Here is a 67,500-nt window from a genome sequence, read left to right as displayed (position 1 = left end):
TAAATACAATTAATAAAGCCAAAGTCCAGTGTTTTGGAGGTGAAGGTGAAGTGAAGCTCAAACGGATTCACCATCAGGTGAAACGCCTCAGCGGCCTGCCAGCTCGCGCGCGCGCGCGCACCCACGCACGCGCACGGTAACGGTCTCAATTTCAAAATATAACCCCCTCGTTATGACGTAGTAACATCGCGCCGATTTCAATCCGCAGCGCAGGTGTGAACCCGGATCAGATCCGCTTTCAATCCGTCAGCACGAACCTCTGAAACCCGAACCAGAGTGAGAGAAAACCTAGTGCTTCAAACTGCTAGCATCGGGTGTAAATACTGCAGCACATGACGACATCTGGCTCAACGCTGGACACCAAAAAGCCATGAAAGCTAGCAAAAGCCCACCACCACCACCAAGCAACAAAGAGCTGCTGAAGAAAAACCCGCCTGTGAGGTAAAAGCCGACATTTTAGCAGCCCTCACCCTCATCCGTGTATTTCTGCAACCGAACATCTACAGCTAGGATTCAGAAAACAGCGTTTCCACACCAAGCATGAGTGCTAATGTAGAGCAATTACATTCTCACATCACACACACACACACACACACATCATTAATCACAAGATTCTGTACAAGAACTTTAAACCCTAGAATATTTGGTGGTTGAGGGTCACCATAAGCAAAACACCCTGCACTGAGAAGCCTCCTGTCTGCTAGCAGTGGTTTTAACACCTGAGAGATGATCAGAAGAGCTCTGGTGGACTCACCTGGTGAACAAAGACGTCTAATGGAGGCTCCACTGAACGCCCCTCGCTGTGGGTCATCGATATAAATCCAAATCCCATGCGCACATTGAACCATTTGCAGTAGCCCGATCCAGCCAGGACCTGCCCCGGGCTCCGCTCCTCCTGCCCCGGGCACTTGGCGGTGTCTCCGCCGGGCCTCCCTACAGGGTCAAACAGAGCAAACACACTGCTTAGTGATGTAGACCTGCAGCAACATGGAGTTTTGCTTGGTTGAAAAGACATCACACACACACACACACACAACGTGTGTGGGCGAAACATGGAAATTCCCATTTTCCTCCGAACAAGGTGTGTGTTGAGATACATCACATCTAATCATGTGTGTGCACCACCGGGGAACCACCATCACCCAGGAGCTCAGCTGCATGTGAGGAACACGGCTGTATGAACCCCCTGCTGATGCGATCGCTCAATTCCACAACAACTAACTTTACACGACTTCCACGTGCGTACCGTAAATCACGAGCACGTTTTCTCCCCCTCTTTTTTTATTTTGTATAGTGTGTGTGTGTGTGTGTGTGTGTGTGACGGTCAGGTGCGCGTGCGACACGATACCACCCCCCCTTAATGACCCCTCACCTTTAAGCATCTTAATTCTAGGGCGAAGAAAAAGAAAGAAAATAAAAAAAGGAACCGCTCCCCCCCCAATCGCGCGTGCGATCGCGCGGCGTAAACAAACCCGCGCGTGCACAAAACAACTGAGTGAAACTACCGAGACCCGGTGCTCCGTCCCGAGAGAGCGAAATGAAAGTGAAATGGTGAACAATTGCATTTTTTTGTTCATTATTTTTCTAAGAGGAAGAAGAAGAAAGAGAAGAAGAGGAGGAAACAAAATCGGGGTAAAAACCTTCGGCCATGTTTCCCCGCGCGCGGAACCTCCGTGTTCCTGCGAAGTTCCTCCGGTGGAAAAAAAACACGTTTCCTTCGCAAAACGGGGCGATCGATGGTGATAATGTTGGTGATGATGTTGGTGATGATGATGATGGCGGTGGTGGTGGTGGTGATGAAGATGATGCGCGTCACCGTGGATCCGACATTGGGATTTTCGAGCGCGAGCTCGCATGGTACAGCGTGCTTCGCCTCTTTTGATGTTTTGCTCTCGTCTCTCTCTCTCTCTCTCTCCCCTACTCTCTCTCTTTTGTGACCTCCTCCTTCTCTCTCTCTCTTTCTCTCTCTTTCTCTCACTGTTTCTTTCTCGTTGGCTGGCTCCTGATTGGCTCCTGTCCTGGAGCACGTGACTTGAGTTCAGTCCAAATCACCAAAAAGACACACACTACCGTACTAAATGGTTTAGTACCTGCGGTGTGTGTGTGTGTGTGTGTGTGTGCCGTACTGTGCATTACGGTAGAACGCGCTTTAATTTCTCCCGAATTTTGTGCAATTGTTATTTTTTTCCACACATTTTCTATTGTAGTCAATACAGGATATTAAATATCATTTTTATCTCGAGTTTGCGAATCTGATCATTCAATGCATTCAACAACTGACCACGACCCAAAGCTAAACACACATCATTTTCATAATTAATACACTCTTTATAGATAAAACTCTAAAACAGCATCAGTGCAGTCTATAATCACTATTAATCACATTTTAGAGCGAGTTACTAAACACACCTTCTTCACATAATCTTCCTCATAGAAATGGGTGGCTTGTAACATTTACCAGCCTATAAGATGAATAAAGTGAGACAGACAGCATGCAGCTTTATCATCTGTTTAAACACTGCTTTATTACAAATATATATATAAAAAGCTTTAAAAAAAAAGGGGTCATGCATCAGCATGGAAATAAATACTAAAGAATATAAAGGAAATAATTTAAACCAAAGAATGTATATTTATTATCATAATCTAAAAAAAAGCATTTAAGAAAGAAAAAATATTTAAGGATATTAAAGACTATTTTACATATCTATCTTTCAACTACAAATACTTACAGGCCACATACTAAAGGTTTTCACATTTTTCTGAAAAGGCTCTGAACATTTAAATAATTTCCTGTTTTTGTTCCACGCTGTCAGTGGATTTGTATTTTTTTTGCTTGCTCATGAAAAACATGTTTTTCATCATATTATGAAATATCAGCACATATTTCACAAGCTGTTTGCCTTCTTCTTCGTCTTCTTCTTGTTTGACTCAGAAGGGGTTTGAAACCACTTTGGAAAAGTGAATCAACAACTACCCCCACCTTCCATCAGGATCTACCCCCTCACTCTAACTCAGGAATGTCACTACCCCGCCCCCCAGACGCAGTAGGCGTGTCCCAGTCCGACCACCGTGTGAAAGTTGTGTAGATGTTGGGTGCATGCTCGTGTCCAGTGGTCGGGGGTGTCGCAGCTCGGGTCACTTGAGGTTTCGGTTGCCATCGTCTGCGTCAAATGATATCCTCGTCCCAGTCACATCCATCCTTCACTGAAAAGGCTTCTGGTGTAAGTGGAATATTTCTCTGAGTGAACCCAACATATAAATACAGAAACTGTCTTTGTCACTGGTGCATCTTAATTTAACTGTAGTTCAATTTTATGGTCCAATCTGTAACTTATAATAGTTTTAAATGCACACGTATATTCAAAATCTACAACAAACTGCTCCTTAATATCCACTGATGTCCATTGTTTTATTTTTCAAAGTGTAACAATAAATGCTGAAGATACATCAGTGAGAAGGAAAAGTATATTGTGGGAATTTCTTTGAGATTATGAGATCTCTAACAATGAATAAATCTACTCTGGTACGCTACATTACAGACTTAAGATAAACAGACTACAACTCAAAAAATGTTACATTTTTTTGTTTAACAAAGCAAAATTGGAAAGTGTTAGTTTAAGTGTTTCAGTAGTGAATACAATGTATTTTGTATTTACATTGTTGTTCTTTTCCTCCAAAATCTTGTGTATTATTGTTTCTGAAGCTCTTGCTGATAGATATAAGCTGGAAGGATTAATGTGTATTTATGGAACTTAAACATTTGCCTGATACACTGTCAGAAGTATCATTTAATGCTTTTCTTGTCAGTGAGGTGGAATATTAAATGTGCCTTTAATGACTCGGAAAACCATTTGAAGCTAAATAAAGTCACTCCTTAGACACTAGAAATGCAAAATTCAGATAAACCCTAAACACAAAAAAATTCAAGTCAACTTTAGACACTAAAATGCAAAACAAATATACTAGATAGTACCACAGCTTTAAGAAGAAAAATGTACCACAGTCTTGTACCTGTACATACAAGAGTGTATAGTGTTTTGTCTGATACTTAAAAGTACTCTGTGGCACATAGACCCTAAATCTAATTCCAAATCTATTTTATGTTTATAATCTGAAAATCTGTAAGAAACTGTTCTTCTAACCATGTGCACAATGCAATATGTTAAAAAATGGCAACAAAAAAAGGATTGGGTTTTATTAAAAAATTGAGCATTTCTCTTTTAATTGTTAAATTAATACATTTGCCCAAAGTTTACTTTGTTCCATAAATCACATACTAACTTTGTATCTAAAGTCACAAAAGGCAAAACTTTTCTCCTGGTTTCTCAAACTATGTTTCGGTTGACTTTTTAAAGACACATTTTATTTGTAACTTTTAAAAAAATTGATTCAATTTATATAAAATCTTGTTATCGATTTAGTGCATTTTTTTTTTTGTGAAAAACGAAGGACCCTTCAATATTTCTTTTTGTGGGAAAATTGTCTTAAAAATTGTGAAAATTGGAATAGGTTGGAATTTTTACAGGATACAGGCACTGCAATGTTTGGAAATGTTAAATGTTTTTTTACTGACTTGGTAATGCAGAATTAATTAAATAAATATACATAATAAAAATTGTACTAAAAAAGTTTGTTGTATAAAAATCTGTATGATGATAATAAATGTAAACTGAATTAAAACATTCAGCCAAGTTAAATATCAAACTTCATGAAGGATAGTACTGAACATTTTAGAATGAGTGGAGAAGAAATAACTTAATAGGACCGTAATAAAAGTTTTATATAGTGGGTAGGAATCAGTAAGATGAAAATCCACCTGTAATATCAATATTATGATTTCAGTGTTATGATAATTATGGTGTGTTACACCTGTAATGCAGGTATTCATAATTTTTATAACATTTACGAACCCTGATTTGATTGTTACAATTGTTTACAAATGTTCAAAAATGTTTACATTTTATTAATTCTATATTTTCGTGTTGAACAATTGTTTTTATCTTTCAAAAACAAAATTTGATTAAAAATCATAATAAATATAATTTATCAAATTGATCATGTACTGTAACAATTATTTGTTTCCAAAGATTTTTGAAAATGTAAAATTTCTCTTTTTGAAGATTTATTCCAATATTCACTAATATAGTTTAGATTTAATAGTATATATTTATATTAACATCATATGGTTAAATGTTAAATGCTATGCTTTATCATCTCAATTTCTACAGTAGCTTTTATATTCTGTCATGTGTATTCGAATGTAGTGGATCTCTAGAAAATAATACAAGGTCCAAAGAGAAAATACATCCAACCTATACAGTACAGAATATGTATTTATGTATGTATCTATCTATCTAGTTATGTAACAAAACATTTGGGTATTTGTTTATTTAAAAATCTGATTCTATGTATTTCTGATAAAATTATATATATATATATATATATATATATATATATATATATATATATATATATATATATATATAGAGAGAGAGAGAGAGAGAGAGAGAGAGAGAGAGAGAATGGTTTATCATTATTTTTTTTAGACATCTTTTCTCTAAAACATTTTTTTCTATGTCTTTTTGCATAGTATTGTATTTCTTAATGATTTGTACAAAAACTGTATTTTTTTAAGTACTAACATTTTTTTAAACTATTATAATATAATTTTAATTAATTTAATTTATTATATAATTTTTTCTACATGTATTTCTTTTACAAATATTAAACTGTGCTTCTGTAGTCTTATGTTTTTATAATTAATTATAAATTAATTATATGGATGTCCACACAAGTCTATAATTGGATTTAAAGCTCAGATGCTATTTCTTTTATTGGTTTATTCATGCATTTCACTCTCAGGCCTTCAGTGGGCGTCCTACCTGAACCAATTCACCTCTTAATACCACCATTATGCTGCCACAGCTATAGACATCAGTATTATCGAGAAACGCAGTACAGCAGAGCGCTGCATCACAAACAGGAATCTCATACAGTGAGAATAAAAGTCATTATTGAAGCAAGAAACCCAATGAGCAAAATTCAACAAGTCTCCTTTCACTGCAGCCACAACTTCACCGCTCGCATACATCCTGGGTTTTCCCTGCATTTTCAATGATAAAAATGCATTTTTACATATATTGCGGTTTTTCTAGGAATTAGAAATGAAGGAAAATTTAATATTTTTTTGTGCAAATTCTACAGGATAGAAAAAAAAAAAAAAGTATAAATGGTTAATAAAAAAAGCTTAAGAGCTGTTTTTAACTGCTTTGGCCGATCTTCCTCACAATGTCTAGCTTTTCTTGAGAAGTCAGTCTTGTAAATGTCCTTGTAATCTTAAATAAAATTGTATCTGCGACCAAATTGATTTCTCCTCCTCTGTCAGCAATTGTAGGAAAAAAAACAGTTATAAAGAATATATTTGAGCTTGTTTGCTACAGACGAAGTCTCTTACCATCCAGTCAGGACATGAAAATGCTGACATGACTGGTCACCGGCTAGATGGCCTCGGACTACACAAGTCACAGTCTGATTGGCTAAAACAACAACCTTAATGCAATATTGTTTTGAGGCTATAAAGTTTCTGCACTCTTCATTTCTGCTGGCCTCACGTGATGTGACGGCTGATTGGAGAGAAACTCAAACGAACAAATTAAACTGGTGGCATTGAACACAAGAGAAATGCAATGAAATGATGAGAATACACTATTGCAATAATTTAATACATGTTCATGGGCAAAAAAATATTAAAACGTAAGTCAGTGATTTTGATCAGCAGAAAAGTCTTTACTGGTGATGAGAACCACTACGGGTTAATTCCTTATATGTGACAGATGTTACAGTAGTCCTTAGTCACTGATGTGTAATGGAGTGTGTGATAGATGGTGGAGTGTGTGTTGTGTAATGGAATGTGTGTTGTGTGCTGTGTAAAGGAGTGTGTTCTGTATAATGGATTGTGTGCTGTGTGGTGGAGTGTGTGTTGTGTGGTGGAGTGTATGTTGTGTGGTGAAGTGTGTGTTGTATGGTGGAGTGTGTGCTGTGGTGGAGTGTGTGGTGGAGTGTGTGTTGTGTAATAGAGTGTGTGCTGTGTGGTGGAGTGTGTGTTGTGTAATGGAGTGTGTGCTGTGTGGTGGAGTGTGCTGTGTAAAGGAGTGTGCTGTATAATGGATTGTGTGGTGTGTGGTGGAGTGTGCTGTGTGGTGGAGTGTGTGTTGTGTAATAGAGTGTGTGCTGTGTGGTGGAGTGTGTGTTGTGTAATGGAGTGTATGCTGTGTGGTGGAGTGTGTGCTGTGTGGTGGAGTGTGCTGTGTGATGGAGTGTGCTGTGTGGTGGAGTGTGTGTTGTGTAATGGAGTGTATGGTGTGTGGTGGAGTGTGTGCTGTGTGGTGGAGTGTGTGCTGTGTGGTGGAGTGTGCTGTGTGATGGAGTGTGCTGTGTGGTGGAGTATGTGTTGTGTAATGGAGTGTGTGCTGTGGTGGAGTGTGTGCTGTGTAATGGAGTGTGTGCTGTGTGGTGAAGTGTGTTGTGTAATGGAGTGTGTGCTGTGTGGTGGAGTGTGTGCTGTGTGGTGGAGTGTGTGTTGTGTGGTGGAGTGTGTGTTGTGTAATGGAGTGTGTGTGTGTGGTGGAGTGTGTGCTGTGTGGTGGAGTGTGTGCTGTGTAATGGAGTGTGTGCTGTGTGGTGGAGTGTGTGCTGTGTGGTGGAGTGTGTGTTGTGTAATGGAGTGTGTGTGTGGTGGAGTGTGTGCTGTGTGGTGGAGTGTGTGTTGTGTAATGGAGTGTGTGCTGTGTGGTGGAGTGTGTGTTGTGTGGTGGAGTGTGTGCTGTGTGGTGGAGTGTGCTGTGTAATGGAGTGTGTGTGTGGTGGAGTGTGTGCTGTGTGATGGAGTGTGCTGTGTGGAGTGTGTGCTGTGTGGTGGAGTGTGTTGTGTAATGGAGTGTGTGCTGTGGTGGAGTGTGTGCTGTGTGGTGGAGTGTGTTGTGTAATGGAGTGTGTGCTGTGTGGTGGAGTGTGTGTTGTGTGGTGGAGTGTGTGCTGTGTGGTGGAGTGTGTGCTGTGTAATGGAGTGTGTGCTGTGTGGTGGAGTGTGTGCTGTGTGATGGAGTGTGTGTTGTGTAATGGAGTGTGTGCTGTGGTGGAGTGTGTTGTGTAATGAAGTGTGTGCTGTGTGGTGGAGTGTGTGCTGTGTGGTGGAGTGTGTGTTGTGTAATGGAGTGTGTGCTGTGTGGTGGACTGTGTGTTGTGTGGTGGACTGTGTGTTGTGTGGTTAATGTGTTGTTTAATTGTGTGGTGTGTGTTGGAGAGTGTGTGTTCTAACGGTGTGTGATGGAGAGTGTGTGTTTTAATGGTGTGTGATGGAGAGTGTGTGTTCCAGTGGTGTGTGATGGAGAGTGTGTGTTCCAAAGGTGTGTGATGGAGAGTGTGTGTTCTGACGGTGTGTGATAAGAGAGTGTGTGTTCTGACGGTGTGTGATGGAGAGTGTGTTCTAACGGTGTGTGATGGAGAGTGTGTGTTCAAAGAGTGTGTGATGTAGAGTGTGTTCTAACGGTGTGATGGAAAGTGTGTGTTCTGACGGTGTGATGGAAAGTGTGTTCTAACGGAGTGTGAAGGAGAGTGTGTTCAAAGAGTGTGATGGAGAGTGTGTTCTGACGGTGTGTGATGGAGAGTGTGTGTTCTAACGGTGTGTGATGGAGAGTGTGTGTTCAAAGAGTGTGTGATGTAGAGTGTGTGTTCTAACGGTGTGATGGAAAGTGTGTGTTCTAACGGAGTGTGAAGGAGAGTGTGTTCTGACGGTGTGATGGAGAGTGTGTGTTCTGACGGTGTGTGATGGAGAGTGTGTTCTAACGGTGTGATGGAAAGTGTGTGTTCTAATGGTGTGATGGAAAGTGTGTGTTCTAACGGTGTGAAGGAGAGTGTGTGTGTTCTGACGGTGTGTGATGGAGAGTGTGTGTTCTGACGGTGTGTGATGGAGTGTGTGTTCTGACGGTGTGTGATGGAGAGTGTGTGTTCTAACGGTGTGATGGAGAGTGTGTGTTCAAAGAGTGTGTGATGTAGAGTGTGTGTTCTAACGGTGTGATGGAGAGTGTGTGTTCTAACGGTGTGATGGAGAGTGTGTTCTAACGGAGTGTAATGGAGAGTGTGTTCTAACATTTTGATGGAGAGTGTGTGTTCTAACGGAGTGTGATGGAGAGTGTGTGTTTTAACGGAGTGTGATGGAGAGTGTGTGTTCTAACGGTGTGTGATGGAGAGTGTGTGTTCTAACGGTGTGTGATGATGAGTGTGTGTTCTAACATTGTGATGGAGAGTGTGTGTTCTAACGGAGTGTGATGGAGAGTGTGTTCTAACGGTGTGTGATGGAGAGTGTGTGTTCTAAAGGTGCGTGATGGAGAGTGTGTTCCAACAGTGTGATGGAGAGTGTGTGTTTTAACGGTGTGTGATGCGAGTGTGTGTTCTAACGGTGTGTGATGGAGAGTGTGTGTTCTAACATTGTGATGGAGAGTGTGTGTTCTAACATTGTGATGGAGAGTGTGTGTTCTAACATTGTGATGGAGAGTGTGTGTTCTAGCAGTGTGATGGAGAGTGTGTGTTCTAACGGTGTGTGATGGAGAGTGTGTGTTCTAACGGTGTGTGATGGAGAGTGTGTGTTCTAACGGTGTGTGATGGAGAGTGTGTTCTAACGGTGTGTGATGGAGAGTGTGTGTTCTAACGGTGTGTGATGGAGAGTGTGTGTTCTAACGGTGTGTGATGGAGAGTGTGTGTTCTAACAGTGTGATGGAGAGTGTGTGTTTTAACGGAGTGTGATGGAGAGTGTGTGTTTTAACGGAGTGTAATGGAGAGTGTGTGTTCTAACGGTGTGTGATGGAGAGTGTGTGTTCTAACGGTGTGTGATGGAGAGTGTGTTTAAAGAGTGTGTGTTCTAACAGTGTGATGGAGAGTGTGTGTTCTAAAGGTGCGTGATGGAGAGTGTGTGTTCTAACAGTGTGATGGAGAGTGTGTGTTCTAACAGTGTGATGGAGAGTGTGTGTTTTAACGGAGTGTGATGGAGAGTGTGTGTTCTAACGGTGTGTGATGGAGAGTGTGTGTTTTAACGGAGGTGATGGAGAGTGTGTGTTCTAACGGTGTGTGATGGAGAGTGTGTGTTCTAACGGTGTGTGATGATGAGTGTGTGTTCTAACGGTGTGATGGAAGTGTGTGTTCTAACGGAGTGTGATGGAGAGTGTGTTCTAACGGTGTGATGGAGAGTGTGTGTTCTAAAGGTGCGTGATGGAGAGTGTGTTCCAACAGTGTGATGGAGAGTGTGTGTTTTAACGGTGTGTGATGCGAGTGTGTGTTCTAACGGTGTGTGATGGAGAGTGTGTGTTCTAACATTGTGATGGAGAGTGTGTGTTCTAACATTGTGATGGAGAGTGTGTGTTCTAACATTGTGATGGAGAGTGTGTGTTCTAACGGAGTGTGATGGAGTGTGTGTTCTAACGGTGTGTGATGGAGAGTGTGTGTTCTAACGGTGTGTGATGGAGAGTGTGTGTTCTAACGGTGTGTGATGGAGTGTGTGTTCTAACGGTGTGTGATGGAGAGTGTGTGTTTTAACAGAGTGTGATGGAGTGTGTGTTCTAAAGGTGCGTGATGGAGAGTGTGTGTTCTAACAGTGTGATTGAGAGTGTGTGTTTTAACGGTGTGTGATGGAGTGTGTGTTTTAACAGAGTGTGATGGAGAGTGTGTGTTCTAAAGGTGCGTGATGGAGAGTGTGTGTTCTAACAGTGTGATGGAGAGTGTGTGTTTTAACGGAGTGTGATGGAGAGTGTGTGTTCTAACGGTGTGATGGAGAGTGTGTGTTTTAACGGTGTGTGATGGAGAGTGTGTGTTCTAAAGGTGCGTGATGGAGAGTGTGTGTTCTAACAGTGTGATGGAGAGTGTGTTTTAACGGTGTGTGATGGAGAGTGTGTGTTTTAACGGAGTGTGATGGAGAGTGTTTGTTCTAACAGTGTGATGGAGAGTGTGTGTTCTAACAGTGTGATGGAGAGTGTGTGTTCTGACGGTGTGTGATGGAGAGTGTGTGTTCTAACTGTGTGATGGAGAGTGTGTGTTCTGAAGGTGTGTGATGGAGAGTGTGTTCTAACGGTGTGATGGAGAGTGTGTGTTCTAACGGTGTGATGGAGAGTGTGTGTTTTAACGGAGTGTGATGGAAGTGTGTTCTAACGGAGTGTGATGGAGAGTGTGTGTTCTAACGGAGTGTGATGGAGAGTGTGTGTTCTAACAGTGTGATGGAAGTGTGTGTTCTAACAGTGTGATGGAGAGTGTGTTCTAACAGTGTGATGGAGAGTGTGTGTGTTTTAACGGAGTGTGATGGAGAGTGTGTGTTCTAACGGTGTGATGGAGAGTGTGTGTTCTAACGGTGTGATGGAGAGTGTGTGTTCTAGCAGTGTGATGGAGAGTGTGTGTTCTAACGGAGTGTGATGGAGATTGTGTGTTCTAACAGTGTGATGGAGAGTGTGTGTTCTAACAGTGTGATGGAGAGTGTGTGTTCTAACAGTGTGATGGAGAGTGTGTGTTTTAACGGAGTGTGATGGAGAGTGTGTGTTCTAACAGTGTGATGGAGAGTGTGTGTTCTAACAGTGTGATGGAGAGTGTGTGTTCTAACAGTGTGATGGAGAGTGTGTGTTTTAACGGAGTGTGATGGAGAGTGTGTGTTCTAACGGAGTGTGATGGAGAGTGTGTGTTTTAACGAAGTGTGATGGAGAGTGTGTGTTTTAACGAGTGTGATGGAGAGTGTGTGTTCTAACAGTGTGTGATGGAGAGTGTGTGTTCTAACAGTGTGTGATGGAGAGTGTGTGTTCTAACAGTGTGTGATGGAGAGTGTGTGTTCTAATGGTGTGTGATGGAGAGTGTGTGTTCTAACAGTGTGATGGAGAGTGTGTGTTCTAACAGTGTGATGGAGAGTGTGTGTTTTAACGGAGTGTGATGGAAGTGTGTGTTCTAGAGTGTGATGGAAGTGTGTGTTTTAACGGTGTGATGGAGAGTGTGTTCTAACAGTGTGATGGAGAGTGTGTGTTTTAACGGAGTGTGATGGAGAGTGTGTGTTTTAATGGAGTGTGGTGGAGAGTCTGTGTTCTAACGGTGTGATGGAGAGTGTGTTCTAACAGTGTGATGGAGAGTGTGTGTTCTAACGGAGTGTGATGGAGAGTGTGTGTTCTAACAGTGTGATGGAGAGTGTGTGTTTTAACGGAGTGTGATGGAGAGTGTGTGTTCTAACGAGTGTGATGGAAGTGTGTGTTCTAACGGAGTGTGATGGAGAGTGTGTGTTCTAGAGTGTGATGGAGAGTGTGTGTTCTAACGGTGTGATGGAGAGTGTGTGTTCTAACAGTGTGATGGAGAGTGTGTTCTAACAGTGTGATGGAGAGTGTGTGTTCTAACAGTGTGATGGAGAGTGTGTGTTTTAACGGAGTGTGATGGAGAGTGTGTGTTCTAACGGAGTGTGATGGAGAGTGTGTTCTAACAGTGTGATGGAGAGTGTGTGTTCTAACAGTGTGATGGAGATTGTGTGTTCTAACAGTGTGATGGAGAGTGTGTGTTCTAACGAGTGTGATGGAGAGTGTGTGTTTTAACAGTGTGATGGAGAGTGTGTGTTTTAACGGAGTGTGGTGGAGAGTGTGTGTTCTAACAGTGTGTGATGGAGAGTGTGTGTTCTAACAGTGTGTGATGGAGAGTGTGTGTTCTAACAGTGTGTGATGGAGAGTGTGTGTTCTAATGGTGTGTGATGGAGAGTGTGTGTTCTAACAGTGTGATGGAGAGTGTGTTCTAACAGTGTGATGGAGAGTGTGTGTTTTAACGGAGTGTGATGGAAGTGTGTGTTCTAACGGAGTGTGATGGAGAGTGTGTGTTTTAACGGAGTGTGATGGAGAGTGTGTTCTAACGGAGTGTGATGGAGAGTGTGTTTTAACGGAGTGTGATGGAGAGTGTGTGTTTTAATGGAGTGTGGTGGAGAGTCTGTGTTCTAACGGTGTGTGGTGGAGTGTGTGTGTGTTCTAATGGTGTGTACTGTTTAAAGAGTGTGTTGTGTGATGGTAAAGTGTGTGTGTTTTGTGATAGTAGTGTGTTTCATAAACTGGTGCGAAAACCGCATCCACAGAAACACAGAAAAAAAACCCGATCAGCGCCTTTACACTTCCACCACTTCCGGGTTTACGTCACGACGCCTATGCGGACGTACGTCGCCATAGTTACCATACGTGGCGTTCTATTTTTAGACTTCCACTGTAAAGGCTCGTGAATTCACCTAGCAGAGTGTGTGTGTGTGTGTGTGTGTGTGTGTGTGTGTGTGTGTGTGTGTGTGTTGGAGAAAATATATTTCCTATACTTTGAAATCGCATTTTGTTGCCTCATGTCGGAATTAAAGCCGAATAGAATTGTTTTATTAAAGAAATGAAAATAAATATAGCAAATAGATAAATTATTGTACATTAAGAACAGTTTAAGTCCGAATTAGTTTTGATATAAAACAGAAAAATATACAGCAGTATGTGTTCATGTAGTTTATAGTTGTAAATATCTATAAAAGATGATTTGATAAGATTACACAATCATATAACAACATATACAAAGTTAAATCAGACGTGTGTGTGTGTGTTTATCAAATAAATCATTCTGTAACAAAGAACCAGATTTTTATCCACATTCAACTTTAATAACAATTAAATTGAATAAAATGAAGATCTCTTGTTCTTGTGATATTATTAAGTAAAGTGAATAATAATAATAATAATAATATGTCAGATTTTCCTTCTCTCTCTCTCTCTCTCTCTCTCTCTCTCTCTCTCTCTCTCTCTCTCTCTCTTCCTTTAAACACACAGGAAAATAAAACAAATAAACTCGAATGTGTTTCTCAGTTAAACAAAAGAAAATCTTTTTTAATTCATGATGATTAAAATATAAATCCTAACATGTCTTTACTCAAAGAATTGGATTTAGTTTTACATTTTAAATGAATTTATTTTATTCTGATTAAATTATTGTTATAAATCGTATGTTTTTCGATGAACATTTGTAAGATTTATAGTTAGGATTAAATTGTAGTTAAATTGAGCAACACTGAGATGTTGTTCTTTAGTTGTGTTTCTCTGTGAGATGATTTCTCCTGAAACACTTCATTTCTCTACATTTTTGTGAAGATTTTTTTCCAGCAGTTTCTCAACATTCTACATATGCTGTTGTGATTTTTATTAACTCCAGATTTCTAATCAACCCCTGAGATTTGGTCCTTAAAAAAAAAACGCATGTACTGGTTTGATGTGGGTGTAAATGAAGGTGGTCAGTTTGTGGTTTCTGGACTGAAGAAGTTTCACTTGAGCGCTTCAGCTTCATGTTCAACGCGTCCGGTATTAAGGATCTTCTCAGTTCACAATCCCCCCCCCCTCCCCACCGTGTGGTTATAAATCAATAATTCAGATTCTAACCCTAACCCTAGATTCAGAGTCGGATTTCACTCAGACTGGTGTGTATTTGGTTTGTGAACACGTGGTGTGTGGGGAGAAGAAACAAAAAGGTTTGAAGAGGTTTCTGACTTGCTCAAGAACCCTGAGGCAAATTTCACCCCCCACCCAGGAGCTGAAGAATCCCACAAACACCCACCCAACACTGCTTCCGTTCCTCCTTCTCTTCCTTTCTTTATCTTCTCACAGGTTTGGTTTCTGGTTTGATTCCCCCCCGGTTTTAATTCCAGATGCAGATGTAAGTGTTCATCTCTCAGGGTTTCTCTTCAACCTCCAGATGATTCACTGTTTCTATGATCAGGTGAGGATTAAATATGGTTTTAGATTTTTGTGAAGTTTCTTGTGAACATTTTACGTTTTGTCTTTTTTTTTCTGAATCAGCTCCTGATTTCTTTTTATGAAAAAGTTTATTATAGTCGGATTTTAACTTTATATCCCACAGCAGTATTTTATTTGAAATATTAAAATCCATAATTTTATTTTCGAATGATGAAATTATATATATTTATTTATATTCTAACGATTTTCCCTCCAAACTACATGGTGTTATTCTGAAAGATTTAATCAACGTTTAATATTTATTCATTTCTAAAATTATTATCGACATATTTATTTTTCTATGCGTATTAAAAGTGAACTGAATTAATCTACAGATGAAAACAGTCTGATTGTATGAAATGATTTTTAACAGATTCTTACACATAAATGTTTTGTTTTGTTTTTGTTAATAATTAAAGATTTGTAATTATGTGGGGAATTTAATCCATTTTGCGCTGGAAGGTTTTATCGCACAAAATGTCGCATGAAAATACGATGATTTAAAAAAAAGAAAATTGTAAAAGTTGCCATAGTTACCGCGGGTCGGCTCCTGCTTTGATGTTTTGTTTTTATTGACGGTACAATGCGGGGCCACGACGTCGCGGTTGTGACGAAAGCGGAAGTAGGAAGGGAACGCAGCGGTAACCATGGCTACATGGTCGCGCAATTTGTGTTTTAATCAGAATCTAAAATCAAAATACTTTATTGATCCCATGAGGAAATTGTTTGGTTGCAGTTGCTCACAGTAAAAGTAAAGATCAAGTAAAGATCAAAGTAAAAAATAAATAAATAAATACATAAATAAATAAATAAATAAATAAATAAATAAATAAATAAATAAATACATAAATAAATAAAAAATACTTATTAAAGTATATACATATATATTAATAGAAATAAATGTGAAGCAGATTGAAATGAAATTTGTAGCATCAGTATAAAAAAAATAAAAAATAAAACATGGCCTGAAAGATCAGACTATAATAATAGTTATTAAAGTTATTGCACGTGTAACTAATTATTAATTATTATTTGTTGTCCACTTGCACGTTATTGTTGAACGGAAAGTCGTGAAAATTCGCGTTTCATAGACATTTTGTTCAACACTGTAGCTAAAGGCTTTAAGGTCCTCATTAGCAGGTGAACACTAAATGGCAGGTCGTTATGGGGACGTCTGTAACCATGGAAACAGCCGGAAAGCAGGAATGTTACTTCCGTGCAGAAATGTCACCTGTACTGAAACTGCAGCACGTTTGTGAAAGTGTGTTACCTGATTATTACAGCTGGAACAACAAACAAATCAACCTGCATACATGTTTTATATCTAATCAATTTCAAATCTAATCAGAAAATTTCATTTCTACTTTATTTACATGATACATGACATGAGGGTTATTTACGTGTACGTATATTTAGTACGTTTCTCATCCTGTTCAGGGTCATGGTGGATCCAGAGTCTGGAAAAACTGGACACGAGGTGAGAATTCGCCCCGGATTTTAGTATAATTTATCATCATTAGTCCACATTCTGCTGTGTTTTGCTAAAGGTTACGAGGAGCTTGAAGAACCAGAGAAAACTTCTGGAGAACATTCATTTCACACAGCTAAGGTCTGATCAGATGTCAGGCCTCTTCAAATTCAATCAGACAACATTAAGATTTCTGATGTTCTTCACTGGATCTGAGAAATCAAATCGTTTTGGTGTTTTGAGCCTCCAGACCACCAGCAGCTGCTGTGATTTGAATATGTGTGAAAGCACAGTGATGTTCATCATTAAGTTCACTTCACTTTTTTATCACAAGGTTCAGGGAAAAATGGTACATTCACATACGTGAAATCTGCAACTAGTGTGTCAGAAAATCATAAAGAAGCAGCAACCATGAAGTGGTTTTATGTATCTGAGGGAGAAAAATGCACAGATACAAAAAAACTATGAATCATTTCATCGATTTGCTTGAATTTTGATTAAAAAGGGAAAATATTTAGTTAATATCTGTAATAAGAATCAGATTTCTGGATATGAGAACAGGAGTCATTTCACTCGTTAATGCGTGTTAAACAATATGAATGCTTTGGGTGAGAAGTTTACTCCAAGCTCCTGGATGTTCACTAATAGACTTGATTTAAATTAAATATGATGTGAAATATCACTGATACCTTTTAGAATCAAATTGAATCTGAACACAAAGAGCATTGGATCTACAGAGCAGGAGTGAGGACTTTATGGATTTTAAAAATGAGTTTGTAAAGAGATGTTTGGTGTCTATGAGACTGAACGCTGTGCGAGATGCTTTGATGGAACAATCCAAGGAACCAGCAAACTCTAGGACTATTTCTGGTCGTATTGATTCGTTTTTCCGAGTTCGTTTTATGCCAAGCCTTCAATGAAGGTCTTCGAATGTCAGAAGTCGGACTCACCTGAAACACAGTGAACAGCCATGAGGTTTGTATCTTCATAAGATCTAAAAATAGAAGAGATTCCACTGAGAGCCGTGTAGAAAAAGGGCCTTTTTTTAAAACTGTTCCTTGTTCCTCCTTGTACAATCACACAAGCTGAGGCAGTGGCAGCTTCGCTTGTCTTTTATCGAGGAATTTTCCAATGATTAATATTTAATCAGGGCAGTGAAACAGAAGAGGAGCGTGTAAGAAAAGCAGGCAGGGAGGAGAAATGTGTTTTAGAAGAACTGCACTTACTGGTTCATGTAAAGCAGTACTCCTGAATATTCTCAACATTTTAATAAGAACATCTGCACACAACAGAGAGGAAACTGCTAAAAGATGGTGCCAGATTGAGTATTTCAGAACATGCTGATCTGCTGGGATTTAAAGCTTCTGTGTGTGATCTGAACTTTAGATCTTTTATCTTATGGGGTAGGAGAACATTCTACATATGCTGTTTCTCCATCAGACTCGGGCATGGAGGATTTGGTGTTGGATCGATATTAGACTCATAATCACACACTCCGGTGTTTGTAAAGTTTTTATGATTTATAATCACACTCTTGGTGACACCCAGACGAGGATGAGTTCTCTTTTGAGTCTGGTTCTTCTCAAGGTTTCTTCCTCTTACCATCTAAGGGAGTTTTTCTTAGCCAGAGTTGCCCCAGGTTTGTTCATCGGGGATAAACACACACACACGTTTAAATGTAAGTGAAATTTATTCTATAATTCGTACATGTTGTAAAGCTGCTTTGAGACAATGTCCATTGGGAAACGCGCAATAGAAATAGAAAATTGAATTGAGATGAATTGAGATGATGGAACTGATGATGAATCAAGTTTTATTACAGTTGCAGGGTTTTGTTGAGAGAGAGAGAGAGAGAGAGAGAGAGAGAGAGAATTTATAAAGATAGATATATAGACATATAGAAGATTAAATGGTGTGGCATAATACAGAAATGTAAAAAAAAAATTGTGTTACTATGGAAACTCATCGAGGTGTATAGACTGCATTGAAGCAGACATCTGCAAGAACTGCACATTTGTTGTTTTAATACTTGAGCTACATAAAGGCAGAAATGTAACTAGCTGGCATTTGTAATGTACATTTGTTCCTCGTCTGTAAAGTCAGTGTTTTAACAAGATTTACCAATTGAATGTACCTGAACTCTGATTGGTTTCGAGTGAAACTGTAGAGTGAAGAACTCTTTAAAGAAGTGCTGCTGTGTTCACTGCTGATGCTGCAGATCACCTGCTCAACTCAGAAACAACAGTCTGAGGCATGTCCAAGGTCACGAGCGGTTTCTTCATACTGATCATCTTTTACATCTTATAGCTGAACACAGCAGGAGTGCATTTGGTCATTTTTCTGGGTGAGGTGCGCCCTCCAGTGGCAAGACGTGGCAATGCGTTTAATTAGTTCATTAAAGAAGCTTTCAAATATTGAAATCATCAATAGAGAAGAAATTTTTTTATTGTATTACAATACCACTAATATTAATATTTTTATTTGGTTTTGGAGTTTCAGGTGTAGTTCTAATTATTATAACGATAATTTATTTGTTTTGCAGTAAATGTTATTTACTTGTAAAGGTAAGGAGAATGCTGAGGATGGAGCCACCAGGAAGGAGGAAAAGATGAAGACCAAGGAGGAGGTTTATGGATGTGGTGAGGGAAGACCTGCAGGTAGTTGGGTGAAAAAGGGCAGATGTAGAGGACAGGGGGATGATCCGCTGTGGCGACCCCTAATGGGAGCAGACGAAAGCCACTAATTTGTATGGCAAATTTTGTCATTTTATTTCAGTAATGTTTATAATATTAAACAATAGAGTGATTGGATGTTTTGCTCATTTCAATTCAGTGATGAGGTGCTGCCACCGTGTGGTCGGAAATGGAAATTACATAAAATCGAACTTGAGCTTTTAGTTAAGTTAAATGTATTTATTAAAACAAATCAAAGTGCATCGTTTCCAGTCTTTTACTAGATTTATCGACGCAATATTTATTTAGTTTTTATTAAACTTCATGCTTCCACAATTTGTTAGATAAAGATGATCAACTAAACACTTTCTAATTGAGCCACTGCAAATCCATCATCATGGTTCCTAAGTGGAAACATCCAGGCAGTGTTTCTCAGTCATTAATCAACACAAAGTAACACGTACACGTATTACACACTGCTTTTTTTCAACATGTGTTTTCGAATATAAACCAGTAGACAAACATGGTAAAAAAAAAGAAAAGATTGTTAAGCAGTAAAAAAACTTCTGATATTTCTTTGAAAAAACTGCAGTCATTCCAAATATTATCGTGTTTATTAAACCAGTCCTTTATTTAATGTAATGCTGACATTTCCCCTTTAAAAGGTTAAAAACAATCAATCTGCATAAGTCTGGAGGTAGAAGCAGCCAGTGAAATATTCATATATATGAATGTATGACACCTTAATACTCTCCCACACTCTCACACTCTCACACTCTCACACTCTCACACTCTCACACTCTCACACTCTCACACTCTCACACTCTCACACTCTCACACTCTCACACTCTCACACTCTCACACGGGGGTGTATACTGAGCGGTTAATTATTATTAAAAATGTTCTTGTATTGAATGTGGTAATAAATAAAGAGTCTGTACAGTGTTCGAGGGGTCTTGAGAGTCGAGAGAAACGTCAGTGAGAGAGAGGGAACCATTACTGCTTACTGAGGAGTTACTGTACATGATTAAAAGAAGTGTGGAACGAGGCAAAACAGTAAAATGATAGAGAGATTGAAACAAAGCGGGATGAAGGAAGAATGAAAGAGAATGAGAGCGTGTACTAATTACACTGGCAGATTTAAAAGCAGGAGAGGAGAGAAAGAAGGGTGAGATAAATGTGTATTTGAATACAAATAGAGAAAGAAGTGATGTGGGAGCAAGAAAATGGAGGGCAGCAGATGGAGAAGAGAAAGGGAGAATGTAAGGAATGAAGGGATAGAGAAAGCTGTTAATTGATCCAGTGAAGGTCCAGGCAGCGGGCGATGAAGGCGTAGGTATCTGCCACTTCCTGAATCACCTTGCTGGTGGGTTTTCCTGCCCCGTGGCCCGACTTTGTGTCTACATAGATAAAGAGAGGGTTTGATTGGCTGGGCCAGCGTCCAATCACATGCTGCAGAGTGGCAATGTACTTCAGAGAGTGCAGAGGCACCACACGGTCGTCATGGTCACCAGTCAACAACAGCATGGCTGGATACTGCACACTGTCTCCCTCAGGGATCCGGATGTTGTGCAGAGGGAGTACCTGAGAGAGAGAGAGAGAGAGAGAGAGAGAGAGAGAGAGAGAGAGAGAGAGAGAATGAGAGAGTGAGTGAGGAGTGAGTGAGTGAGGAAGAGAGAGAGAGGAAGAGAGTGAGTGAGAGAGTGAGGAGTGAGTGAGTGAGTGAGAGAGAGTGAGAGAGAGAGGAGTGAGAGAGAGTGAGAGAGAGAGAGAGAGTGAGAGAGTGAGAGAGAGAGTGCTCACAGTAGTGGATGAAGTACACAAATCATGTATTTGAGTTAAAATAAAAGATTCAGTAGATAAAATGTGACTCCAGTAAAAGTACAAATTTTATTTTCCTGGTGAGTTCGAGTTTCTTCATCATTTATTCTTCTAAATGTTCTGCTTGATGTTGAACTGTATGTTGGTGATCAGTAGATCAGAACACGTGTAAAACAGAGCGTGAGCTCGACCCTGATTGGTGACTCGCTGCGTGTTTCACCAGATACGTTTTTATCCTCATAAATAAAAAGGAACTGATTTTGCTAAATGTTGTTGAGTAGAAAGTAAAAGTCTCCCCAAACGTAAACACTTCAGTCGAGAAAAAGCAACTTCTGTCCAGTAATAAATTACATTCACTTCATAACTGTTCACCACTGACTGATCAGTAGATCACTACACTGGTCTGGGTGCAAACACACCATGAATTTATATTACATTTGTAAAATCCTAGTTGACAAATTTCATAGCTAGCAGTGTGTGTGTGTGTGTGTGTGTGTGTGTGTGTGTGTGTGTGTGTGTCTCCTCACTTGATGAGCCAGTTAAACTGCTCTTTAATCTCAGAACAGCCGAAGTCGGTGGTCCAGGCGTGGCCAATGGTAAACTTGTGGAACTTGAGCATGTCCATCACACCAACCTGAGCTACTGCACAGCCGAATAGGTCTGGCCTCTGATTCACACATGCCTACACACACACACACCTTTGTTAAAATAGTAATAATAGTTATTACATTATGATTCAATTCAGATAACACTGTGTGTGTGTGTGTGTGTGTGTGTGTGTGTGTGTGTGTGTGTGTGTGTGTGTTTCGTACCCACTAACAGGCCTCCGTTGGAGCCTCCATTGATGGTGAGTTTGTTTGAGGAGGTGTAGCCCTCCTTTATTAGATACTCTGCTGCACACTGAAAGTCAGTGAAACAGTTCTGCTTGTTCTCCAACATCCCCGCTAGAGAGAGAGAGAGAGAGAGAGAGAGAGAGAGAGAGAGAATTTCTAAAGAGCTTTTCACAATGGACAATGTCTTAAAGCAGCTTTACAGAAGTGAAGAATTAAAGTGAGGCAGAAAGGTAGAAAATATTTTATGTATTAAAAAAAAATTAATAAATAAAAATATTCTCTGTGTGTGTGTGTGTGTGTGTGTGTGTGTGTGTGTGTTAGTTACCTTTGTGCCACGTTTCCCCGTACTCCCCTCCTCCTCTGATGTTGGCCACGACTAAAACTCCTCCCAGATGCCTTACAAAAATGAGTCTGGAAACACTGCAATCAAAAAGACACACCATGATGAATGAACAGTGATAATGTCCCTGTATATGTGTGTGTGTGTGTGTGTGTGTGTGTGTGTGTGTGTGTGTGTGTGAGAGCGAGTGAGCACAGTTACCTGTAGCTGGGTGTGATTGAGATGTTGAAACCTCCGTAGCCATAGAGGAAGGTCGGGTGTGACCCGTCCAGCTGGAGGTCCTTCTTGTGCACAATGAACATGGGGATCTGTGTTCCATCTGTACTGGGGTAGAACACCTGCACAGGAACATTTCATAACCAGGCATTGTGCTTGTAAACGCGTGTGTGTGTGAGTGTGTGTGTGTGTAGGGGTACCTGTGTAGTCTGGTACTCTGTCGGGTCAAAGCCTTTCACTTTCACCTCCCTGAAGACGTGTGGCTGTAGAGGAGTTTTGGTGAGGTCACAGTGGTAGATGATGGCTGTGAGAAAAAGGGAACATTTGTTTGTTTTTATTATTTATTTAAAACAGACAGTGAGTAAATAGACGGAAAACACGTCTGCACCTGGAGAGAGAAAAGAAGTGAAGTAGTAGAAGATCTCAGAGTCCTTCTTTCGGCCAGTGAAGCCCATGATGGAGCCCACCTCCAGCGGGAAGGTCTTCAGCTCTTCTCCTGACTCCAGATGATACATCTTCAGCACACTCTTCACATCGTGGAGGTAGCACACACACAAGAAGCTGGAGTATGTGCATGTAGCAAACACTGAGGGGTGAAGAAATGAAAATTGCTTAAACATTAAAACTAAAACTTTAGATTTATCAATAGCGTCTTTTTTTTCCTCTCACCGAGGACATCTTTGTCATGCTGTGGAATGAGCTCCTTCCACTGACTGGGTGCTGGCTGAGTGAAATCCACGTTGATGAGACGGTACCGCGGAGCATCCAGGTTTGTTTTGAAGGTAAACACAGTTCCCTCGTTCGTCACATATTCGTACTCGGCATCAAAGTTGTCAATTAGCTTCACCCACGGCAACATCCCTGTGTAACACAACGACGAGTCACGCCACAAAATCAGAAGCTTACACACGCCGTTATCCTGCAAAACCGGACCACAGGACTGATCACTGACATTTCAAACAAAACTGAAATTTATAACCACACCAGAGCAGGAACTTCAAAAAAAAAGGTTAGATGCCCAAAACCTAAAGATGATAGTTCCTAAAATATAAACATAAGTTCCTGTGTCTCTAAAAAGTCTTCACTGGAGACTCCTCAGATCCTAAAACATCCTAAGCACATTGAGGTGCCTAAAAAAAGATCCTAAAAAGGTCCCCAAACTTAGGGGTACACACTACAGAAAGGTTTCTTGAATCAAAACTTGCCTTAGAAACACACAGCTAGAGTTCCTGAGCTCCTGAAAAGGTGTCTTGAGTAACTTCAGTGTTTCAAAAACACATCTATGAGACCACGATTTCCTGAAATGTGTTCACTTATAAACTATTATATCTGAAATGATTAAGCATCATTTTTTATCTCTTAAGAGTCTCAACAGCTTCCTCAAATATAAACACACCCGAGAGTCCTGAGGTGTTAAAAACCTCAAATATAAAACTAGATTCATTTCTTTTCCTCAAATCTTCAAAATGTTCAAAAGGACACACACCTCATCATATAGAAAGTAAAAAAAAAAAAACACCTCAAAGGTTCCTGAGATATGTTCAGTTTAGTGAGACATCACCCAGGCTTCAGGGCATTGCTTTGGAGAAGGATGTAGGAAGTAAATAATGTAGGCGTGATGGTGTTTGATTAGGGATGAGGCTGCTGAGAGAATCACCTGTGATGCTGCCTGAGATGGTGTTGAGATCACAGTACCACAGCCTGTTCACTGGGTCACACCCTTCTCTGATAGACAACAACACGTACTGCCCATCATCGGAAACCTACAACATAAACAGCAACACACACAAAAAGATGAGCCACTTCGCAAAATGTAAATAAAAACAGAGTGCAATGATTTGGAAATCTCATAAATCCTATTTACAATAAAACAAACAAAAAAACCCCCCCTGAGAATATCAAGTTTTTAGATAGTGAAAGGTCTGGACTGCAGGCAGGTCAGTTCAGCACCCGGACTCTTCTACAAAGTCATGCTATTGTAATAGATGCAGTAGCATCTTTGGAATCATTTGTTGCTCTAAAACCTGTATACACCATTCAGCATCGCTGGAGTCTTTCCAAAAGTGCAAGCTGCCCATTCCACAGGCACTAACGCACCACCATACCGTCAGAGATGCAGCTTTTTCAACTGAGCGCTGACAAGTCAGATGGTCCCGCTCCTCTTTAGTCCAGAGGATGTGGTGTCCATGGTGTCCATGGACAACAGAACAGTTTTTTTTAATTTCCTCAGTAAATTTTAAATGATCTTTGGCCCAGTGTGGATGGTTTATGGGTCTATGTTTCACGCATGCCTTCTTCTTTGCATGATAGAGATTTAAGATGCATTAGTGGATCACACAGGAATCTGTGTTCCCAGACAATGATTTTTGGAGATGTTAATGAACCCATGTAGTGATTTCCATTACAGAATCATGACTGTTTTGAATGCAGTGCCACCTGAGGGCCCCAAGATCACGGCCATGCAATATTTATTTTCATCCTCGTCCCTTGCACAGAGATTTTTCCAAATTTATGAATTATGAGATTTTCAAGTGTTTTGCAATTTGATGTTGAGGAACATTATTCTGAAATTGTTCCACAATTCATAGACACGGTCTTTCACAGATTGGTGAAGCTCCGCCCATCTTTACTTCTGAGAGACTCTGCCTCTATAAGATACACTGTTCATACACAATCATTTCACGGACCTGTTGTCAATTAACCTCATTAGCTGCAAAATGTTTCTCCAAACGTCTTTATTTAATTACATTTTCCCAATCCAATTTTTTTGGGACGTGTTTACAGTGTCCCTGTAACTCCTTTGGAATTGGGGTTGTAATAATCTCTATAAGTACATGGTGTGTGTGTGTGTGTGTGTGTGTGTGTGTGTGTGTGTTACCTCAGCTCCACTCATCCACTTGGGCTGTTTGGGGAATTCAGCACATAAAATATCCTGGGACTGTGGAGTCCCCAACACGTGATAGTACAGCTTCTGATTCAGGTTAGTGGACGTCTCCGTACCTGAGACAGGAATATATACAACATTTTTAAACACAGTAAAGCAAATAATGTTTAAGTTTTGTGTGTGTGTGTGTGTGTGTGTGTGTACCATCACTCTTTCCTTCCTGCTCGGGATAAGAGTTGTAAAAGAGTCCTTTTCCGTCATGAGTCCAGGCCATGCAGCTGAACTTCACCCTCTCCAAGCGATCCTCCAGAACCACAGCTCCTTCGACACGCAGGAACCGGAGCTCCACCCAATCGGAGCCACTCGCGCTCACACCGTACGCCAGGTGCTCGCCATCCTCCGAAAATGCGTAACCTGAGAAGAAAAAAAAGCTTGAGGTTTGAATCGGTTACATTTTAGCTACAATCACCTCAATGCTCCAAAACATGCTTCAGATTCATTATTGTATAAATGAAATAAAAATAATAAACAATTAAATATAAAAAAGGGCACGTAAGGTACCAGGTTTGGATATTTTCCAGATCAAGTCAAAATTGCCTACACACTGCAGCTTTAACAAAACTTTATTTAAAAATGATATACAAATAATCATTTATAATATATAAATAAAGTTGCAAAAAAACAAAAAAAAACAAATAAGTTATTGACGATATCAGGGTGCATGTGTACACACACACACACACACACACACACACACACACACACACACACACACACACACACACACACACACACACACACACACACACCTTGTAGCGCTACGGTCCCATCATCGGAGAATGTATTGGGATCGAGGAACACCCTGGGTTCTGCCTCCAGGTTCTCCTGTACGTAGAGAACGCTTTGGTTCTGCAAACCCGTATTGTAGAAGTGAAAATATCTGCAGAAGAAAAGAGTTTCAGTGAGAGAGGAGTTTCCTCATACCTCCACATGTGATAACAGAACCTTACAGAATGATAAACTGTTTATAGTAATGAAAGTAAAGGAAGTAAAAATTGTTGGTAAAATGTTTCTTTATAAACAGATTGTTTATGCAGAGCAGCTTCTCCACTCTCACCTGTTACCCCGCTTAAAGGGGCAGCTGTATTTCGGGTAATCATAGAGCTCGGTCATGCGCTCTTTAAAAACCTCTCTGATTGGACACTCCTCCAGGAAGGGCAGAGTCAGCTGGTTCTGCTCGTTCACAAACGCCTGAGTCGAGGAGAGAATTAAATAAACCAGCCACACTGATATAATCATGTTTAAACACATTCATTCTCTCTCTCGTCTCTCCATTTCTCTCTCGCTCTCATTCTGCATCTCTCTCTCTCTCTCTCTCTCTCTCTCTCGCTCTTATTCTGCATCTCTCTCTCGTCTCTCCATGTCTCACTCGCTCTCATTCTGCATCTATCTCTCGTCTCTCATTCTGCACCTCTCTCTCTCTCTCATTCTGCATCTCTCTCTCTCTCTCATTCTGCGTTTCTCTCTCTCTCTCTGCGTTTCTCTCTCTCTTTCTGCATCTCTCTCTCTCATTCTCGTTTCTCTCTCTCTCATTCTGCATCTCTCTCTCTCTCTCTCTGCGTTTCTCTCTCTCTCTCTCTCTCTCTCTCATTCTCATGCTTTCTCTCTCTCATTCTGCATCTCTCTCTCATTCTGCATCTCTCTCTCTCTCATTCTCTCTCTCTCTCTCTCTCTCTCTCTCTCTCTCTCTCTCTCTCTCTCTCTCTCTCTCTCATTCTGCATCTCTCTCTCGCTGTCATTCTGTGCCCACCCCCAATGTTTCTCTACCCCCAATGTTTCTCTCTCTCTCTTTCTCTCCCTCTCATTCTGTTCCCCCATGTCTCTCTCTTGCGATCCAGCTTTCTCTCTCCGTCTCTCTCTGTCTGTCTCTGACACCCTCTTTCTCTGTTAGTCTCCCTTTGTATTTCTCTCTCTCTCTCTCTCTCTCTCTCTCTCTCTCTCTCTCATGTTGTACCTGTGTTTTCTCGCTGTCCGGATCCTCCAGCCAGCTGTAGGGGTCAGGAACCTTGTATCCGTGGTAATCGTCCACCTGAGAAGACACATTCAAACAACGTTTTAAACTCCATTCAGGAGCCGGACTCAAGATAGTCCAAAGTACATTTCATCTTGGAGAACTCCTTCCACCTTCTACATAAAACACTGGTCATTCTGAGGAGTGCATTCAGTTACAGACTCGTACCACTGAGCACCACAGGAGATCATTTCAGCCTGCAGCCATCAAACTGTAACGCCTCCATCTGAGGGAAATAGCTCCAGATCCTCATGCCACACTTATATAATGTTAATGTCTTGGGCAATAATAATTACACGTGCAGTAACTTGTAGTCTTTCTCATTTTTTATTAATTTTACTGTGAACAACTACAACCAAACAATTCCCCTATAGGATCAATTCATTATTCTGATTCTGATGAACAGACTAAAGATTTAATTCCTATTTATTTGTATTGCGCTTTTAACAATGAACATTGTCTCAGAGCAGCTTTACACAGATAATGTGGTGATAAAAGTGAAGATGTTCTTTATAAGTGTAAGTTTGTCCCTGATGAACAAGTCGATGGCGACTGTGGTGAAGGAAAAACTCCCCGAGACGGCATAATGAAGAAACCTTGAGAGGAACCAGACTCAATAGGGAACCCATCCTCATCTGGGTTACACCGAATGTCCATTTATTACAGATAAACCATGTTGCGGGGTGCAGTGATGATGATCAGAAGCAAACTGTAGTCCTGAGTCAATGTAGGAGACTGTTGACATTGACTACAGTCCAAATCCTCAAAGCTCTCACTCCGTAATTTCATGGAACCACCAACGGTGTTGAAGATCCATGAAGTTACTGAGCAACTGAAGAAGTTTGAGGATGGATTTGGACTGTAATGAGTTTTTCTCAGATCAGAAACAAAATGTTTAAAACGACTTGTTCAACAAGTCACTTGTGCACATCAAAGCATTCTCTCGTTGCTTTGATCAAATTGCGAATGCTTCGGTACCTTCATTTATCTGATTGTGTACAAGTGTCTGCTGTTCACCTCCAAAACATCTCCCACATCAGTTCAGCGCAAAAGTCGCGGAATGCAAAATGGTTAAACCAGTGATCATCTGTGAAGCTTAAATTTCTGTTTAACTTGATTTTTGTAAACGTCTCGTGAATTGATGAATCGTGCAGAAGAATCGTGCACGTCACTAATGAAGGCGAGTGAACGGCATCGGATCAAACAATAGTTCTGACACAGGGTTTCTGCAAATCCAGAAACAACCAAGAAGCAGACGGACACTAGTACAGTACAGTGAAGGTCTCGTGCGATCTGAACTGGTGAAAAACACATTTACTGGTTTGTAAACATTCAGGATGATTCGAGAAAAAGCTCCTAAACGTCTGAGACGGAGTGTAAAATCAGCAGACTGCTGCAGGGGTTCAGGAGCAGCTGCATGAACAGTTCACTATTTAATGTCCATCACTGAACACAATGAAGCCACTGAGGGACTGGAGGCTCTCTGGGTTCTCCCTCATGCCAGATCAGGGTTTTTCCCTCACCAGACTCTCATTCGAGTTACAAACACTACACAAATCAAACTGAACCTCAAGTCATTCTTATGAATTATTAAACATTGTGTTTCTACTCACTGAAAACATTTCAGATTTATTATTATTTTCAAAATTATTTATATTTTTTAAGGAAGTCATTTAGTTTCATCAGCTGCTTTTTCTGCACACCTACAATTATTTATTTGTTTGTAATTGTATTATATACATTATATATAAATCATTTATTTATTGTCAGAATACAAACACAATAAACATGCTAGCGGTTAGCAGTTAGCATTGCATTTTTTTTCCTCAGCTAGCACCTGTCGCTATTATACCAAATAAACATTAGTTTTTTTGCCGAGAAAAGTTTAATAATGAAGATAAGTCTGTATACAATCTCTCTCTCTCTCTCTCTCTCTCTCTCTCTCTCTCTCTCTTTCTCTCTCTCTCTCTTTCTCTCTCTCCTTCTCTCTCTAGCTAATAAACCCATTCATTATGTTAGCATGTGGCTAAGCTAGCTAGCGATTAGCGACCAAAAACAGGACTTACCACGGCTTCATCTCGATACACGTTTGGGTATTGAAATGGCATTTTTGTAATTATTACGAATTTATTTAAAAAATTCACCACTGCACAGAAACACACACGTGATTTACACTGAATTATCCGGAGAAGCGCCTCAACACTCTGAACGCAGTCTCAGGGAGGAGGACTCGGTCCTAAATAGACTGCTGTTAAACACAAAGTGCACTAGATAGGACACAGAAAGACCTTCATCCCTACACACTGTAAGTGCACGTGTACAGGACGCATAGAGCAATTTGAAGCACCGCCCAGTACCTGCTTCTGATTGGAGGACTCAACAAAAAAACGTGACGTGACAGACAACGTTTAACGGAGCCGCACAGATTGTAATGGCGCCACCTGCTGGATATCTATCTATCTATCTATCTATCTATCTATCTATCTATCTATCTATCTATCTATCTATCTATCTATCTATCTATCTATCTATCTATCTGTCTGTAGATACTGTAGATGAAGAACACAAGAATGGTGCAGAGAAAATTAAGATGTCAAGAAAAGAAAAACTATAAAAAGAGAAAGAAGGGGAAGTTAACCAGGCAGGTTTTCCACACAATAAAAAAGATGCTCCCTGTTTTTGTTATGATTCTGATTGTAATGCATCAGTGAGCCATCGGTGTAAAACTGGTCCTGATCCCATTGGTTCTGGTGCAAATGTTCATATATGTCCTTATGTCCTTGTAATCCATGTTTCGGCAAGAATTTAAGCAGTTGCCAAAACCATCAAACGCTATGATGAAACAGGCTCTCGTTAGGATCGTCCCAGAAAAGAAAAACCAAAAGCTACCTCTGCTGCAGGATACGTTTATTAGAATTACCAACCTCAGAAACCGCAGATTTACAGCACCTCCAATAACAGCTCATGTAAATGCTTCTCGAAGTTCAAGTAGCAGATATATATTTTGGCATCCACTAAATCACCAACAATGTCACCAGAAAAGCACCCCCAGGCCATCAAGGTCGAATTGAAGTACAGTAACTATAACAACAAGCCTGGGCCAAGAAACACATGCAATAGACATTAGATCAGTGGAAAACTGTCCTTTGGTGTGATGAGTCCAAATGAGAAATGTTTCACTGCTGTGTCTTTGTTAGATGTACAGAGGGTTCCTGAGTGTTTGGTTCCCACTCTGAAGCATGGAGGAGGAGGTGTGATGGTGTGGAGGTGCTTCTCTGGTGACATTTTTTTGTGATTTCTTTAAAAACTTGTGTGATTACCACAGCATTTAGCAGCAGCATGTCATGCCTTCTGGTTTGCACTATCATTTGTTTTTTAACAGGACAATGACCCCCAGGCACGTCTCTAAGTTAAGTATAAGCGATATGTCCAAAAAGGAGAGTAATGAAGTGCTGCATCAGATGATCTGGTCTCCACAGTTACCGGATCTAAATCCAGTTTTAAATGAATTGGACTGAAGAGTGAAGGAAAAGCAGCCAACAAGCACTCAACACCACTGGGAACTCCACAAGAATGTTGGAAAACCACACACACACACACACACACACACACACACACACACACACACACACACTCTCTCTCTCTCTCTCTCTCTCTCTCGCTCTCTTTGCTGTCTCTTTAAATTCTAACTGCATGACGTCACACTTGTTTTGGGGCAGGAGGGAGGGAGTGGGACCGTAACGGTAAACTGCCCCCGGTGTGTCTGTGATGGAGGCTGTGCGGAGGATGACGGCGGCGTGGTGCAGGATCCGCTGCTCTCGCGCTGACGCGTGAATCCGGGGTTAGACAGCGCGTGAGTGGTGTGAACATGGCCGCGGTGATGGTGTGCTGCGGCGGAGGAGGAGGAGGAGGAGGAGGATGCGGGAGCGCGTGCTGGCAGGTGCTCCTGTTCGGCTCGACCGCGCTCGTGATCCTGGCAGAGAGAGCCGCGCGTGAGTGACCCCGAAACACGTTCACACCACATACACACTCACTGTACCTGCATGCGCGCGAGTGGTACAGTCGTTACAGTGTGTGCGCATCACCTGTGCGCGAGACGTCACGTGCTTTTCTGTGCGCACATATATATAAATATATATAAAGGGTCCAGGTGTGACGCAGGTAACTTGTATTTAAATATGACGCAATAATAGCGGAAATCGGTACCATATACGGAGTAGTGACGTTATAAGACGTGACTGAATTATTATAATGATATAAAATGTTATAATTTAATGCTTAGTTAAATGATGGGTTTATATGATGCCAGAATTTGAAATATCTGGATAAAATTTACAGAAAAAAAAACATTATCCACACACACACACACACACACACACACACACACACACACACACACACACACACATAGATGTTTTAGAATCCCTGTAGATATGATGCATTAAACAATTGAAAAGTATTAATTAAAGGTAAATTTAAAAAAGTGTGAATAAGCTCAGATTAATCACTAGTTAACTCGACAATCATGCGATTAATCGCGATTAAATATTTGAATCGATTGGCAGCCCTGATATATAAATATGTACAGTATGTCACAAAAGTAAGTGCACCCCTCACATTCCAGCAACCATTGTATTATATCTTCTAAAGGGACAAAACTAAAAAAAAATGAAACTTTGATATATTTGGAGTATCAGTGTGCAGCTTGTATATCAGTACAGATTTACTGTCCTCTACAAAAAAACTCAACATACAGACATTATTGTCTAAATAACTGGCAACAAAAGTGAGTACACCCTCAGTGATAACAGCTGTTTTGAGAATTAGATTTGTTTCTGCGAGGCTGTAAGATCAGTATCACCCTGAAACTGAGTTACAGTACAGTGGTCAGGGTCAGACAGAGGTTTTCCAAGACGGGTTCCACTCGGAACAGATGTCACAAGGGTCCATCAAAGAATTTGAGTCCTCGTGCTGTGCGTCAGGTGCAGAATCTGTCCTAAAGAAAAATGACGCATGAGTGCAGCAGCACTGGTTTAGAGGTTGCAGAAGCAGAAGGTTCGCTTGTCAGTACTCAATGGTGAAGGTGCTCAGTTTTGGGTGCCAGTGATGTGATGGAGTGTTTTTGACCCTTTCCACGTTTTTTTCAGTTCACACATCCATTTATAATTATTTAAAAAGTTGTGTAATGTCCTTGGAACAAGTTAGTTCCTGTTCCCAGCAGCTTCAGCACAAATTTCAAACTCTTTCTCTACAAAAAACTCTCAAAGTCAATAAAACTTCATATCAGCGATGACACGTTTCGTGAATAAGCCCTTGTTACAGAAATGACCATTTACAAAGCAGCACCTTCTGACCAATCAGAATCCTGAATCCAGCACTGTAACTTCATGGTATTGGTTTAAATTGTGTTTAAGCATGTGAGAAGATCAGGATGGTATCACATGGTCAGGTTAAAAATAACCTCAATGTGTTTGTTAAACAACTTCGTAAAATGTTACAATATTCATAAGTGTAAATGTAAAGAATGTGTAACTGATCCAGATCACCTGTACAGGTATATCAGCTACATACTGGGCATTGGACCAAAGAGTGTCAGGTTGATGTGTGTTTGTGTGTGTGTTCTTTCCCATCAGTGATCTGCTGCTTTGCCTTCTACCTCTGGAATGAGCAGTTAATGTGGGCAGGCCTGACCTTTGCCCTGTTGTTGCCGGGGGCGATTGTGCAGGTGCTGAGCTTCATGTGGTACCGGGCGGATGGAGAACAGCGAACATGTCACCTACTCATCATACACACACTCCACCTGGGCATCTTCAAAAGGTATGTAATGTGTGTGTTTGTGTGTATAATGTTGGAGTGTTTATATGTGTGTGTGTGTGTGTGTGTGTGTGTGTGTGTGTGTGTGTGTGTCTCTGTAATAATTTATGTAGTTGGGGAGGTCTGCGGGATCAATGTGTGATTGTGTGTAATACAGTGTGTGTGTAGTAATGTATACTGGTGTGTAATAATTAATGAGTGCATGTAATTACTGGTTTGTGTGTATCTCTGTAATAATGATGTGCTACTGCAGTGTGTGTGTAATGTTGGAGTTTATATGTGTGTGTGTCTGTGTGTGTGTCTGTGTGTGTGTGCGCATGTTATGGGACTGCAACATGTGAACAATAATCAAGTCAAGTCAAGTCAAGTTTATTTGTATAGCGCTTTTCACAACAGACATTGTCTCAAAGCAGCTTTACACAAATCAACAGTGATGGTGAATGGTGTGAATTTGTCCCTGATGAGCAAGCCGTGGCGACTGTGGCAAGGAAAAACTCCCTTAGATGTTATGAGGAAGAAACCTTGAGAGGAACCAGACTCAAAAGGGGAACCCATCCTCATCTGGGTGACATCAAGAGTTTGATCATAAATCTTTCAACAATACAGAACACTGGAGAGTGAGAACTAACATGATTACTGGAGTATAAGATTATAAGTAATGTTCTTTCTGCAGTCTTAAACAGTCTATATGGTTAGTAGCTCCGAGTTTTATGAGCTCAGCATTTGTGATCACCACAGATCCAGCATCAGCTTCTCCATGCCAGAGCCTTTAAACACTCCAGGAGGTCCAATGTCAAAACTCCACACATGTAGCGGGATCCAAATGGCACTGGTACGCCTCTAGATGGTTCGGGATGTTTGTGAGTTCGGCATCTACTTCTTCAAAGGTCCGTAATCATCACGAGGTGGGAGGTGACTGAGCTGGCCAAACCTCAGGGTGTCTCGGGATGGGGAGAGAAAGAGAAGCAGTGGAGAGGAATTAGCGTAGCTGCTGTTCATGATATTAACAGCACAAGTTGATAATGTGCATGTGATCAGATGTTCTGGAGCACAAGGTTATGATGTGATGTGTGTTATGTGTAGGCTTTGCTAAAAGATACGTTTTAATCTACACTTAAATTGGGTGAGTGTGTCTGAGCCCCGAACACCGTCAGGAAGACTATTCCAGAGTTTAGGAGCTAAATGTGAAAATGCTCTACCACCTTTAGTGGACTTTGCTATTCTAGGAACTACTAGAAGCCCAGAGTTTTGAGATCTCAGGGGCGTGGATTGTAGCGTGTTAAAAGACTGGATAGATACATGAGAGCCAAACCATTTAGTGCTTTATAAGTGAGAAGTAATAGTTTGTAGTCTATTCGAAACTTAACAGGAAGCCAATGCAGGGACGATAAGATCGGGGTTATGTGATCATATTTTTTTGACCTTGTAAGAACTCTGGCTGCTGCATTCTGGACTAACTGAAGCTTGTTTATTAATGAAGCAGGACATCCACCTAGTAACGCATTACAGTAGTCTATTCTGGAGGTCATGAACGCATGGACGAGCTTCTCTGCATCGGATATAGACAACATATTTCTTAGCTTAGAATAATGCTTGTTTGTGTGCAGGATATGTATGTGTGATAAAGTTGGTGCGTGTGTGTGCATGTATAGTGATGTTGGAGTGTGTTTGTGTGTGTTTATATTAATATTGGTGTGTGTGTGTGTGTGTGTATAATGTTGGTGTGTGTATAATGTTGGTGTATGTGTAATGTTGGTGTGTGTGTATGTGTATAATGTTGGTGTGTGTGTGTGTGTATAATGTTGGTGTGTATGTGTGTAATGTTAGTGTGTGTGTGTGTATAATGTTAGTGTGTGTGTGTGTGTGTGTGTGTGTATAATGTTGGTGTATGTGTAATGTTGGTGTGTGTGTGTATAATGTTGGTGTGTGTGTGTGTGTGTGTGTGTGTGTGTGTGTGTGTGTGTGTGTGTGTGTGTGTGTGTGTGTGTGTGTATAATGTTGGTGTGTGTGAGTGTGTGTGTGTGTGTGTATGTATAATGTTGGTGTGTGTGTGTGTGTGTGTGTGTGTGTATATATATGTATAATAATGTCGATGTGTGTGGTTGTGTGTATTTGTGTGTGTGTTCAGGTTGTGGGACTGCAGTGTGTGTGTATGGAGTGGTCAGTCTCAGTCTCAGCAGGTGATGCAGCAGGTGGATGTGGCAGCGTTGCGTTTGCTTGATGTTCTGCTCCTCACTCTCCCTCAGGCGCTCACACACACCTACGTTCTCACGGCGACCGACTTCACCCTCACATCACCAGGTCGGTCTGTTGTTCCAGTGCAGAGTTTACTGTAATCCCCAGAATATAAACCCTCTTACATTCTAGTTCTTAAAGTTTTTCAGCCATTCCCCACATTAGAAAAGGTGGATTTTCAAGCCCCCTCTCTCCACCATTACCCCAATAAATGGTAATGAAATACTGCAAGTTTAGAAATGACAAATTTATTTAAATATAAAATTCTAAGTCAATAACATCAAATAGCAAAAATAACTAAATAAAAGTGTAGTTGTGTTACGGATGTTGTTTTAATTCACTTGCATTAATGACCTAATTGTTTGTTTGAAGTTGCGTTGAGTGTATGAACTTTATATTTAATACAGAAAATAAGATTAATGAAGAACACAAAACATTTACATAAATCCGCCCAATTATTCCACCACACAAGGTGAACCACCAGCAGTCAAACGTCCCTTTTATAGATTTAAAAAACTACTGAATACTGACATACAGTACACATAGATACAATACAGTATCTTACAAAAGTAAGTACACCCTCACACTTCAGCAACCATTTTAGTATCTTCTCAATAGACGATTCTATAGAAATAAAACTTGGACATTTTAAAGTATGCAGGTTGTGTAGCAGTACAGATTTACTGTCTTAGTAACTCAACATACAGCCATTATTGTCAAAATAACTGGCAACAAAAGTGAGTAAGTGTTAACACATCTATGTCATGTAACTATGCAAAGGCACATTTTTTTGTCTTCACAGGACCATACACATTTGTGTATCTTGTATTAGAGCAGTTAAAACTTGGTGTTTTGAGTTCAATTCTCTCATACTGACCACTGGATGTTCAACATGGACCCCATGGCAAAGAACTCTGAGGATTCGGGTATCAGAATTGTTGCTCTCCACAAAGATGCAGAGGCTGTAAGAAGATCAGTAACAACCTGAAACTGAGTTACAGTACAGTGGTCAAGGTCATACAGAGGTTTTCCAAGATGGGTTCCACTCGGAACGACCTTTGCAAGGGTCCATCAAATAAGTCGAGTCCTCATGCTGTGCTTCAGGTGCAGAAGCTGCATCAAAAAACAGACGCATGAGTGCTGCAGCATTGCTTTAGAGGTAACAGAAGCTGAAGGTCCACTCATCAGTGCTCAGACCGTACACCGCACACTGCAACAAGTTGGTTTGCAGGAGCCTCTTCTGAAGCTGTTTACAAGAAAGACTTCAAACAGTTTGCTGAAACGACCTGTCCAAGAGCATGAATTACTGGAATCACCAACCTCAGCCATTAGGGTTGCACAAGCCAGTGCCGGTCCCAAGCCCGGATAAATGGGGAGGGTTGCGTTAGGAAGGACATCCAGCGTAAAAACGTGCCAAATCAAACATGCGGATGATCCACTGTGGTGACCCCTAATGGTAGAAGCCGAAAGAAAGAAATGTCCTGTGGTCTGATGAGATGATGATAAACTTGTTTGGATCAGATGGTGTCCAGCATGTGTGGTGACGCCCTGGTGAGGAGAACCAGGAAAATTGTGTCTTGTCTATAGTCAAGCATTGTGGTGGCAGCATCATGGTCTGGGGCTGCATGAGTGATGCTGGTACTGAGAAGTTTCATTGTGGGAAACATAGATTTCATCATGTACTGTGACATTCTGAAGCAGAACTTGATGCCTCCCTTCAGAAACTGCAGTTTTCTAAGATAATAATGACCACAAACACACCAACAAGATCACAACTGTCTTGCTGAGGAAGCTAAAGGTGAAGGTGAAGGTGATGGAGTGGCCAAGTATGTCTCCAGACCTGAACCCTATTGAGCACCTGTATGTTGAGTTACTTTTAGAGGACAGTAAATTTGTACTGCTACACAAACTGCACACTGGTACTCCAAAATATATCCAAGTTTCATTTCTTGAGAAGATACTAAAATGGTTGCTGAAATATGAGGGGTGTACTCACTATTGTAAGATACCCATATTAACAAACTTTGTGGAGGTTTACCAGAACCGTTAGCTTCATGCTAACATAACATTATGTTTATTTTCTGAACTAGGAGAGCAGAGCATTAGGCTAATATGCTAATATAACAATGTGACCAGTGAAAGTTAATAAAGAGGTTATAATAATTCATGACTGAAACATAATGGATGTGTAAATGTGTTGTGTTTAACATATGTTTAATTGTGTGTGTTCTGGCCAGTTGCACTGTGTAGTGGAATGTGTGTGCTGTCTCTATCCTGGGCGTTGGTATTGTACAGTCGAGCGTGTTGTCTGGCGCGGCCTGGTCACCTTCTCATGCCCCCCGCTGCCCTTCTGTGCCAGCTGCTGTGGAGGGCAGGGCTACTGAGCGCTCGTTTCGCCAGCCTTGCCCTTTTTGCCCGCTCTTTTGGGTGCTGGATCATTGGTGTTGTGGGTGAGTGTCACCTACATATACACACACATAACTCCTCTGTCCTGAAAATGTCAGAGAGTTACATCAGAAGTCTTCAGAAATCTTTAATAAATATCTTTTCAGTTCAGTTTTCAAGTTTATTTCTATAGCACTTTTCACAATGGACATCGTCTCAAAGCAGCTTTACAGAACGTAAAAATGATAGAAATTTTTATATAAATGAATTATTTGCATTAATCCCTGATGAGCAAACCTGGGGCAACTGTGGAAGGAAAAACTCCCTCAGATGGTATGAGGAAGAAACCTTGAGAGGAACCTGACTCAAATGGTGAACCCATCCTCATTTGGGTGATATCAGGAGTGTATGAGCATTGGAGTGTGTGATTATGAGTAATGTCCTTTCTACAGTCTTATACAGTCAGTTTACGTGGAACCAGGAGCTACTGAGCAACTCATAAAATTTAAGAAAACGTCACAATATCTTCATAAATCCATTTATGTAGAGCGTGAAAGTGCCAGTGCCTGTGTATCAGCTGCTACTTTAAAAACGACAGCATAGTAGACTGAGCATTTTAAAGATAATTTACACCTTCTGAACATTCAGATTCAAAGATTCATTTCATCCTTTCTCTTTTTGCAGGCTGCCATTGGCTGATTGCAGCATTCTGGTTGGTTTCTCAGCAGACTGATATCTGCGTGGGCCAGTGGGCCTGGCGTGGGTTCAACCTCATCCTGGGGGGCGTTCACGTCTTCCTATTCCTGAATGTAAAAGATGGCCCTTCTCGGTACCGCATGGCCTGCTTTTACACGGTAACTGTTACATGGAATGAGGGTAGGATGTAATTACAGAGCGTATTTATCCAGGCCCTTACAAAGCCCAATATTATAATGAGAGGTGTGACATTGGGCTATTTATAACCCAGCATGGGAAGCTCTAAGAAACCTAGAGGAAGTTAAATCTACACCAAGTGCGTGGGGAGATGTTATGATGATACCAGGTTACATTCATGGGCAATGAACAGAGATTGTTCCAGATTCTCTGAATCTTTGGATGATATTATGCACTGTAGATGATGATAACTTTAAACTCTTTGCAATTTTTCTTTGAGAAACTTCTTTCTGATATTGCTCCACTATTTTTCGCTGCAGCATTGGGGGAATTGGTGATCCTTTGCCCATCTTGACTTCTGAGAGACACTGCCACTCTGAGAGGCTCTTTTTTACACCCAATCATGTTGCCAATTGACCTAATAGGTTGCAAATTGGTCCTCCAGCTGTTTCTTATATTTACTTTTATATTTTATGGCCTCTTACTGCTACCAGTCCCAACGTTTTTGGAATGTGTAGCTCTCATGAAATCCAAAATGAGCCAATATTTGGCATGACATTTCAAAATGTCTCACTTTCAACATTTGATATGTTATTTATATTCTATTGTGAATAAAATATAAGTTTATGAAATTTGTAAATTTTTGCATTCATTTTTTATTTACAGTTTGTAGTGTCTCAACTTTTTTTGGTTTGTATACACAGTAGTTCACTGAGCAAACAGAAAATGTTTCGCTAATTCAGACCAATCTATAATTTGGCTTGCTGTTTAGTTAATATTCAATTAAACTTTTGGAATTAAATCCTGCTAAGAGCGAATAATTAATAACTGATTTGACATGACTAGCTGGGCAATTTTATGAGCTGATAAAAAAAAAAAAAAAAAAAAAAGGAACTAGCTGGCGAATTAAACAAGCTAATGTTACAAAACATATTTAGCTAGATAAAAATAATTTGACATGCTGGTTTATAAAAATGTAAGTAGTAAATGAGCAATTACAATTTACAATTTACTTAATCAAACTTAACATCATCACCCCAGGGGAACCATGGCTTAAATTTACTTTTGCACATTTATATATAATACATTTCTTTTATACGTTTATATCTTTACATTTGTTGTCACAGGTAATGCTGTTGGAGAATGCCACGCTAGTCCTGGCGGCTTCTGATATCCTCACTGATGCATCATGGGAAAGCTTGACTGCCCCCATTGCTGTCCTGTGTAGTTTCCTATTGGGTAAATAAACAGTGTGTTCTTCCTTCCAGTTGGTTTACTTTCTGTTCACCCACATTATTAACTACATTAATTGGTTGTCTATATCTCTTGGCCAGCATGTGTACCATTGATGATTTGGGTGCCATAACTTTTAAACATACAACACGTGATATTTGTGTGTGCACATTTAGTGATTTAGAAGGAAGCTACATTAGTTGGGAGGATGTGTTAACATTAGCTAGCCGATTTTAACCACATGTAATCCACAAAGATGAAAAAATATTGTTAGCTATCTTAAAATTAGCATTACTAGCTTACAAGATAGCTACTTGAGGCTAAGAGATTGTGTTAATGTTAACATGCTGGTAAGGATGCAGGTTTGCCTTAATGTAGCTGCATTAGCAGACCAAACGGCTAAAACAATTAGCTAGTTAGGTTATATAGTGCCTTCAACTATAAGTCTATACATTCATATTTGTAAAATGTGTATTTATAAAGTGTATTTCTGTTGATATTTGACATTTTTAGTGCACCTACAGTAGATGACTAGAATTAGGAAACTGTTCAGCCATGACTGCCTGCTTCAAATGTGTTTAAATATGAGGTGACATATGGGCACAATACCGGTAGTGGGATATACAGTACCCTTGAATATGGCCATGATGTGTGGCAGAACACTGTTAGCTTTCACACAATGGGAAGTGGCTATAGGAAAATAGCAGAAACTTGTTACGTGGAATTGTTATTAATCAACCTGGAAGAGAATGTATTCCTGTTTTGTCACTGTGTAGAGTGAACAAAAGCTTTTTAAGTTCGGAAAGGTTTTAAGAAAAACGTCTCTTTATCTGAAAAACAAACTCGAGTATTTCCAGTTTATCAGGAACTTCAGATGAGATCCGGTTCTATGGTCAGATGAAGCCAAAATAGAGCTTTATGGCAGTAAACACCAGTGGTGTGTTTGCCAGACAGAGAGGTAACCATATGGAAAAGTACCTCATCCCACGGTAACGCTATATGGACAAAAGATTATGGACACCTGACATTCCCAGCCGTATGTGGTTCTTCCCCAAACTGTTAACACAAAGCTGAAGGCACACAATTTGTTTATGACGTCTTTGGATGCAGCAGCATCCAAACCTGTTCCAGCAGGACAATACCCCTGTGCACAAAGCAAACTTCATAAAGATTTGCTTTGCATGTGTAGGAGTGTAAGCTCTCCTGCTATAAAGCTCTGACCTCAACCCCATTGAACGCTTTTAGGATGTATTTGAACACTGACTGCACCCCAGGCCTCCTCACCTCACCTACACTCCAAGATCTAGTGGAATGGAGGTTATTATAAGAGCCATGGCCATCCTAGTCCCTCACCTGCTGTAGGTGCTGTAGAACCTGTGCTTGCTAGCTGAAGCGGACAGTCCACCAGTGTGGACCACAAAATTTCAAGGATCTGGAGAAATTGTGTATGGAGGAATAGAGCCCTTGTCATGTATTTATACCTTATCTGCATTATTGGAGAACACTCAGAGCTTTGGGTAGCAAAAAGTATTGACTAAAATGGTTTTCTCCTCATGTTTTCCTCTCTCAGGTCTGATGTTTCTGCTGCTTTACTATCGTTTCTTGCACCCAAAGTCTACAGAGATCTCCCACACTCTGCATCACGGAGCTCAGGCAGGCAGCGCGTGTCTTGATCAGGGTGACTCGTCTTTCTCCCTGTCTGACAAGAGCCTTGCTCTTCCCTCTCTCCGTCCTCCACTCTCCTCCTCCCATCCCTCCTTTTCACTGCTAGAACACCCAGGGAGCTGCGGGGCGAAAGTAGGCACAGAGTGCCGTCACCACCACTGGCTCCTTGTGCGTCTGGCACTGAAAACCGGCGACCCGAACAAAATCGAACGCGCCTTTGGTGCCGGGGGAGCAACGGCCATCGTGAGTGAAGAGCAGGAGGACGACTCCCAAGAGAAAGCAGGAGGCGGAGGAGGAGTTGATGGGTTGGATGTCAAGGATGAAGATGACACTCTTGAACCGCTGTCCGACTGCAAGGACGAGTTTGAGAGCGTGAGTGAGGCGAGAGAGGACGTGGAGGAAGAGGAGGCAGATGTGAACCTGGTTGAGGAAATGGACAGCGTAGACTCAGAGTGGAAGCGCAGCTCTCCTGAGGGGAAATCTGTGTTCGGAGACAGTCCCGAGCCAGATTACTGCCCCACCGAGTCCAGCTCCACACTCTACTTTAGCGCTGACCCACAATCCCCAAGCAGCGCCAGCGACCCCCGTCTGGACCGAATGGAAGTTTCCGGACCCCACCTGACAGGCCCACGCCGGCACCTCGTTCTCTCTACACGAGGCCTGGAGGATGACACAGGTTTCTGACCAGGTTTAAAAATAACCCGAAATAAAAATGTTTTATTCGAGACTTTAACACAATTTTCTACAAGGTTAATGCAGCTAAAATTGGTCTTGCATAAAAAAAGTGTAAATATCCACACCAGACTGCGATGCAGTTTTTTATTTTGGACAGCCAAGTGTGATGATAAAACGTCATTTAAAGCTATAAAAATTTGCGCTGGTGTTGCTAAAAAAAAAAAATTGGTGAGACTCTGGTTACTTGTTAGCTACATTAGCACTGTAGCATCATTGCTAAATTTCAGATACATATCCTAACTGATATGCTTGGACATATTTGTTTATAATTGGGAACCTTTCTATGGTGAAATGTTTCCAAGAAAATTACTGACAAGGGTGATCGTGTATCGTAATGTCATATTTATAGCATCATATGTGTCTCATTGCTGTATGGCTGTGATGAAATTTGTGTGTATGTGTGTTTGTGTGAATCAAAGCACAAACAACAAAAGCTTTTTAGCTGCTTGACTGACTCAGAAATAATAAGGTATACTTTCTAAAAGTGTGCATCGTGGCATCATAGCTCAGCTAAAGTTGTTTTTTCAGGTTAAATGACGTCTGGTTTTTAGCACGTTTTTTTTGCTAGCAGCAATTTTTGTCTTGCATCACATAAGGCGCTCACTAGGGGGCGTTTCTGCCTTGCGTTTGAGCTGGTTGCCATGGTTAACAGATTACAATTTGTATTTTCCTTCAGTCTGTCTTTGATTAGGTCTGCATAAATTAAATCACATTGCTTCTCATTTGCATGTAGATAAGCCCCACCCACTTTCTTACATTGTTTTATTTATAATTTCATTTCATTTTAACAGTTTTATTTGTTAGTGGTTTTACAATCAGCAGTACACTAGTTACCGTTCAGATCTTGGTTAAACTGAAAGGCAAGAAAAAAAGACAGAGCTCTTTATATTTCATGTTTTATATAATAAACCTGTGCTACTTTGAGAAAACACAATCAGCCGTAAACCATGTGTATAAAGAACATTTCAAGGTTAGGGTTTTTTTTTTTACACATGCAAAGCAGTAGTAAATAGTTCGATGATCTACTGCTGAAATTCTGAATTCAGAAACCTTCCTGATGCATCGTCCAGTGTAACAAAGCCGAGCACTGAGCTGTTTTAGATCTCAGTCTCTGATGCTGTTTTTATCACTGCTTCAAAAACGCATCCTGAAATAACCGCTCTGGATTAGTGCACCTCCAGAGCCACTCAGATGGGACATGTATATTATACATTTCTTTATTTCAGGTGGATATTTTAACTGGATACTTTCTGCTCTGAACCAAATCACACTGAGATCCAGAGATCCAAAGGATTATATCAAGCTAAATGTCTGGCGTTAATATCAAGCTGCAAATGCAACGAGCTTCTTATGGTAACGTTTACATTGAACACGTCGACTAAGCAGTATATTTTCCTGGGTTTTCAGGAGTCAATTCACTGTGTAAAATTGGCTTCCTCATAACAGTAATTAATGTTATGTTGCAAAAATTGTGTGTGGGGTGAATTTTAGAAATATATTACATTATTCTACTGAATTTTTAATTTATAAATTCCCTTTTTTCTGAAGGGATAACACTCATTACATGTGTCCTATTATAAACAATGTTAACCAGACAGTGTACTCTGACCTTTGACCTTTAGTGTGTCTGTGGTCAGCCATTATTACAGGGCTACAGTTACTTCATGCTGTAACGGGTATTTGTGTTTTTACCTATAATTGGATTTTGCTCAGGTTTTATAGTGTAAATATCAAACTTGCAAAAAAAGAAAAAAACCTGACAAGGCCATTGATCAGCACTTTGTGACTATTTGTTTATTTTAGGGAATAAGTCGAGTTTCTGAGCGGATTGCTCAATTTAAATGTACGGATTCCCATTCAGGGAATTCTTATTGGATCGTTAAATTTGTGGATCGATCAGGGAACTCTTGACCATGTAAGTGAATTCTCTGAGTGAACTATACATATTACACAGTCATTCAGGGATCTACAATAAGCCTGTAAATGTAACCATTAGGGACGTTTCTTTTGCACACTGGTTGGGTTTTTTATCCATTTTGCACAGCAGGTATGATCCAGGTTCTTGAGGCTGGTTGGATGTTTGTTAACTGCAGTTTACAAACCGTGACACAATGAAATGCAGCTCTTGACTTGGACTTGATCACTGTAGAAAACGTAAATTTTTGGTTTTGTGTTGCTTTGGCCTTGAGTTTGGGATCACTGTCCTGTCCTACTCAAATATCTTCGAAGATTCAGGTTTTTTTAAAGCAGGTATCAATTTAAATTTTGACAAGAAGCGTCTACACAGAGAGATGCTGCCACCACCATGTTTCACTATAGAATGGTGTTGATCGTGCAGTATGTTTGTGCAACACATAGCACTTTGAATCCAGTTTCCTACAAATATCTCAAACTCAATATACACACATCAGCATTCTTATCTTAAAAAATGTTCTCAACTGAGGACCATTTGTGTCATTTGTCCTCATATTCACATCCACATATCCACATTTTAACAGGGAACCACAGCAGACAGTATGTTTGGTACAAAAGTTCATACAGTACATCATCATGTTCCTAACTAATAGTCAGTAAGTTGAGTTCCAGAATTTGATCAAAAACACAAAAATAAACGTAGAAAATGACATTTTTATATTATTAAAGTAATTTTCTTTTTTTTTTTAATGAAAGTAATTTAAAGTGTTTTTGTTTATTTTCGGTTCGATTCTTTATATTAAACCAAATTACAAACAGATTCAATAAATTAGTTATTAATTTCAAAATATTTCTCAAAGTAAAAAAAAAAAAAAGAAACAGGGCTTTTTATTCCCTGAGCTTTTTGTTTTCTTTCATACTCATCTCCTCTTCAGGAAAAACGAAGAGACTTGACAGAAGAGTTGTTTGGATGAGTATGCTTCTTTATTAGATGATCTCTCTTGTTATCTATTTTTTTAGCCTCGTTAAATTGATTAATCACTAATGGGTAACATTATGAAAAGTAGGTAAAATGTAAAAATAAATTGAAGAATTGTAAGAAGTTTGCAAAACCACTAAAACAACATTCTGGAACTTTTTCTGCCATTGGAAAAATGGGAACGACTTGAAGAAATACATACACCATCACATGAACAAGTGTGACAAATATTCACACTCTTCATTTCTCACTCTTTCACCCTTTAATGAAAAAAATTCCACATTTCCCATGAGACATAAAGGGAGGTTTTAGGGCATGAATTACTTTTCTACATGTCATATAATTGGAATATGTGCACTGCCCGTGCTGTACAAATAATCCGAATTCATGTGATTTTCATGGGTAGAGGATGCATTATGGTCCTTGGGAAAAGAGATTTTTCCATTGTAAAGACTCTTCAGTCTCCTGTTGATAGCACAGGCTTATTTCCAAACTATACATATTGTGTATTGTATATATTCATAGATTGCAGAAAATGAATAGAGATGTAGAAATAATTCCATTTTAGTTGTCTATCAGTGATAACAAAACTAGATCATGGTGACAGTGCATAGATAAACAATAGAGTAAGTTAGTGTGGTGGTAGATTGTTTCATATAGGTTTCGGAGTTATTCAGGGACTTTGGTCAGTGCAAATTACACATTTGGTGAGAGATGTCCAATTGGTCAGTATAAGTTAGAGTCATTCAGGGATCTTTGATTGGACACTGTTTATTGGCTATAATGAGCAATAGTAAAGTTCTTCAGAGAACACTTATTGCGATCAAATTGATATAAGGCACATAGTTAAACAGGCAGCTGTGACTGGACTGTGAAAATTATGCAATAACATTTCACAAGTGGAAATAGTTGAAAAATTTAATCAACAATCGTGTTGAAGCATTTTGCCACTGTAACTTATACAACCACTCACGTATATATAAATGAACTCGGCGTGAAATTGTTTTATTTTTTCTTTTATACTGCTGTACAGAGCTGAACAAATCATATCTGCCTCACAAGAGTGTAAAAATGTTTGCTCGTGTTTTTATCGCTCTCTTGTCAGATCTTCCATTTTACAAATGTGTGTAAAGCACAGTTACAGTATGATTAATGTGAAAAGATTCCTAGCAGAAGAGGATAGCAGTTCACATGAAGTAGTAAAATGATGTTGATATTCTGCCCAAAGTTTTCAACTAAAACAGGGATACAAAAAAGCTTACTAGCTAGACGTTTTAGCGGTCGCTAGCAAACATAGCTACCTAGCTAGTAACATGTAACCGGGTCTAACATTCAGAATCAAATAATAAACAATATCAGCTACTGTGTTTATTATTTAGCAACTATTACCAATATTTAGGAACAATGTTAAAGCAATGTAGCAGAACAAGGAATTGTTTTTTTTGCACTCTTTAAAGGTAAACTTACTATTTTAAATTAAAAACAGTTTGTCCACATAAACAAGCGTGTGTTTAAATCAGTTGGTAATTGTTGTTTACTAAGACGACATAATGCAAGATGTACATATCTAGTGTGTGTGTGTGTGTGTGTGTGTGTGTGTGTGTGTGTGTGTGTGTGAGTGTGTGAGAGAGAAAATCCAGAGCGTGAAGTGACACTGACCAGCCACTGTTGCTTCATTCTTTAAATTTTTTGACTGATTTATTTAGTACAGAAAAGTGTCCCATGAGTAAATGATCAATAATTCATTGCATGCAGTGTTTTTGCTTAAACAGACTGCTGTATGGGACGGCTCGTGGAGGACGTGATTTGCGTGTTGTACCAGATAGAGGTTTTTTTGTAAAATGGGTTTTAACATATGTAATGGAAGAAATTGTGTGAATACATATAATAGATCATGTGACAAAAACTAAAATAAAGAACATTTAAAAAATGTGCATTTTGTTCACATTAGCAAGTTTGCAAAGCGATTTGCAATTTTCTATGTATACACAGTACAACGTCTGTACAGCGTGAATACAGATTTTTCTTTCTATTGTATGCAAATTATGTATCATCCAATAATGTGACAAATCAGATTGCTCAGATGCTTCATGACATTTTTCAGTTCTGCATTACGATCCGGTTTTATTTTCACCCGTCATCTTCCATTAAACATGTTTATAGCAATATTGTGAAAGGAATTAATGCTTGGAAGGAAGTGCTTCCTGTGCATGTACATAGCTACGACATTTAGCTTTCTTCGCTAATGCAATGTAGCTTGTACAGGCTGAGCATGTAACAACAAAAAGATTTTAAACGAAATGGTGTGCGGATTGTGAGCTGTAGGGTATTTATTTACAGCTTTACTATTTATACTATTTACATAAAAAAAATAAGAGGCCACACCTACAAGAGACAAACTACAAGCGACTTGTCACCTGCAAGTGTAAACGCAGTTATTGTATGCAAACCGTTACTAAATCTGGGCCTTAACATTTCAATGTGCAAACTCCATTTACTGGCCATAAGATGGTTTATTAAATTACAGTGCACAACAAAGAAAATGTGTTGTTTCAGTTTATTTAATTGTTTGTTATTTGCTGAATGTGGTTTAAAATTTATTTTTTCAAATTAGCAATTACCTTCATGAATGCACTGGTTAGTAAAATGCATAAATGTACAGATACAACCAGGCCTTTTAACGGAAAAAATATCATGAATGAAAACACAAAATGTATCTTTGCTGAGATTAAATTAAGGACACACATAGCATGAAGGTAAACAAGAAACACTTCAATACAAAATGATTCCTGAATTTTATTTTTTAATATTACATGCAGGATTTTACTGCCCAATCAGCTACCTGTTATCTGTTTGAAGTTTTTTGTTAACATTATCCTATACATTGACGATATACGTAAATTATTATAATTGCATCATAATTTATAATAATGATGATACACTTCTGTATGCTAATGAATGATGGTGTGGTGTTTGCTTTGCACACTGTTACTGTTTTTTGGTCCATTTTTTAACCTTCCAGCATTACAAAATCTAGCTGTTTAATAGAACTACATTCAAGGCCTGTGGATTGTATAGGACTTTCCCCTTCCATGATGCCCCCAAACTGCAGTGTTGCAACATCACAAACACACTTATCATTCATAGAAATTTGAGTCACATACATTTACATACATTTCTAAATAATTTTTTGGACCTCCCTCCATTACACAATCGGACTGTTTACCAAATACAAGACCTGTGAAGATAAATAAAGTAACTGTTAAAACAGGATGGGACTCTGAATTGTGAAAAGCAGAGGTCCAAGAACTGAACCTTGTGGCACCCCGTATTTTACTTGCTTTAGCCTGGATAGTTTTCCATTTAAATCTACAAAATGGTAACAGTCAGACAGGTAGGATTTAAACCAGCTTAATGCCTGTCCCTGAATGCCGATATAATTCTGTAAGCAGTCTAGGAGAAACTTGTGATCTATAGTGATGCAGCTCTAAGATCTAGTAAAACTAACAGAGATGTAGCCTTGGTCAAAAGCTAAAAACAGTTTGTGATTTTTACTCGCACTTTATGTTTTAGGATGGGGCCTGAAACCTGACTGAAACTATTTAAAGATATTGTTCTTTATCCCTTACAAGAAATTGTAAAGCATTGTAATTCTAAGTGTGGAGCTTTAGGTGAGACTGGATCACGAGATGATGTCAGAGGTTGGACCTTCACAGTAGAGTTTCTGATACTTTCTACAATTTGTTTTAGTGAAGAAAATCATAAAGTCCTCAATACTAAACTGTGATGGAATTCTCTTTTCAGATATCTGATTTGTAGTGAATTTAGCCTGTACTGAAAAGGAACCCGGGATTGTTTTTGTTGTTTTCTATGAGTTTGCTCAGGTGCTCAGCTCTAGCAGCATTTTGCGCCTGTCAGTAGCTGAGCATACTGTCTTTATACACAATTCTAAAAACTCTAATTTAGTTTTTCTTTATTTTCTCTTCAGAGAACAAGCTGCTCTCTTGAGGGCATGAGTATAACTTATTCCATAGTACAGGTGTTTTTTTTCTTTTTTAATCTGATTGGTGCAACGATGGCAACATTACTGTATAGTGACTAGCAGCGATATAGTAACCAGCAACCATTCATTTTCAGTAATAGCTGCCAACTTCAGCCCACAGAGGGGACCAAAGTTACGAAAATTGTACATTAACATGGAGCTTCTTGGTGCAGCTAGTAGATGTCATGTCTCAGGCTGGACTGTAATCCATCAAGCTTGTGGGTGGCAACTAAGAGGGGATACAATTTTAAGATTAAGATTATCAGCAATTTAAGATGTTAAGATTATTAAAATGTGACAAACAAAGAGATCATTTAATTATGTAAATGAACAGTTCAGGTAGCTGATGGAAGTGGTTCTTAATTGGTATTAATGAAAATGAATTCATAGAGATGATCTGTTTTGACTGTGTTCAGTGACACAACTTTTTCACTTTATGGAAATATGTTTTCGTTACCCTGAAAATGACAAAAGTTGTTTAATTGTTTAAAAAGTAAAAATGTTTTTAACAAGCTGCTGAAGTTCCAGTAGGAATATTTCTGTCCCTTCTCTTCTCTTCGGATACCTGATTCCTATCGACATTCTACCTCAGGATGGAGTTGAGGATGGTGTCACATGTTCCACAAGATCCATGAAGTTACTGAGCAACTCAAGAACTATAAGATTGGATTTGGATTGTATTAATATCAACAGTCTACGATAATGGCTTAGGACTGCAAGTTGCATGAGCCTTCTTTATTAAGCACCTATCACTGAACAGTGCACCTCAACAATGATGGAACTGTAATGAATGGAGATGTGGTGCCACCCAGATGAAGATGAGTTAAATTTTTAATCTGGTTCCTCAAGGTTCCTCATGCCATCTCAGGGAGTTTTGTTCTTGCCACAGTCGCCGCTGGCTCGCTCATTAGGCACGGAACGTATAAATGTATATTGTATAACCTCTTTATTTCTGTAAAAGCTGCTCTGGGATTGGGTTTGCATTGAACTCTCAAGATGACGTCGCCTTCATGAAGGAATGTCCTGCGCGCGCCCTTTAAGGAACGCGCATGCGCGGTGTGGACAGAAAGTTAACTTGTTGCAGGGAGAACTTTTTTTTTTTTTTTTTTTTTTTTTTTTTGTATTTTTGTAAACCGGAGCAGGAAAAACAGGGAGCCAAGAAGGGAAGAAGGGAAAAAAGGGAAACAATGGCGTTCCGGAGAAGAAATAAGAGCTATCCTTTCTTTAGTCAGGAGTTTTTAATTCAGAATCATGCGGACATCGTCTTTAGTTTGGTCATCTTCATTTTAATTGGCCTGATGTTTGAGGTATGTTACACACACACACACACACACACACACACTCCTTCTTTCTTTTTCTTCTTACTTTTTTTGCTCAGCTGTTTTTTCTTCTCTATTTGACAGCTACTACGTGGAAATGATTTTCTCATGTAGAGACGCGTCTTATTGTTTATCACTCGAGCTGATTTTTCTCCTGGTGAGAAAATAAACAATAAGAAACTGCTTTTATTTCAATTCTTTACCGTAAAACACAATAACAATCAGATTTAAAGTGTCGGAAATCAGATCTTTCAGAAAAGTCTGATATCAGAGGTGTAATCTGACCTTTAACTGATCTCATGTAAAGTGAGATCTCAGCTATAAAGATCTCACTGCAGTGAAGGCACCAGAGCTCCTGTACCTTCTGTAAAATCTCTCTAGTATTGTATAAAAGCTGTGATTTGGTGGTGAAAGTGGTGGAATCCGTCTGCTCTTTAGATCCTTTGAGTTCAGGGCTGATTGTAAAGTGCCACGTCTCAGTTTAGTAGGATGGGCTTTTCTGCTCAGCTTCTTCTCCCTCTTCTCCAGGCTTTAAATCCTTCTACTTCGGGGGGTTTTCTTACATAAATCTGCTTTAAGTGATCAAGTCGATCTATATTTGTTATAAACACTCGTCAATCTCAGGACATTTTCACACAGATCAGCACTTCTTCTCAGATTTCTCAGCCACTGGTGATCTTCCTGGTTTAAACCAGCAGCTTCTGGATATCAGGTTTTCCATGTGTTAACCCCACACACTGGACATGTTCATCCTAAACAAACAATGCTTCTTTTTTTATAATCAAATGTCTACATTGTTTGGGGTTTATCTAAACTAATCTGGATTAATAATGGTTTAATCCAAGATCTATCATTCATTATTTTACTTTCCCCAGAACAACTTTTTATATACGGATCAACACTGGATAATCCCAAATAATCCAACACTATAATCCTCCAATAAATCAATTTACTTTTGACTCGTCAAACCCCCGATAAATAAATCCTGTATTTAAGGACTAAAGTGTCCATGATAATCCAACACTGATGATTAGCTCTGGTTAGCCATGCATGCTAACTTCTCTTTCTCAGGTTCCTCAGAGGGATTGGTTTCTATAGCAATGCGATATGAATGCAGCTGTGTGACAGAAACCGTCTGAGTCACTTCCCCCAGTTTCATGAGTTACTTCTGAATGTTAAAATAGTAACCACGAGACTGAATTCTTGACAAAGTTCGTTCAAACGTTCGATCTCAGTGTGTTTTATTGAAAACCTCATTGTGTGTGAAGGAAAAAGAGTCGGAGTCGTGTAAATCTCATCAGTGTTGCATTTGTTTAAAGGTTTTAAAATAATCTTCATTGCATACTGTTAGTGATTTATTCAATGATAGCTAGTAAAAATAACAACGGTGACATTAGCTAGCGAATAATAAAATGACGTATCTATGGTTTTCAACAAATCAATTATATTCTTTCATGTTGGGAACCAGTGAAGGAAATAAAACTGAATATTTAGTCAAAAAGCTTTTTTGTAAAACAAAATGAAACATATCAATTTATCAACATTGTGTGATAACATTTTTTATTTATTTATTGATTCCAACAGGCAACGGCAAAAACAGCAATCCTCTTTATCCAGCCACAGTACAACATCAGCACATTGACCACAGGTAACACACACACACACACACACACACACACACACTGTCATTCATTATAACTGCAATTTGTGTGTGTGTGTGTGTTTCAGATGGAGAGTTGACTCTGTACCATTACGGGTGGAAAGACTGTGCCACCGCCCTCTTCTATCTCTTCATCACCATCATCCTCCATGCTGTGGTTCAGGAGTACATCCTGGAAGTGAGTAACATCACAGTCACCTGCATTGTGTGCAATGTGGTAGTTCGACTCTTAATCGTGTGCCGTTCAATTGTTCTTTACAGAAAGTAAACAGACGTCTTCACCTTTCGAAAAGCAAGAACACTAAGTTTAATGAGTCCGGACAGCTGTGTGTGTTCTACCTCGTCTCCAGCTTGTGGAGTTTATACATTCTCGCTACTGTAAGACACAGACTCCTCACACACACACACACACACACACACACACACACACACACAAGCAGCTATCTCCTTCTCTCTTTAACGTAATAATTCTTTGTATTAAATTCCTTTGCAGGAGGGTTACATTATGCACCCAAGCAGCCTGTGGGAGAACTACCCTCACGTTCACCTGAGGTATACACACACACACACACACACACACACACACACACACACACAGTTATTACTAACACTACAGGGTAAAGGTTTTAGAACACCTGAGTTTTTCTTAAATTTTATTGCAATTGTCTTAATGTTTTCTAAAAATTATAGCATAGAACAAATCATTGAATTATAGAATTAGGGCTGCAACTAACAATTATTTTATTAATTGATTAATCTAATTAAAAAAAAAAATTGTTATTAGATGTTTTGCTTATTATAACTATATATAAAACTCCAATTCAGGGTTTTGATGTATAAAAGTTTACCTAAAAAAATGTAAAAGCCATATTGAGTTTAAAACTCTTTCATTTTGAGATTTTAAAGTTTATAGTGGCTGCTTGTTGAGAGCATGGGGAGAGCATCTCCTTTAACCAAATTTACTCATGTTGGGTTTTTTCTTTCTGTAAAAAAATAAAAACAGCACTGGAGAACGAAAAGTAAAGTAATTTGTGTAAATCAACATTTGTATTGTTTTTAATGATAATTGCAGAGGGCAAGTTGACAATAATGCTTGAAATTGTGGTTTAAAATAAATCCACATTGTGTTCAGTTGTGAAGATAACATCTAGAAAAGATCATTAATTTTGTAGAATAATTACATAAATTAAATATACAAACTGAAAATAAGACGTAGTAAAGTCGCAGTAAATCATGGTCGAAAACAGAAGTTAACTGTTGTAGTAGACGAATGCTATAAAAAGAGGAGGGAAAAATGCAGAATTATTTACTGAAAAACAGTGAGTAAAAATTAAATCCTTTACTGCTGCTGTTATTTGCAGTTTTTAGATTTATTGTTTGTTGAGCCGATCGCGCAACCTGACGCTCGCGAGTCACGATACAACAGATCCAGTGCGACTTTCCCGAAGTTACAGTTTACACAGTAGCACTTCATTAAACTACACCATTTTCTCATGATGACGATTATACAGTTTCTGCTCACGTTTCACCTTCATCCATGACACCAGTGTGTTTTATTTTCACGTGCTCGTGCATCACTGTGGTACCTCCATCCCACACAAGCTCCGCTTTGCATAACTTCCAGGTACACTTTTCTTTGTTGTGTTTAATATAAAACGCTCACATTGCCTGGATGACTTGGGACGCACAGTTTTTCCGGCATGGCGGTTCACCCTGTACTGTCCGCCATTTTCCACAGGCCGCTGTTTTCTTGCCGTCACGCTAAACTGGAACTTGAGCAGCCCAAATAATCGATAACGCCATTCGTTTACAAGGAAATTTCATTATCGATTTTATATTAGTTGTTGCAGCCCTACATGGAAAAATGTTGATTGCATTTTGTTAAACAAACCACCTCAAGCCACCGAACACACTCGTGACATTCTTTCCTTAACGCATGGCAATTGCACTTGTAGGTGGCTTTGCTTTAACCCTTCAGTTCAGTTCATCCCAAACCAGCTTGGTGAGGTTTAAGTCTGGAGACTGTTCTGACCATTCCATGGGATGAAGCCTACTGTATTGTACTTTTCTTCTAAGAAGGGGTGTAAAAAAATATTTATACACGTTGAGTATCGTAATATTTAGTTTGGCGGTACCTTATTCATTCTTAAAACGCATTATCGATATTTCATTCAAGATTTATGGCAGTTTATATTGTTTTGAGTTTATATCCCGACCACTAGAGAGCAGTCTTCTTATCTCTGAACTTCAATGGTGACAGGAAGTTCGAGGCATAAGCACATGACAGTAATGTTGGTGTCAATATCTACCTGTTTCCTGTGATCCTGATCCCAATATATCGCATTGCGTACAGTAACACAATGTATCGCAACATCTCGTATCGCAACCCCTGTATCGTGATACGTATTGTATCACCAAATTCTTGCTGAAACACAGCCCTACTTCTTAGGTATTTCTCCCACTGTTCACAGCCTAGTGGTAGATTTCAGGTCATTATCTTTCTGTAGGATGAACTTCTGACTAACAAGGCTAATGAGCAGAGATGACAAAAGTTCACACATCCTTCACTCTAGTAGAAATACAGACTTTTAAAAGACACTGTTTTACTCAAGTGAAAGTAAAGAAGTTTGGGCTCTGACATGTACCTCACTAAAAAGTAGTCATTATTACTACCTGTTTTAGTGTCACGCTTGAAACTGAACCTCACATCATATTAATATATTAATACAAAACGAATTTCAAATGTTATCTGATGAATGTACGCAGGCTGAACATCCACCATATAGAACACAAGTAGAGAAAAGATGATGATGATCAGGAACATCTCTGTTCTCACTCATGTTTACATCACTGACTTCTTGTTGCCTGCTGACTTGCTCATTGGTGCTGCATAATGCTGTCATAGTAGTTTTAGTTCAGGGTTTCACTCGCACTGTTCAAGTTTCCATCTCTGGATCCAGCAAAAGAGCTTCAACCGTCATGCTTCATTCTGCATGGTTGACAGTTGGTCACACTGAGTAACCATCCTTTCACCCACTCCACAACAAACAGAAACCCTGTGTGAAGAACCAAAATTTCAAATCAGAATTTCCAGTCTTCAGTTGTCCTCTGGTGGTGCCTCATTGCCAAGTCTTTTTTCTTATTTTGCCATTTTAGCTACGACTTTCTTACTGCCATTCGGCCTGTCAGACCTGCAGGACAATTGTTTTATAAGTCGTCCTTATTCTATGTGTTGCCTATCACACAAGCTGTTGACTCAGAGACAGAATCTCATTCTGTTGTGACTTTGGGTCTGCCAGACCTCTTCCTGTCAGAGTCGATAGGAAAATGTACTCGCTGACCCTCTGGCTTTCTTTGCAATTTCTCAATAGAATACAAACAGAGGGACATTCGGTGCCACCTGGATGAGGACGGCCTCCTTTTTAAATCTGGTTCCTCTCAAGGTTTCTTCATCATGCCAGCTCTGAGTTTTCCTTGCCACCGACGCCACTGGCTCAATCATCAGGGATGAACAATTATAAGGAACAAACTTATAGGCAATAAACTTTCTATAAAATTCCTTTATAGAACATTATTACTGCTTAGAGACAATGTCTATTGTAATACGCGCTATTCAAATAAAAATGAGAAGTTCGGACACCTTTTGGAATAATTAGCATCAACTTTCAAGGCTTAATATTTTTCAATTGCTGCAGAAGGCTGTATGTTGTTAACCAATTGTTTCTTCCCTGAACTCCAAAATGCAAAACAAGAATTATACAGATGTTTTAGCGGCCAGAACTGAGCTTTAAATATCTGTATTGGGTTTCTGATTATCTTACTATCTCTCTCTCTCTCTCTCGCTCTCTCTCTCTCTCTTTCTCTCTCTCTCTCTCTCTCAGGTTCCAGGTGAAGTTTTTCTATCTGACCCAGATGGCGTATTGGCTCCACGCACTGCCCGAGCTCTACTTCCAGAAAGTGCGCAAGGTGAGAGGAAAAAAAAAAGAGGAGGTAGATATGTGTGAATTAGGGCAGGTTTGGTAATGTGTGTGTGTGTGTGTGTGTGTGTGTGTGTGTGTGTGTGTGTGTGTGTGTGTGTGTGTGTGTGTGTGTGTGTGACAGGAAGAGATCCCCCGTCAGTTGCAGTACATCTGTCTGTACCTGTCTCACATCTTGGCTGCGTACTTGTTAAAGTGAGTGAACACTTTTGATGGAGCTCCCAGATAAACTTTCATACAGTGTACTCACGACATGTGTGTGTTTCTGTATGTGTGTTTGTATGCGCAGTCTAACGCGTGTAGGATTGGTGTTGCTCTTCCTGCAGTATGTCTCTGAGACGGGTTTCCATCTCTCCAGACTCATCTACTTTATCGACGAGACTCACCATAAAATGTAAAACTCACGAACATGCAGCATTATCATGTCACCTGTGAGCAGTATCACGTTTTAAACCTGTGTGTGTGTGTGTGTGTGTGTGTGTGTGTGTGTAGGTTTGATCTGTGGTCAGTGGGGTTTGTTTTGACCCGTATGGTTTCTCTGACTCTGATGTTCTTGTCCGTGGGTTTTGGTTTGGCGCGATCAGAAAACCAGACACTCAATTGGGAGGCCGGAAACTTCAACACCCTCCCTATAAGGTAAAAACACACACACACACACACACATATACACACACACACACACACACACACACACACACACCACTAGTCAGTTTTCCTTCTTACACTCTGCTTCGCCTGCTTATGGCATGCAATATGAGCATTTAAATATGTACATATTATGCAGAAAATATCACTAGTTCTCATGTACTAATGTTTGCTTCCTTTTTTTTTATAGCTGGAGGACAAATGATGTTTTATGTGAATTCTAGCATAAATCATCAGATCTCAGTAGAAATCTATGAGTTCTATGTGCTCGACTTCAATTTGTTTCAATTCAAGTGTGTGTGTGTGTGTGTGTGTGTGTGTGTGTGTTTAGGCTTTTGGTGCTGTTCCTGGTGTGTTCTACACAGTCATGGCTGTTGTGGAAGTTTTTCTGTTTCCAGTTGAGACGCACTCGTGAGTTCAGACTGGAGCAGGCAAGAAAAAGAGCAGCAGCTAAACAGTCTTCACGCACAGTCAAACGTGACACAGGTACACACACACACACACACACTTGCTGAAGCACTGTGATGTTACTGAACACTATTATTACTTGATTACAATGTTCTTCACATTCTTTATTTGAAATGTAAAATATTGCATCTTTAAATGAACTTGTAACTAGAGGTCAAGCGATAACTTATTTGGATCGTATACACGATTAATCAACCCAATAGTTGTTGAAATGGATCCTGGATTAAAAAAACAAACACTCCATGTAAAATAGTACTGAACTTTATTATTAAAAAAATACAAACCAAAAAACCAGCACTGATTCATGAAAATGTGAAATAAATATGAATATATGATTTATATTAATAAATATTGAGGAAAATAAGACATGCAGTCAAACTGAAACAAAGTGACATTTCTAATAAATAAAAACAGTTACATCCAAAATTGCAAAAAAAAAAAGACTCTCCAAAATAAACATCACATAGTGTCAGCGTTTCGCCTCTAGGGGCCGCTGTCGTACTCGGAAAAAAACTGTATAATATTACCAAATATAATGTCACCATGACCACATCTCACTTCTGTTTGCGCAGTAATTCATAGAAACGGTTTTGCATTTCAGTGTCGATCTTTGAACAGTTGACTTCAACAGGAACTACAGCGTATAATGAATGGACATTTGGTGTCACCCAGATGAGGATGGTTTCGCTTTTGATGGGTTCCTCTTAATATTTTTTTCCTCATACCATCCCAGGAAGTTTTTCCTCACCACACCAATACCACAGACTCGTTTATTAGGGAATAAACTTCCAGGGATAGTTTATGATGCTAATATTTATATTCATAATCTATTTAATTCTATAAAGCTGTTTTGGGAAAACATCCACTGTTAAAAACGCTACACTAATAACCGTGATGTCGCTCATCCAGCAAAAACATTTCCCAAATTCCAAATCATTTAGATCCTCTAAATGTGTGTGTGTGTGTGTGTGTGTGTGTGTGTGTGTGTGTGTGTGTGTGTGTGTGTGAGAATTCTGTTTATAGGTCAATGAGACACCCATTTTGTTACATCACACACAAACAAAACTGGCTTTCTAAAGTGAACTTTCTGTGTGTGTGTGTGTGTGTGTGTGTGTGTGTGTGTGTGTGTGTGTGTGTGTGTGTGTGTGTGTGTTGTAGCTGGTAACCATGAGAACGGCACACTTAAGGTGGAGAACGGAACGTCACCTCGGCTAAAGAAGCTCAAAGCCCCGTAACTCCATCCCTTTTATCATTTCTGCCTCATTTTTGTAAGGGAGAGAAACAGGAAACCAGTCACCAACTTCCTGTTCTGATCCACGGTGGACTGAGGGTGCTACGACATTCCATAGAGGACGTGCCATCCAAAAGTGTTGGGGAAAAAACAAACAAAAAAAAAAAACATGTACCCTCCTTATTCTTTTGTACATCATTATCAGTATTTGTTACTTTCTTTTCAAATAAGCATCGTTGCATTTTCTCTTTTTTTTATGCCGCTTTGCACCAATCCGCCGCTTCTTTATCCGTCATCAGAAAGCCATGTGTTTTTTATATTTCCTAAAACAGTACTGTATCAGCCAGCCCTGGGGAAAGTGATCAAATAGGCCTATGGTGGCCTGGGAAGGACATCCAGAGTGCAGGTCAAAATATTTTGGGATTTTGTTTAAGGGAGAGTAGACAGTAGACTGTAGACAGTAGACAGTAGACTGTAGACTGTAGACTGTAGACTGTAGACAGTAGACTGTAGACAGTAGACCGTAGACGGGTTCTTGCATGTTGATATTTTTTCCTCCATTACAGTTAGGAGGTTCGGCAGATTGAAATCCTTGACACATTTTTTAAAAAATTGTTAAGCTTCACAATCGTGATTTGTTATGACAATAAAAAATGGCCGAGTTGTTTATTTTATATCACTGGAGTGTTTACTAGTCTCTCACGAAGCAGGTCTGCTAAAGAAAATCATTGCATAAATACACAGATGACCAATGTTTCCTTTAATCTGTGAATAAAGTATGACTTCTTATATAATGTAACCTGAGTGAGATCTGCCCTCTGATCGGTGTGTAAAGTTCTTCTGAGGAGCACAGACTCGACCTCTCACAGCCTGGTTATAAAGTGATGCAGAACTTGAACTATACAGCAGAACATTACATTTACAGACAACCAAACTCAAAGCCAAACGGGTATTCGTACGTCTTTTCCGCCAAAGTCCAATAATTAAAGTCTTGTGCTTAACGAATTAAATGAACAACAATATTTAGACATTTAACATCGACATTAAGAACTTTCTGTTTGTAAAACACGACGTGAACAGTGTGAAATGTGGACTGTTTTATTGCCAATTCTGAAGTGATTGTCTTCTGAGCACCTACAGAGTTAGAATAAAGTGATGTGAAAAAAAAAAAAGGTGAATTGTATTTTTTTGCTTTCTGTAGCGAAATGAGGGAATCTGCTGTGTCGAGGATGAAGGATATTGTGATATTAGATGTAAAAATCTGACCACTGATTATTTAGCTGCAATGTGATGTGTGAGTATTTTGCAGGTGTTCTGTCCTTCACTCATTTCCTTATGCTTTTTTTTCTTCTTTCAACTTTTAGCAAATCTAAGCAAGAAGGATGAATAATTTGGATGTTACTGGTGTATGTGGAAAAGAAAGTTGGAAAAAGGAAGGATGTAACCCCAGAATGTTTTTATATCCAGCAATTATGAAATGTTAATTGAAAACAACTCAGAGAAATTCTTTGACATTAGAGCGGTTTTTGTATGTTGATATTGAATTTCATTACAATTAAGAGGTTCAGCAGGTTAAAATCCTTGACACATTTAGGAAAAAAGTTATGACATTGATTATGACAATTAAAAAAAAAAGTTTATTTTATAGCACTGGTTTATAACAAGAGTGTCTGCTAGTACCCACAGCAACATAACGCTAATATAACAATGTTATAACACTGTTATAATGCAACATTTACTTTCGGCGCCCAGCCCACGGCCCACAATCAAATTAAATTTTTCATAGGAACAAGTTTGGCCACTTCTACTTTACACAGTGAAGGTGTTGGAAGAGTGCCGGCAATAACAATGCAGTGTTCTTCTCATGAGCAATAATCACAAATCAAAGTAGGTATAAACAATTAATCAATAGTCTTATTTTAAGTGTTAAGTATTAGGTGTTGAAGGTGTTTAGTATTAGATGTTAAATATTAAGTGTTAGGTGTTGAGTATTAGGTGTTGAAGGTGTTGAGTATTTGAAGGTGTTGAGTATTTTGAGGTGTTGAGTATTAGGTGTTAAGTATTAGGTGTTGAGGTGTTGAGTATTAGGTGTTGAAGGTGGTGAGTATTAGGTGGTGAGTATTAGAAGGTGTTGAGTATTAGGTGTTGAAGGTGTTGAGTATTTTGAGGTGTTGAGTATAAGGTGTTGAAGGTGTTGAGTATTTTGAGGTGTTAAGTATTTTGAGGTGTTGAGTATTAGGTGGTAAATATTAGAAGGTGTTGGTTGAGGTGTTAAATATATTACGTGTTGAGTATTAGGTGTTGAGTATTAGGTGTTGAAGATGTTGAGTATTTTGAGGTGTTGAGTATTAGAAGGTGTTGGTTAAAGTATTGAGTATTAGAAAGTGTTAAGGTGTTGAGTATTAGAAGGTGTTGGTTAAAGTATTGAGTATTAGAAAGTGTTGAGGTGTTGAGTATTAGAAGGTGTTGGTTGAGGTGTTTAGTATTAGAAAGTGGTGAGGTGTTGAGTGTCAGAAGGTGTTGAGTATTAGGTGTTGAAGGTGTTGGTTGAGGTCGAGTATTAGGTGTTGAGGTGTTGAGTATTAGGTGTTGAAGGTTTTGAGTATTAGAAGGTGTTGGTTAAGGGTTGAGTATTAGGCGGTGTTGAGTATAGGGTGTTGAGGTGTTTAGTATTAGGTGTTAATTATTAGGTATTGAGGTGTTGAGTATTAGAAGGTCTTGAGTATTAGAAGGTGTTGAGTATTAGGTGGTGAGTATTAGAAGGTGTTGGTTAAGGTGTTGAGTATTAGAAGGTGTTGAGTATTAGGTGTTGGTTGAGGTGTTGAGTATTAGAAAGTGTTGAGGTGTTGAGTATTAGGTGTTGAAGGTGTTGAGTATTAGGTGTTGGTTGAGGTGTTGAGTATTAGAAGGTGTTGAGTATTAGGTGTTGAAGGTGTTGAGTATTAGGTGTTGAGGTGTTGTATTAGAAGGTGTTGAGTATCAGAAGGTGTTGAGTATTAGGTGTTGAAGGTGTTGAGTATTAGAAGGTGTTGAATATTAGGTGTTGAAGGTGTTGAGTATTAGGTGTTGAAGGTGTTGAGTATTAGGTGTTGAATGTGTTGAGTATTAGGGGTTGGTTGAGGTGTTGAGTATTAGAAGGTGTTGAGTATTAGGTGTTGAAGGTGTTGAGTATTAGAAGGTGTTGAGTATTAGGTGTTGAAGGTGTTGAGTATTAGAAGGTGTTGAGTATTAGGTGTTAAGGTGTTGAGTATTAGGTGTTGAAGGTGTTGAGTATTAGGTGTTGAATGTGTTGAGTATTAGGGGTTGGTTGAGGTGTTGAGTATTAGAAGGTGTTGAGTATTAGGTGTTGAGTATTAGGTGTTGAAGGTGTTGAGTATTAGAAGGTGTTGAGTTTTAGGTGTTGAAGGTGTTGAGTATTAGAAGGTGTTGAGTATTAGGTGTTGAAGGTGTTGAGTATTAGAAGGTGTTGAGTATTAGAAGGTGTTGAGTATTAGGTGTTGAAGGTGTTGAATGTACTCATTCTAATACATCAGCAGTTCAGAGAACCAAGTAAACAAAAACAACCAACTGATATGTTTAATTTTGTGAAAGAAGAAATTTATTTGCCAATAATGGAATATTATGCAGGCTGGTGAGGGCAGGACTGTTTATAGCTACTATAATGTAAGTGAGCATCTGTGAAACTGTTTAATTATTAACTGAAATGAAACAGATCAAATATATGATGCTGATTAATAAAGAAAAAAAGTCAAATAAAACAAAAAAGTAATAAGGGAAAATCATTGTGCCATAAAATAAACGCTTCAGAAAAATACTTAGCAATGCGCTATGGTGTAGTTGATTATTAGCACAGCCTGGTGTTTTTATTCCTCTTATGCTGCAGATAATTGCTGCTGATTACTGGAGTTTCCATCGTTCCTTATTGATATAGTAAATAACCAAATACAGATGTTTTACTGATTTCTATCTAATCACATCTCTGAAAAAGGTGTCATGCACAAGTGATTTAATATGTAGGGATGAATAAATTTTTGATTCACTCAGATAGAAAAACGCTCTAATCCTTTCGTCCGAGCACAGAGAAGTTTAGAGAAGGTGAAATGTGTGACAGTAAAGATGTGGTAGTGCCGTAGTCTTCAGGGTGATTGTGTAATTTCTTTATCTGGAAAAAAGAAAGATTTCATGTCATCATGCTCAGACTTGCTGGACTGCAGACTGATCTTTATTCTTTATAAGCATTTTGAGGTGAATGTACCTGAGGGAAGCATCAGGCTCAACGCCTTGTTCTTCCCTAGAGCTTGCCGGAGTGAGCAGAGGGTCTGCTCTGGGATTCGCTCCTGTTCAGCCACTGATTCAAGGTACTTGAGCACGTAGAGATCAGCATCTGTCAGTATGAAGCGCCGTCCAAACACTGTTAAAAAGGAAGCGTTATCAGTGGTTAAGAAGTTGGACTTCGGATCGGAAGCTCTTAAGTTCATCTCGAGTTTTATATACAATCATCTTTATAAAAATCACAAATCCCTGTGGGGTAAAAGTAATAAAACACTGGAGGCTCTTGTTGGAGAAATAATCAGCTTCAGAATAATAACAGTAACTCTGCTTCATCACAGTACCATGTTGTTAAAATGTCTACCAAATAACCCCAAGTGATTTATTTCTTAATTCTATTCAGTTCTATTCAGTGGCCTGTTACCCTCCACTGTGGCTCCTATGGCAAAATCGGCTGGTCCGTAGTACTCTGGGTTTTCCACACTGCTTCCTGGTTTGGGAACACGTGTCTTCTCTAGAAATTTTCCTCCACCAATTCCTGTGTTGCGTTTGAAAGTTTCAAAGATGCTGAGCATGTCATTGGACAGGAAGTAGTAGAAGATGAAATTACGGCCCATATCCTCTGGATTTTGGGAGTCCTGTGGCAAGCAAAGAGATTTTTACAATTTAACACCTGTAAACAGCAAAGTAGATTTGTGTGTGTGTGTGTGTGTGTGTGTGTGTGTGTGTGTGTGTGTGTGTGTGTGAGAACTCACCAGCCTGGCAGCGTAGCGAAGCACTTTGTTGTCATTTTTGATCAGTTTTATCAAGTCTTTCTTGGGCGGCTCAGGAAACAGAGTCAGACAATTTTGGAGCGAATCCTCAAGCGTTCCAAAGCCGTTGTATGGTGGGATCACCTGTGTGTGTGTGTGTGTGTGTGTGTGTGTGTGTGTGTGTGTGTGTGTGTGTGTGTGTGTGTGAACATAGCATGGAACACAATATTATATCCACAGTCTTCCATATATTCAGTATTCTATATTAAATAAAATACACATCTTATTTACCCTCTTGAACTCTTGCTCTGGTCTTTTCTCTAATGGGTGGGGCTTGAGAGTGATGTCCGGGTGATGCTCCTTGTAATACTTCCGGGTGAACTCATCACAATCATACAGTAGAAAGTGATTTCCCATGAGCTTAATCTTCTCCCCGACCCGGAAGTCTTTTGGCGAGTAAAACTCAACAACTTCATGTGGAGACACTTCGAGAACACAACTAGGGAACGGTTCTGAGAAAGAGAGAGAGAGTTAGTGTTAGAGTGTGTTTAATACTGTGTGTGTGTGTGTGTGTGTGTGTGTGTGTGTGTGTGTGTGTGTATGCTTGCACTTTATTCTCCTGGTGTGTGTTAGATTGTGTATGTTGTTATATTTCAGTTTGATCTGGTTGTTTTCTGACGTGTGGGTTGTATTGATTGATTGTGTGTGTGTGTGTGTGTGTGTGTGTGTGTGTGTGTGTGTAGGTGTAGGTGTATAGGTGTATGTGTGTGTCTTACGGCACTCTGCTTTGATGTCTTTATGAATCTTTTGTCTCCGCAACATGAGGGGAAACGTGTCTCTGCCGCTGTTAGGCTCCCGGACTTCACGGATCTCCACGGAATCATCCACCAGATAATACTGTATGGTTACAGGCCTTTTTTCACCTGAGTCTAAGTCATCCAACAGAGCGAAGAATCGCAGCACCTACACACATTTAAATATGTGTTTAAACCTCTACATGCACCAGTCACAAGTGAAAGCTTAAGGTCAGTTATAGACAAAAGTATTTTTGTCTTCCAGATTCCCAATCAGTAAATTCTGCAAAACAGAAACTGTAAGTACTGTATATGATCCACTAGATAAAAATAAAAATAAAATGGCAGTTCTCTAAATTTTGAAGATATTGTAGTTGTTCATTTATAGAACTGCCTGTAGGTGGTGCTATTGCAGCAGCACCAGGACAAATTTATATTTACTAAATTCATACTTGCCGTTTTTTTAATCTCCGAGTTTGTTCTGTGTATTGTATTGTTTAATTGTGATAAATGTGTGTATTTTTTACCTTACGGTCCATAGTGAGGAACTGTTTGAAGTGGTCAAAATCTGATGGTGTAAGGAAAGAGTGGTCTGGCTGAGAGCGGCGGGTCATGTAGGGGTCACTAGGGATCCGTTCAGGGTCATTCAATTCTATCCCGTGACTCTCCATGAACTCCTGCACACACACACACACACACACAAAATGTTTTTTTTCAGTATGAAAAGGTTAAGAAAGGTTGTCTGAACTTGTGAAGTGTGTATACCCGAGTGAAGGCGTCGCACTGTGTGATTCTGTACACAGTGCCATACAGACACAAATCCATAGCGAGATTCAAGTCTTTCCAGTGGTAATGTTCTGAACACTTGTTCTTAGGCATCCGCTGGCGTTTGAGCAGTTTTCCCTGCGGAATTCCTGAGTTTTTTAACCTTGGCTCCATCACACACATGCTGTCGTCCTCCAGGTAGTAATACAACACGACTGGCCGCACACGCCAGCTCTCCTCTGGTGAGTACAGCACCTCCTGCTGGAAGTAGCCATAAAAACGCAGAACCTGGGATTGGGGGGAGGGGGCAAAGGTCACACAGGGTTACAGGTACAGATCATTTCTTACATGGTGAACATTTAACAGATCTGGTTCAGGATTCACTAATGCTTAAGCATGTGATGAACTTACAGGAACAATGTTGTTACCTAAAAAAGAGTTTGTTACCTTCTTGTCGTAGGTGACATAGGCCGGAATGAAGCTTGGAGGAGTCCGTGTGGACGGTTCTTTAGAGACAATAGGTGCTCGGATAAAGAGCTGTTTCATCATGTTCAGGTTTTCGGAGGTCAAAGGCTGCTGTCCAATCCCCACTTTGGGTCGGATGGGAAAAGCATAGCCATTCTTATAGGTTAAAGTCTGTGATCTGTTGAAGGCTGATTTCTGTGTGGGAGTGAAATTTAGAATAAAAATTTAAGTTTAGAAAAAAAATCCATTCTTCTGTGTAAAAGTTTTACAGTTTGACATTATTAGGACAAAATTATACTTATATTTTTTTTATATTTATATTTACGATTTGTACAATTTTGCCAACAATACAGTAGAATTTCATTTAGTAATAATCTCCCTATAAACCATCACTCTTATCATGATAGCCTCAACTTTTTTTGTGAGTGTATCTGTGAACAAATGTATTTCTTATCCTCGGTCAGCCATTATGTAATAAAAAAACTGCTATTAACTGTAAGTCTACACAAATATATTTGCTACAGATGCAGTTTGCGAGCTCTGACTTGTGCGCTCTCTGACCATCCAATCAAATTATGTGAAAATGCCAATGTTATTGTACGCCTGCTAGATGGCCCCGGAGTCACCAAACTCGAAATCTGATTGGTTAAAGCAACAGCTTTTAAGCAACGTGTACTTTATGCTACAGGCAACTGAAATGCTGATTCTGAAAGCCTCATGGCAGATTGTGACCTGTGATCTGGCAGCACGTGATGCAGTTACGGCTGAAATCTGATTGGGTAGAAACTTTAACCTGAACAGACACTACTGTACATAAAGAACAGCGGGATTTCAGGTGGGCATCATATCATCACTCTCTCGGGTTTAAATTAATAATCACTTTGTTGTGACTTGTCTGACTTGCCTTGAGATCTCCTCTCTCACTTCACAACCAAACAACAGGTTAAAACTGACTGAATGTATCACACACACACACACACACACACACACACACACATACACACTCAACACAAGATCTCCATTCCTCCAGGTGTAGGATTAGGATAAAAGTTACACAGAAATGGATAACAGACAGGTTTATTATTATTATTATTATTTTACAAAGAATGTACAATGGAACTGTCGCAAAAACCTGCCGTAAAATGACGTTGTTATTGTCTGTCAACTATTTAAATGCGAGGTTAATCTAATTTCCTTATAATTTCTAATTTCTTTTCGGAAAAGTTTATGGTTTCATATTTATTTGTTTGTTTGGTGAATTATTTAATTTATTGTTTAATTAGTTAGTTGGTTAAGTTATTTATTTATTATCGAGTTGTTTATATATATTTTTGTGTTATTTATTGATTTAGCTAGTTTGTTATTTGTGTATTTAGTTATTATTGTAGTTATTTGTTTATTAATTTAGTTATTTAGTGTATAAAGTTTCTCACCGTTATGTCCCGGAATGTGTTTCCTGGCAGGAACGGAAGCTCGCGCGCTGTATTTACAGACATCATCTAGCTCTGATCCTTTACAAAATCATTCAGGTCAATAATTTTATGTTTAATTTTACTGTAAGAATCACTCAGTAAAAATCCTCTTATCAGCTAGAGTCTGTTTACTCGCTTTTCTAGCGTTTAGACTCTAACTGCTGTGTGTGGGTCACCCGCGTTAGTCATAGCAACGGTTTCCATGGGAACCAAGTGGTCAAACGGAAGTAAAGAACGCGTACGTCCGAGACATCAATCAGAGTAAAAATAATAATAATAATAATAATAGACAAATAAATAATTAAATAATAAAGTACTTTTAAGCTTTTTTATTATTATTCCTTAAGATCAAACAGCGGATAAACTTACAATTATAAGTAACAAATCTATAGGCACTAAACTTATAGATTCTTTTATACATTTTATATCCGCTTTATCTCTGTAAAAGCTACTTTAATTGTTAAAAGCGCTTAACAAATAATTAATTGAACTGAATTGAATTAAAGTGTCTGCTTTCCTTTTATAAAAAAAGGTGACCCGTTGACCAACACGCTGTTGTAATGTGTAATGTATGATTTCACCACCAGGGGGCGCGCCAAACTAAAACACCATCACACCACACAAGGATTGAGATGATTTGAAATGTATTCCAAGCCCAGGTGAATATTTTGGATCATGAATTACAGAAGGCACTGG

At 39.4% G+C, this 67,500-nt stretch overlaps 5 protein-coding genes and 1 long non-coding RNA gene across 8 annotated transcripts in view; 3 read left to right on the top strand and 3 right to left on the bottom strand.

Annotated features, from left to right (window-relative positions):
• lin28b (lin-28 homolog B (C. elegans)) overlaps window positions 1-2,236 on the bottom strand; it is a 21,883-nt gene extending 19,647 nt beyond the window's left edge. Inside the window, exons 1-2 of one of the 2 annotated variants that reach the window (XM_046874314.1) lie at window positions 1,641-2,236; window positions 755-933 (exon numbers count right to left, since the gene is read on the bottom strand). In XM_046874314.1, the coding sequence (XP_046730270.1) occupies window positions 755-933; window positions 1,641-1,650 (189 nt within the window). In that variant the 5' untranslated portion in view covers window positions 1,651-2,236. Of the gene's footprint in view, window positions 1-754 lie in introns of both variants that reach the window. The other variant, XM_046874313.1, reaches the window with a different exon arrangement.
• Window positions 2,237-19,554: 17,318 nt separating this feature from the next.
• Window positions 19,555-29,363, bottom strand: LOC124401844 (prolyl endopeptidase). 2 transcript variants are annotated; one of them, XM_046874364.1, is made up of 16 exons: window positions 29,179-29,363; window positions 27,056-27,130; window positions 26,159-26,292; window positions 25,851-25,981; window positions 25,246-25,455; window positions 25,036-25,157; window positions 23,815-23,920; window positions 22,827-23,018; window positions 22,546-22,743; window positions 22,358-22,461; window positions 22,143-22,279; window positions 21,927-22,021; window positions 21,580-21,712; window positions 21,296-21,451; window position 20,960; window positions 19,555-20,531 (listed from the first exon to the last, which is right to left on the bottom strand). In XM_046874364.1, exons 1-16 carry the CDS (start codon window positions 29,218-29,220, stop codon window positions 20,238-20,240), a joined length of 2,130 nt encoding a protein of 709 aa, XP_046730320.1. In that variant the 5' UTR covers window positions 29,221-29,363; the 3' UTR covers window positions 19,555-20,237. The 2 variants fall into 2 exon arrangements, with proteins under 2 accessions (XP_046730320.1, XP_046730319.1); XM_046874363.1 differs by lacking the exon at window position 20,960 and having other exon boundaries at window positions 20,314-20,531; window positions 29,179-29,362.
• A 1,470-nt stretch (window positions 29,364-30,833) lies between these two features.
• Window positions 30,834-42,784, top strand: xkr5a (XK related 5a). The gene is made up of 7 exons (XM_046874397.1): window positions 30,834-31,104; window positions 32,746-32,929; window positions 35,055-35,227; window positions 37,399-37,611; window positions 38,231-38,400; window positions 39,547-39,658; window positions 41,223-42,784. The coding sequence occupies exons 1-7, from the start codon at window positions 30,981-30,983 to the stop codon at window positions 41,999-42,001; spliced, it is 1,755 nt and encodes a 584-aa protein (XP_046730353.1). The 5' UTR covers window positions 30,834-30,980; the 3' UTR covers window positions 42,002-42,784.
• Window positions 42,785-50,086: 7,302 nt separating this feature from the next.
• On the top strand, window positions 50,087-58,961 carry tram2 (translocation associated membrane protein 2). The gene is made up of 11 exons (XM_046873309.1): window positions 50,087-50,294; window positions 51,891-51,954; window positions 52,035-52,144; window positions 52,228-52,344; window positions 52,460-52,518; window positions 55,848-55,932; window positions 56,068-56,138; window positions 56,233-56,337; window positions 56,436-56,579; window positions 56,920-57,074; window positions 58,215-58,961. Exons 1-11 carry the CDS (start codon window positions 50,175-50,177, stop codon window positions 58,289-58,291), a joined length of 1,107 nt encoding a protein of 368 aa, XP_046729265.1. The 5' UTR covers window positions 50,087-50,174; the 3' UTR covers window positions 58,292-58,961.
• efhc1 (EF-hand domain (C-terminal) containing 1) lies at window positions 58,612-66,982 on the bottom strand. The gene is made up of 10 exons (XM_046873308.1): window positions 66,766-66,982; window positions 65,315-65,527; window positions 64,868-65,155; window positions 64,630-64,779; window positions 64,085-64,271; window positions 63,600-63,820; window positions 63,312-63,452; window positions 62,981-63,194; window positions 62,543-62,698; window positions 58,612-62,449 (listed from the first exon to the last, which is right to left on the bottom strand). The coding sequence occupies exons 1-10, from the start codon at window positions 66,829-66,831 to the stop codon at window positions 62,424-62,426; spliced, it is 1,662 nt and encodes a 553-aa protein (XP_046729264.1). The 5' UTR covers window positions 66,832-66,982; the 3' UTR covers window positions 58,612-62,423.
• A 25-nt stretch (window positions 66,983-67,007) lies between these two features.
• The window catches only part of LOC124401217, a 2,403-nt gene continuing 1,910 nt past the window's right edge, over window positions 67,008-67,500 (top strand). The window contains exons 1-2 of the long non-coding RNA XR_006928544.1: window positions 67,008-67,065; window positions 67,392-67,500. The exon at window positions 67,392-67,500 is cut by the window's right edge and continues 6 nt beyond it. This is a non-coding gene — a long non-coding RNA (uncharacterized LOC124401217). The remainder of the gene's footprint in view (window positions 67,066-67,391) is intronic.

This window comes from Silurus meridionalis, chromosome 18 (assembly GCF_014805685.1).
Source record: "Silurus meridionalis isolate SWU-2019-XX chromosome 18, ASM1480568v1, whole genome shotgun sequence".
Taxonomy (NCBI): Eukaryota; Metazoa; Chordata; class Actinopteri; order Siluriformes; family Siluridae; genus Silurus; species Silurus meridionalis.
This window is presented reverse-complemented; position numbering and strand designations above follow the sequence as displayed.

Coding starts and splice junctions, on each gene's coding strand:
- efhc1 (XM_046873308.1), bottom strand. CDS start 66,831: ATGATGTCTGTAAATACAGCGCGCGAGCTTCCGTTCCTGCCAGGAAAC. Junction 63,195..63,311: donor TTCGCTACGCTGCCAGGCTG/GTGAGTTCTCAC, acceptor TGCTTGCCACAG/GACTCCCAAAATCCAGAGGA. Junction 62,699..62,980: donor CATAGGAGCCACAGTGGAGG/GTAACAGGCCAC, acceptor CCTTTTTAACAG/TGTTTGGACGGCGCTTCATA.
- LOC124401844 (XM_046874364.1), bottom strand. CDS start 29,220: ATGCCATTTCAATACCCAAACGTGTATCGAGATGAAGCCGTG. Junction 25,456..25,850: donor TGGGACCGTAGCGCTACAAG/GTGTGTGTGTGT, acceptor TTTTCTTCTCAG/GTTACGCATTTTCGGAGGAT. Junction 22,462..22,545: donor CACTTCTTTTCTCTCTCCAG/GTGCAGACGTGT, acceptor TTTTTCTCACAG/CCATCATCTACCACTGTGAC.
- tram2 (XM_046873309.1), top strand. CDS start 50,175: ATGGCGTTCCGGAGAAGAAATAAGAGCTATCCTTTCTTTAGTCAGGAG. Junction 52,519..55,847: donor TACCCTCACGTTCACCTGAG/GTATACACACAC, acceptor TCTCTCTCTCAG/GTTCCAGGTGAAGTTTTTCT. Junction 55,933..56,067: donor ACTTCCAGAAAGTGCGCAAG/GTGAGAGGAAAA, acceptor TGTGTGTGACAG/GAAGAGATCCCCCGTCAGTT.
- xkr5a (XM_046874397.1), top strand. CDS start 30,981: ATGGCCGCGGTGATGGTGTGCTGCGGCGGAGGAGGAGGAGGAGGAGGA. Junction 31,105..32,745: donor CCTGGCAGAGAGAGCCGCGC/GTGAGTGACCCC, acceptor CTTTCCCATCAG/TGATCTGCTGCTTTGCCTTC. Junction 35,228..37,398: donor CTTCACCCTCACATCACCAG/GTCGGTCTGTTG, acceptor TGTTCTGGCCAG/TTGCACTGTGTAGTGGAATG.